Here is a 60,948-nt window from a genome sequence, read left to right on the forward strand (position 1 = left end):
AAAAGTGTATTCATGTAAACATTTGGTAAAAACTTTAGAATCACAGTTGTCTTCATTTTCAAGAAAAAAAAACTAGGAACATCTTGTTTTCATTTCCTTGAATTAAGTAAATTATTCAACATATTCACTAAAGACTGATGTGAAGATCTCATTATGGCTTCTATTTTGCAACTTTTGAGGTATATATTAAAGTGGCTATAGGTAATGTAAGTCTACTTAGTGAAGTTTATTTTGTGGTCCTTATATTCCTTCTGTGTCTTTTGTTCATGTTCTATTGTGCTCTCACTTAGTGAGAGGAATTTATCTGCTGCAATGTATAGAATAATCTCCATCATCTAAGTGGTCTGTTTGTATTTAAATATCAGGCACTATGTGACCATAATTTTCAAGTAAGGGTGTCTGTAAAAGGGTGGTGGGTTTTTCATATTTTTCATAAATTACCTTAAAATGTTGTTTGTTATCCAGCCTGGCTGGGACATCAGTAATTAGTCAAGGATATGTTTGAACTCATAATCCTCATGTTTTGGTCTGCTAAGTACAATTCTATGTATAGATGATGCACGCCCAACATTTTCAGTTTTGTCAAATCATTTTAACAATGTTAATGTTAACATACTTAATAGAGAATATAAAATAAATTATATACCTCACATGTGTATGCTAAGAAACATTGTATTTCCTTGTTATAAAGGTTTTTTTGCATTTTCTCAGGTATTGATAATTTTTTTCTATTTAGAACACTTTCTTCTTTAGCTCACACTTTCCTCAAACAATGTAATTGAGAATTGCTTTGATCTTTTAATCCTGACTGTGCTGTTGAGGGTTGTGAAGATAGTTCTGCCATTTCTTCTAGTCTGGGTCTTAACTGGTCAGTGAGAAAGAAAAATAGACCAATGAATGAGTGTCTTCCAAACTCTGGCATTTCTGGAAACTTACAATTGAAGAGGGACCTGTGCAAGAGTTGAGTTTGTTGACCAACTTTGAAGCTGGTAGAGTCACAGTGCAAAAAGGGAGAGGAAGGATAGAGGTTGAGAGATTTCCTACTTCAACAACAGTTGAGATTAGCAATGTGGAATTAGGTTATCAATTTTAGATGCTCTGTAAATGTCCTGATTGGCCATTTCTTTCAGTCCACAGACCAGGGCAATCCAGAACCTGAATAAAGGATTGAACTTATCTTGAAATCAAGTTGCTATAGTTACAATAGTTCAACCAAAATAGATCTGTGTAAAATGTTGTGGCTCTCCCTATCAGGACGTTATTTTTCTGGTTTTAGAAGTATACACTGAGATGAAAGTTTTGAGAAATATTTGATGTGCTGTAATATCAATCCCTAGTGTCTGAAGCACATGGACATAAAGCCTGTTTCAACTTTTCAAAATAATTTTTGAAGTTATAACTATGTCATATTCACATTCTCTTTCCTGTCTCCAAGCCCTTCCATGACCCCTCATTGTTTTCTAATTCATGGCCTTTTTTTTTAAGAATAGTTACACAGTAACTTATACAAGAGTTACTATGTGTTTGTGAACTGTGTTTGGCTGTAGAACTCCCAGATACAAGGCAATGTGTTGGCTACAATGTGTAAAAAGTGTGTAATACAATGTGCACACAAAGAACCCTGTGCTTTGGATGAAGAACAGGATGTGCTATAGGAGAGGGGAAGAATGTCTACTAAAGTACAAACTTTCTTGACTAGAGCCTTGTCTACTGGGCTGGGCAGGCAGAGCTGGAAGGTCTGTGCTTTCTGAATCATTTTATCTCTGCTCTTTCACAAATGTAGCTGTTGATATTCTGACATCAACCTGGGTGTCCCTTAGCCAATGAAGGTCTCTGGGAAGGGTTAGCAATCAGGAGTAGTGGCAGGTAACTTGCAGGTTCTTTCCAGGATTCTCCTCTTCTTCTATTGTAGTGAGTTGTAAGGAAGACCACAGACTATACTATGGGGAGTATAGGGTGCTCAGAACAGGTCTGTTGAGCTGTCATTTCTGCTGGTATTTGAATGTATTTCAAAATAGATTACAATATATATATTACTCAGTGGTAAAAATCAGTTACATCATGAAATTTTAGGCACATCGATGGAACTAGAAAAAAGTCATCCTGAGTGAGGTAACCCAGATCAAAAAAGACAAACAGTGTGTCCTCACTCATAAGTGGATATTAGAGTTAAAGTGAAGGATAAGCAATTCACAATCCCAGAGAAGCTAGGTAAGAAGAACAACCCTAATGGGACATGCATTGCCCCCTAAAATGTCCCTATTCTACTCAGCTTTCCCTATATTCTCTCCCATTGTTCTTCTCTTCCTCACCTGATCATTCCTGGTCCTGTTCCCATTGACCCACAAAATCAATTCTACTTCCCCATTCTAGGGAAATCTGTGCATCCCTCCCTTCAGCTGTAATTATTACTTAGCCTGTCTGGGTTTGTGGATTGTACTGTGATTAGTCTTTACTTAAAAGGTAATATCCACTTATAAGTGAGTACATAATCATGTGTGTCTCTGTGGTTCTCAGTTGCCACACTCAGGATAATAACAAACTCAGGAAACTAGACCTGAAGAAACCAAATAATCCAAACCTGTGGTGTAAACCTAAACACAGAATTTTCAACAGAGAAATCTAAAATGGCTGAGGAATACTTAAATGGTCAACATCCTTAGCCATCAAGGATGTGCAAGTAAAAACTATTTTGATATTTATGTTATAGTTGTCATAATGGCTAAGATAAATAACATAAGAAACATATCATGCTGGCATGGATGTGGAGTAAGTAAAACACTCCTCCATTGCTTGTGGGAGTACAACCTTATATAGCTTTGAAATAAATATGGTGCTTCCTCAGAAAATTGGGAAATGATGTATCTCAAAACCAAGCTATATTCCCAAAAGATGTTCCTCCATCCTGCCACAAGAACACTTGGTCAACTATGTTCATAGCATATTTATTCATAATAGCCAAAAACTGCTATATCTGTGAAAGATTGTTCCTGGTTTGTGTTTTCATAATTTCACAAATTCCCTGAGATGTTTGTTATTTAGCCTGGTTTGGATATCAAAATTAGTCAGGGATATATTTGAACTCATGATCCTTATGTGTCAGTCTCATAAGTACAATTCCTAGGGTATATGGTATACCTCTAATGTGTGCTGTTTTGTCAACATGTTTCAATAATGTTTGTATTAAAAAGCCTAATAAAAGATGTGTAAAAAACATTAAATACCACATGTTTGTATCCAAAGCATAATTTTCATCTGTTTTGTAGAGATGTAATATTGTAGGATAACCAGCAATGAACTGTCTATTTTGCTGGAGACCTGCTTGGGGAGGGGGTTCAGGTATCAAAGATGATATGTGGAATTAGCAGGGTTCAGAGAGAAGGAGGGGACTGACACGATGTGAGTGTGAAAGGGATGGCTATGAGCAGTGTTTAATTAATAAAAAGACACATTTTATATGCTATAGTTGCATATAGGATTCAACAGGTGAGAAAAGGGCTTGTGAGGTTGTGTGTGGCTTGAAATCATGGGTTGTGGAAACTAGCCTGACCTTGACAATAGGCATCAGCCATATGTTAATGAAAGGACCACAAGTTCCTCCTGCCAAAGATTAGGAGAATGAGTGCTTTAGCAACTGGGAACTTTCGTCAAGCCTGTGAGGGAGTGGACATCCTTATCCAAATACCTGACCTTGGTAAAAGGACTTCTGGGAAGTAGACACTATACCACAAATTTTAATGTTGCTGAATGGACCTGTTCCCCTGATAATGCTCCCCAAATGGAAGGTCCAGATATCTTACTCTTTTTTCCCATTATACCATACCATTCTAACTTCTCTCTATCTATATTAACTGAACTCTTGACCTTAATTGCCTCAGACACTGGATCTGAACAGTAGTCATTTCACCCTTGGCATCAGGTGTGTCTAGTAAATCTTTAATGTTCTGTTCTTGGTGTAATTAAAAGGACACAATGGAATTCCTGGTTCTACAGTGGCAGAGATTTTTGTCCAAAGCATTCTTTTGTTAAGGAAGTCTACCTGTACATACATTTTTATCTTTTACCAAAACTTGTCCAACATTTCCCAAAGGGAAAGACATTAATAGTGAGAATCATTAAAAATAAAAGTAAAAAGGTAGCTGGGCAGTGGTGGCACACGCCTTTAATCCCAGCACTTGGGAGGCAGAGCCAGGTGGATCTCTGTGAGTTCGAGGCCAGCCTGGACTACCAAGTGAGTTCCAGAAAAGGTGCAAAGCTACACAGAGAAACCCTGTCTCAAAAAACCAAAAAACAAACAAACAAAAATGTAAAAAGGTGCTGGAAAATTGTGATTAGTCTGTATTATTGAAATGCTGGAAATTTGTAACACATCAATGGCACCATGTGTTCCACTCCAATATTTCACAACATAGCTTAATGTGCTATGTATATGTACATATTATTTGAAATTCCCATGCTTCTTCACATCCGCATTAATTTCCCATTTGGCACTTCATCTTGAAATCCTGCTTTCCAGTGAATTATCCAGAGATGCCAAATAATATAATGGCAATGGGATTTATTAAAATATACAAAACAAAATATACACTAACAAAAGACATTTCTGTGTGTGTGTGTGTGTGTGTGTGTGTGTGTGTGTGTGTGTGTGTGTATGTGTGTGTGTGTGTAATGTGATTATGGGTTTTTAGGCTATGACAGATATGAGGAGACCAGAAGGCAACTTTGTGGGACCTACTTTTGTTCTTCTTCATATGGTAATCAAGGTCAAGTCTCAGCCTTGCACAGACTTTTCTCACTTAGTTGTCTCACTGGCCCTCAAATAAAACTAGTTGAAATATTACATCAGTAAAATATTGTCTTCTTTTCAGATTGTAAACATATTGTCATCTAATGATAGAGGAAAACAGGACGATTTGAATAATAGATCCTATTTGCAAATGCAAATAATATACTGCTATCTCTTTTTCTTCATTTTCCTTTTCTTTGAATTTTGTTAGTTTATTTTGAGGATTAAAGTTTTGTCATAACATTTTCTAAAAACCACAATCTAATGTCATAGAATTGTTTAGGTGGGTAAAGTTGGTTGCTACTAAGCCTAAAGACCTCAGTTCAATCTCTGGAAGACTCAAATTATGCCCATAAAATTTTCAGTTATTTCTACACTCTGGCTGAGGCATGTGTACACTCTCAGACTGAAACATACATAAATAATTTTTAAACCCCATATGTGTCATTGAGGTCACTTGCAACTAAATGACTCCCTGGGTTTCATCTTTAGAACTCACCTAGGAAAAATAGATAATAGACACCTGTAAGTTGTCCTCTCACTGCCTCTCACTCTCACTATATACTTGATTGTACAGTTATATCCACACAAACATAGTTCAAATGTTTTAAATGGATGAAATTAACATAATAAATAACCTAGATATTGAGAATATATGAAGTGATTTGTCAGTTTACATTATTATTACAGAATTTCAGAGGGTATTAGTGTTCATGAGAACATTGATGGTTTCTTTTAAAAACTTTGAGATTTGAAGTAAGCTTGTTTCAAGTAGTGAGTTCCAGGACAGCCAAGTCTATGTGGAGGATTCCTGTCTCAAAATTTCCAAAAAGAAAAAGACATATCTCAAATTATAGAACTTTTTCTATATAATATGACTGGGCACTGATGGGTTTCAACAAATCAAGTTTGTTATCTTTTGTTTTCTGTACTCACACCCAGAGAACTATGTTAATAATAAAATAAGAACCAAAGTAGAGAGTCCATTCACAGAGGGTTAGAAAGCCATTGAATCCTTTGACAAGGACTTTTATCACCTCCAAGTGATAGGAGACAGAGACAGAAGGAGTAATCTGGCAGCTTCACCTACATTTTAATGTTGTATTTAGAAGCTGGAGAGTTTACTGAATAGTCCTACTCCTCTTGGTTGCCCAAGTTTGGTTCCTTGCACCCACATCAGATGGATCAGAACTACCTGTATTTCTAGGTCCAGGAGATCTGCTGCATTCTTTGGGCTCGCTAGGTTACTAGATATACATATAGTGAAAAGACATATATATATATATGTGATTTAATATTTAAAAATTTTTTCTTCATATATATGTTATTTTCAAAAAGAATGAAGTTTAATTTAGATGTATATGTTTTGCCAGTGTGTATATCAAGAAGTTGCCAGGTACCAGTGGGATTCATAAGAGAGGGTCTGATCCCCAATGCCTGTAGTTAGAGATTGTTGTGAACTGTTTTCTGGATTCTGGGAATCAAAGTCAGGCCCTGTGAATGAGCAGCCAGTGCTCTCAAGTGTTGAACCATCTATTCAGCCCCATGAACATGTCATTATAACAGTGAGGTGTGATGGATGATCCTGATGTCATCTTTACCTCAGCTCTGATGACCCAAAAGAAATACAAGATTGATGGCTTCTAAAGCTCACTTAGACATGATTCTTAAAGAAGTTTTCAAGCCCAAATCTCCAAAAAATGAGGGAAGAATACAAAAAATAGCCAGGAGTATAATTGATAATACAAATATTTTTGTGTGTTTTTGTTTTTGTTTTGGTTTTTTTTTTTTTTTTTTTGGTTTTGTTGAGACAGTGTTTCTCTGTGTAGCTTTTGGAGCCTGTCCTGGAACTCACTTTGTAGACCAAGCTGGCCTTAAAATCACAACGTTCCACCTGCTTCTGCCTCCCGACTGCTAGGATTAAAGGCATGTGCCACCACCGCCTGTCTGACATTACAAGTTTTAAAAAGTATCTGACTGCTGGAAGAAAACCACAAGACTTGAGTTTATCTCCAATTTCAAAAAATGAGCAGCAATGTGAGCCCAAAAGGACAATTGTCAGATGTCCCCATGCTGGAGTTTATACCTCCTGTAAGGAGAGGAGAGGAAATAGCAGACACGAAGACTGACTTGTCTGAATGGGATGATATTCTGCTTTTTTGATGCTTGTAAAACTTTCTGTTAGGAGCCCTGAATGGTAGTGACTCCAGATGACATCTGGCTTGTCAGGAGATCCTGAGACTTAAACAGAAGTCACTAGAAGGTAGGACAATCAGGCATTTTCAAAGAGCTATGGAGTATGGAGGAAGTGTCAGGGAGGGAGCTTCAATCATCAAAGCCCAGGCTCAAATGACAAGAGAGGAATGGTTGGGGTGTACCTGAGGACAAGCTGGCTTCTGTTGTGCTCTTTGTATCCACAGAGTTGTGGTCAATCGGTGCACTCCAGGTCTTCTACTCTTTCCTGTTTTTGACAAGTACATGCAGCTGTCAGTGACAATGTCCTGCAGCCCCAACTTTGTGATTCAAGTTGGGCCTTGAAGCTCCTCAGTCGCCACCCTGTCAATCCCTGTAACCAACATTCCTGATAGAAATAAGGATATCATAAAGAGACATTTATATATCTACCATTGGCTAACAACTAATGAAATAGTGGACCACATGAAATTCTAATTTCACTGGGGTTCTCATTGTGGGATAACACTTGAATCCTCCAGAAGACAATGTGGAAGGGTTTTAATGATGGGAAAAATTAGTTACATGACTTTATTAGATTACCAAGTTTTATATATCTTTTGACTTTTGTCTAAACATCTTAGGACCCCAAGGATGGATTAGTTATCTTATATTTTTTATTGTCCCAAATTAGTCAATTTGAATAAATATTATGTTTTAAATTTTCATTAATAATTTGCTTTATTTCCTTTGCTGTATTTGTTTGTTTGTTTGTTTTGATTTTTGAGACAGGATTTCTTTATGTAGCTTTGCACATTTCCTGGATCTCGCTCTGTAGACCAGGCTGGCCTCAAACTCACAAAGATATGACTGCCTCTGACTCCTGAGTGCTGGGATTAAAGGTGTGTGCTACCACCGCCTGGCCCCTTTGCTGTTTTGTTTTTTCTTTTTTGTAAAGAGTAGTATTACGTTGATTCCCTGGCTGTCCTGAAACTCACACTATAGATTAGGCTGTTCTAGGACATCAGACAGATCTGTCCACCTTAGCTGCAGAGTGCCTGCATTATAGGTGGGCATGTCACTTACTGGATAACTTTGATCATTAAATTGGCTTACTGAGGATGAATGGCTGATCCTGCCTAGTTAACATAGCCAAGGCACAGGTTCTGGTCCTATCTCCAGTAACAGAAGAAATTTCCCATGAAATATAGTCTTCCTGCCTTAAAGTCAACTGTCTTCCACTATGAGAAATTTTATTTTTCTTTATTATTGAGTGTGTTATAACTCATCAATGACCTGGGAAGAGTTCTGTTCTTATTCTGGAGATGGAGAAACCTAGGCTCACAGGGATAGTTTTGAATATAATTAAGTGTAAAACTGTTCTTATTATTCATCCATGATTCCAATTCCTGACTAAATGAAATTGAAGCCACCTAACCAAGCATGCTGGCACAGGCCTGAAATCAAGGTACTTAAATTTGGAGGTAGGAATTTATGGATTTCAAAGTCATGCAAAATAAGAATGGTTATTATGGTAAGGGAGGAGGGCCACAGAACCAAGGGATACTGATTGGCTCAGGACAATGCCCATAGTCTTCCCTGCAACTCCAGAAATTAAGGGCCATTGAACCAGCAATTGTTAGTTGAGGTATTTACCACCTCAAGTTTACTATTCTTGAAAATATTTTCTATTCTTTATAATGTTTCCTGTCCAAAGCACCTAGATTACTTGGGGATTAGACTCTTGGTACTCATTAAATAGTGGAATTCTCCTGCAGGTGGGAGAATTAGCCTAAGGCAGGGATGAGCTCACCAACTGCATGCTCAATACAATGCGTTCATCCTTGAATCCCTATAAACAAAACCAACAGAAAGGGACTGAGCAGGTTTTATTCATATATTTGTGCATACATATTCTCACATGCTTAACAAGGAAGAAATTGGAAGGGAAGAATTTGGGAAGGGGAGAGAACAAAAAGGGAAAATTGATTTAATACATATTAATTAAAATGTATAAAAATAAATTTTAAATAAAGAAGTGGCCTAGGGAGATAGCTTAAAATTTCAAAGCAGAACCGGGCAGTGGTGGCACATGCCTTTAATTCCAGCACTCAGGAGGCAGAGCCAGGAGGATCTCTGTGAGTTCAAGGCCAGCCTGGACTACCAAGTGAGTCCCAGGAAAGGTGCAAAGCTACACAGAGAAACCCTGTCTTGAAAAAAAACCAAAAAAAAAAATTCAAAGCAGAACCAGGTGTTGTTACATAGGACACAGGCTCTCTTATACCTAAACATCTCCTGTAACTCTCTTCTAGCCTCTGCAAGAACTCTTCACAGACTCCTGGAGTCAAACACTCACATACATTTTAAAAAAATAAAGCTTAAAAATGGAATTCTCTGCAATGGTGTCCCAGCCCTGAGACAGACAGCAGGCAGGACTGGTTAAAATGATCTCCTTCCCATCCTGAATGCTTTGCAGACATTCTATAAAATCAACTTTCTACATACACTGAGAGATTCATTCTACCAGTCCTGATCATGGTGAGAAAGTTGAATAATACAGCTTTTTTTTTTTCACCTGCCCATGGATGAAGATGTGCTGGCTAACAATGGTGCTTATAAATGCATTCTTCTTGGCTCCATTATTCTCTAAGTATTCAACTTTCCATGAAGACTACTCTTTATTTTATTTAATTTGCCAACATTTTGCTCTGAATTTCAGGAATAAAACTCCATAAGCAATGGAACCATCATCCAGCTTTCTGATGGGAGAAAGGCCTAATATCTTGTTTCTGATCTAGGGATCTTGTCAAGCCATCCAACACAGTAGAGCCTGGAGGAGGTACCCACCCCTCTGCAAGCTCAGGTTTAAAGGCAAATGCCATAAGATTATATCATTTATGGGCGCTAGTATGGGTAAAATTTCGATTGGCTCAAGTTTGAGGGGCTTTTCAGAATTTCTGTGTTATCTTACTTTGTAGTTTTAAGCAGTTGTTTTTCAAACTTTATAGACTACCTCTGGCATTGGGGCATTCTGTGGTTAATCAGTTGCTACCAGATAGTCCTTCAAACATCCTGACTTAGAACTTTTGACCATCTCTGGCATTGGGGCATTCTATGGTTAATCAGTTGTTACCAGATGGCTCTTCAAAGGTCCTGACTTTGTCCTGGGACCTATGTTAGCAGCTCTGAGAACTTTGAAACTCAGGCCTGTTCAAAGATGGGGTGAGGAGCTTGCTTGAAATGGTTTTGGTTTGGTTTTTTAGTATGTACAAGCTAGCTAGCCAATTTGTGTCCAGGAGGAAGAAGGGGAAGTGCCTAAGGAGAGCAGGAAGAGAGCAGGGTTTACTTTTGCAGCCAGGGGCAAGTGCTATTGATATACATATCTCTGCTGATCTAGAAATGTCTTTGTCTGGGGTGGAAGGGAGGGACAGGAACTATTGTGCTGTGATTTTAAGCACATTGTAACCCTATGAGATGTGCTCTTGTCACTCAGGTCTCATTAGCTAATCACATTCTCCAGGTGGCCTGCCAGTCAAGTTGTGCAGGGTGCTTCCTGCCACCCCAGGCTTCAGACTTTTCTTTGAAGAAGAGCTGGCACCAGCAGTTTTGTGTGGTGTGGTGTGCTGTGAGTGCTCCTGCAGGGAGCTGAGCAGACAGCTTGGCTGAGCTGGGAAACCATGACATGGTGAGTGAGGGGCTGATGTCTCTAGATGGGGTGGAGCACATGGTGAGGTGGAGGATCCAGTATGGTGGGTCCTCCTCAGGTCTGGGTGGGAACCTGTCTGCAGAATCCCTGTCCTCTTAGGTCCCATGTGGTACTTGACACTCCCTGGATCAAGGGGCAGGCTTCAGAATACCTGTTCTGTTGGCTGAATCTGCTCACAGAATTGAAAGTATGAAGCTGTGCTTAAAGCCATCTTTGAACTTAAACATGCTTTGGTGCACCCATGGAAACCATGATGCCAAACTTGGAGAGTACCTTCTAGTACCTTGTTGAGTGAGGATGAGTATTTTGCATTTTATTTTTATGTGTAAGATCCATTTACAGTTAATTTTGTGGGTGGTTGTAAAAGGCATCTCATGAATTGGGAAGCACGCCACTACTAACGTGTGATGCAGATGAGTAGAATTGGTGATTTAAAGGATTTACTAATGCTTAGATGATAGTAAGTCTCACAAAATAGAATTTATTGTAGAGAGGACTGTTTCAAAAAAAACAAACCAAACAGAGATAAGTATATTCTAGCCAGGCTTGTTAGAGATTGGAACAGTAGTATACACTATTGTTCGCCAGGATTGTCCAGACACTTTTTTCCAAACAATTACTACGGAGCCACTGCTGATTTACAACCAAAAACTAGGCCCAACACTATATAAAATAATGAGATTCTAACAAGCATCTTATTGAGACAAAATAGTGTCAAAACCAACTTTAAGGCTTGGTGTGCCATAAAGTTTCAGTTTTCTTCTTGAGAAAAGCTTATTTTTCTGCCAGAAGGTCAATATGACACCAGGTGACAAGTATTTGAAGAGTAAAACAATGTTGTATTAAGGACTGGATTGATCAAGCAAGGCTTTCATTTAGGCCCTCATACAAGGAAAAGGATCATTCTTGGAAGAGCTATTAACAGCCTGGGGCCTAGGCCTTGGGAGCTTTCCCTAAGTGCCTGATTGATTGACAATAAAACAGAGCTCCTTCCATAGAATCAGGAATATGTTTGGGTGAACTGGTAATGGTCTAGAACCAGGACTTTTATTGTGGAGTTGCTTCAGATCCCACATAGAGCTATGGTTATCAGTCCCAAGAACACTGATGGGCTTACTCTGTAATGATCTTGAAATATCCTGTGTTTTTTTTTCAGCATTGTTTGATTAGCCTCCTCTTGAGTCTGTCCCATTGTATAATAGTTTCTGCTTACTTCCCAGAACTTTTCCATTTCACCACTGGAAGTAGTATCCAAGGTACTATTCTTTTTAAGAAGCTTACATGTCTTGCAATGTAGCTTGTACAAGGCTATCTCATGCCAGCTTTTTTTTCTACCTTCCACTTTTCCCATGATTCTCACCCATAGTCAGCTTCAACCTAGCACATTATCACTAAAGAATGACCTACTGTCTCAGGTGTCTGTAATATTTAAGAAAAAAATCCTGGGAGAAATTTTGGTGTCTAACTCACCCATCTGCCCAAATGGCTAGACCTACAGTTGCCTGTCTGTATTTATATTGTTCAAAGTGAAACCTGGAGCATATAGCTAAAAGACACAAGGATGGCAGCATATGTTGAATGTACAATATGTCTAGGTTGTCTCCTCTTTGAGCATTTGCCAGAGATGGATGCATACTATAATTAAAGGTATTTTTCTTTATTAATAGCCTATGTGTGATTTCTCCCTGGGAAGTCATATTAATTCCAGGACAGCTGCATTTTCATCCTGTTTGAAAAATCTAACAAATAATGCTGCTATGAACATAGTTGAGCATGTGTCCTTGTGGTATAAATGAGCACTCCTTGGGAATATGCCCAAGAGTGGTTTAGCTAGGTCTTTAGGGAGATTGATTTCCAGTTTTCTGAGAAAGCACCATACTGGTTTCCAGAGTGTCCGTACAAGTCTGCACTCCCACCAACAGTGTAGGAGTGTTCCCCATGCTCCACATACTCTCCAACATAAGCTGTCTTCAGTGTTTTTGATCTGAGCCACATTTAGTTTTGAAAATGATTCTATGGGCACCAGTGACAGACACTTGAAATGACTTTAAGTGGTATTGTATTGTTCTAATGCTCCCTTTCTTGTATGTAATTCAGTTTTCTTATTTTCGTGTGTGTGTGTGTGTGTGTGTGTGTGTGTGTGTGTGTTTGTATGTGTGTGTATGTGTGTGTTTGTGTGTGTATGGGCATGTGTTTGTGTAGACTGTGGCATAGGCTTTAAAACTCTCAATGATCTTCCTTTCTCTGTGTCCAGTTTGCTGGCAATATAAGAATGGACTGCCACTTCCAGCTTGAAAAATAATTTTTATGATCTAAGTTTCCTTTTCTTATGGTGGACAGGGAGGCAAGGAGATGGTGTCAGGACCCCTGGTACTGGAGTTACAGGTATTAGTGACCCTTTAAATGTATTGGGAATGAAAGCTGGATGTTCCAAAAGCATCTTCAGTGCTCTTAACCGGTGATGAATTTTCCTACCTATGTTTTCTATTCTTGATTATGTTTCCCATCCAAGGTAACCCAGTCATGGTTAGACACCAGATGCTGATTAAAATGTGGAATTCTCCAGAGAGAATTAACCTCAGGCAAAGATGAGATCCCTAATTATTTATCTAATACAACATGGTCAACCCATTCTCTCTCTCTCTCTCTCTCTCTCTCTCTCTCTCTCTCTCTCTATATATATATATATATATATATATATATATATATATATATATAGATATAAATATAGATATAGATTTAGATATAGATATCCAACAAAAGTAGATGCAGCAGTTTGTATTAATGTATATCATCATTCTTATTCACCAACATCTAATAAGTAATAAGTTGGAAAGTATGTGGGAAGGGGTAGAATGAAAAGATAAAAGGGGAAAGTAATGTAATATCTCTTGCTTATCAATTTATGGAAAGAAATTTTAAATGAAAAGGGGGCTAGATTGACAGCTCAGCAATTAAAAGAACTGGGTGTTTTCATAGAGGACCCATGTTCCATTCCCAAGACCCACCAGGAGCTAACCATTTGTTCTAACTTTAGTTTCAGGCATCTTCTGCCTTCTTCTTGCCTTGTTAGGCACTACACAGAGACACATACAGGCAAAACATTGTATACATAATTTTTTAAAAAGTTAGAAAAAGGAAACAATAAGAGTTTTTACTATGATGTCATAGCCCTTAGCCATGAAACAAGCCAGGGCTTGTTCAAATGAACTCCTGCTGGTGTTGCATGGAAGCAGCTGTGCCCCCATGCTAGGCTAGCCTCCTCAGAGGGAAAAGCAGTTTTGTTCTGAGATTGATATAAATCATTATAACCATCTGTCTAGGAGCAAAGTAAACAGTGCTGTTAGGTGACTTTTCCTTGAAGGTTTCTGTATTTGTGTTCTCTATCTTTTGTATCTGTGAGAATTGTGGCAATGGTACAGATATATTTTAGATCAAACATCAAGATTGACAGGTCACTTGGGCCCCAAAACAATCTACATTTTACAAGGTTATTTCCTTGATTTTCAGCTAAGATCTTGTGGTACAAGATGAACATGTCAAAGACATTTCTTTCCATCATTTTTATAATTAATATATGTTTCTGCATAACTTTGAGGTAAGAATATCCATAAATGTCTCTGCTTTTACATTGTGATCCTGATCAGAAGTTGATTTGTTAACTGAGCATGCTTAAGAATATGAAAAGTGTTACAGGAACGTGTCCAGGCTTCCTACTCAAAAACCACATGCTTCCTTTGTTTAGGAAAAGCATTGTTTTGAAAATGACTCCCATGTTCTCCTTGCATTCTGCAGTTAGGAAATCTTTCTCATTTTATCTGTCTTGTCTGTGGTAATGGCTAATCTTTTTTTTTGTTTTTTGTTTTGTTGTTGTTTTTTTTATTTTTTGAGACAGAGTTTCTCTGTGTAGCTTTGTGACTTTCCTGGAACTCACTTTGGAGACCAGGATGGCCTTGAACTCGGAAGAGATCTGCCTGCCTCTGCCTCCTGAGTACTGGGATTAAAGTCCTGTGCCAACATCACCTGGCTGTGATGGCTATTCTTAATAGTCAAGCTGACTACCTATTTTTTTTTTTTTTGGTTTTTCGAAACAGGGTTTCTCTGTGTAGGTTTATGCCTTTCCTGGAAGACGCTTTGGAGACCAGGCTGGCCGCGAACTCACAGAGATCCTCGTCACTCTGCCTCCCATGTGATGGGATTAAAGGCATGCGCCACCACCAGCTGGCTTGCTGACTACCTTTTTAATTAATTAAAACCCAAAAGATTTGTGTACACCTGTGAGGGATTTTTCTTAAAGGTTTTGAAGTTAAAGACACATCTTTAATCTGGATCATTTTAGGTGATAAGATCCACTTTTAGCTGCTTGGTGGCAGTGCATACCTTTAACCCCAGGAAGCAGAAGCATTTGGATTTTCTGAGTTTGAGGGCAGCTTGCTCAACAGAATGAGTTTCAGGGCAACAACAATAAAACCTTTCTTGAAATCACCAAAAAACCCAATCAACAAAGAATTAGATCCAACTTTAATCTGAGTAGCAACTCTTGGTGTCAGCCTACATATATAAAGGATATTGAAAAAGGAAGTTCTCTTTTTACCTGCTTGCCCTAGCTCTGATTATCAAGTTTTTTAGTTCACTAGCATTAGAGCCTACTTCCTTAAAATTGTGGTGTATACTGAAGCCCAGCTGAGATGTCCAGCCTCATGTAATGAATAACAACTGGACTTTTCAAATTTCCATTGGTGGACAGCCATTGTTAGACTAGCTCTACCACAGCTTGTGAGACATTCTAATAAATCCACTTTGTACACACATGGAGAGATTCATTCTATTAGTCCTGTTTATTAATATTCTGATCCTGGCCCTTGGTAGCACTCAATGTCCTGACATAAAAGCTTGTTCTTAAGGGAAATTTACACCCACTACCCTCTCTCTCTGTCCTGTTTTTCTCCCAGGAAGTGTGAGCACATTTGGATTCCTCACTCTCCCCCACCCACTTTTTCCTTCTTTCTCTTCCCCTTCTCTCTTCCTCCACTAAATAGACCTCTTCACTGAGTGCTGTCTGAATGTCATTTTTGTCTGTAACCAGCAGCAGGGAACCTTGGCTCTCTACCTGCCAGAGACTTCTTTACAAAATTCATAACACGGTTCATGTACAGAAGCTTGAATAATGCAGTGGTTTTGTTGTTTTGTTTTTTCACCTGCCCTAGGAGTATGATATGCTGACTATTAACAGTGCTTGCAAGTATATTCTTCCTAGCTTCATTATACTTTAAATATTCAACTTTCCTTGAAGCCTACCCTTCATTATTATTCATTTGCCAACAGTGTGCTCTGATTTTCAGGAATAAAAATCCTAAAGCAATGAAGCCATTTCTGATGGGAGAAAGACCTATTATCTTGTTTGTGATCCACTTCCTCCATTTCTTTCCTGGTTGTATGAAGTCCCTGTAACAACTAGGTAAAAAGTGGGTTCAGTTCATCTGACCTCAACTTGAAGTCACAAAACAAACATCTCCTTTTTTGTCTTTTAATTTCTCTTTAGTTGTTAATATTCTGGTCACCCTTCCACCTGTGGGACGTGGAATCACTCCACCCCACCTAGTATAGTGGGCTGTACATGCTAGCCACACTGTGTCCAGGATGAAGAAGGAGAAGTGCCTACCAAGAGCAGAAAGACAGCAGGGTCTGCTATTGGATCCAGGGACAAGTGCTATTGAAATGAAAATATTTAGAAAAGGTCTGGGTCTGTGGTGGAAGGCAGGATCAGGAACCATTGTGCTGTGACTTTAAGCACAGTGTAACCCTATGGGAGGTGTTCTTGTCACTCAGGCCTCACTAGCCAATTAGGCCCTCCAGGTGATCTGTCAGTCAGAGTGGTACAGGGTTCTTCCAGCTGCTAGCTTCAAGCTTGACTTTGAAGAGAAACTGGAAGCAGCAGTTTTGTGTTGTGTGCTGTGCTGTGTGTGCTGGTGCAGAGAGCTGAACAGACAACCTAGGTGAGCGTGAAAACCACAGCATTGTGAGTAAGGTTCAGGAGCCAGAGTGGTGGGTCCTTCTCAGATCTGGGTGGGAAACTTCAGCCAGAATCCCTGTCCTGTGAGGTCCCATATGGTCCTTGAAACTTCCTATTCCCAGGGCAGGCCTCTGGATAACTTTTCTCTGTGGGCTGAATCTGTTCACATAATTGGGAGTAGGGAGGTGTGTACAGAAACATCTTTGTAGTGAACTTTAACATGCTTTTGGTGCACTCATTGAAAGCAGACCTACTTTGTCCAGTACCTTCTAGAGGTTCAGCACTTTGTACTTAACTTTCATGTGTAAGATCCATTTATAGTTAATTTTGTGGAGGTTGTAAAAGGCATCTCATGTGTTGCGTTGCACTCTACAACTAAGGTGAGAGAGAAGAGTTGAAATGGTGATATAAAGGATTTATTAATTCTTAGGAGATAGTAAGTCTCACAAAATAGAATTTAACTGAGGGAGTACTGCCTGGAAAAAAAAAACCCTGCCAGGCAGTGGTTACGCACACCTTAAATGCCAGGACTCCGAAGGCAGAGCCAGACAGATCTATGTGAGTTTTAGACCAGCCTGGTCTGCATAACAAGATCCAGGATAGGCACCAAAACTACACGGAGAAACCCTGTGTTAAAGAAAAGAAGGAAAATAAAACCACTCAAAGTTAAGAGTATTGTAGCCAGGCCTATTAGTGATTAGGACAATAGGATACACATTTGTTTACCAAGATTGTCCAGAATTTTGGCTGCAACCAAACAATTACAAAGGAGCCACTCCTGATTTACAACAAGCCACCAGGCCTAACACTGTATCAAAGAATGGGACTCTAACAAACTGCTCATTGAGGAATTACAGGGTCATAACCAACCTTAAATCCTCGTATGCCAAAAAATTCTACTTTTCTTCTTAAGAAAAAACAAGGTCTGACATATGGACAATATGACACCAGGTGACAACTATTTGAAAAGTAAAACACTAGCAGTTCAGTGGTGGTGCATGACTTTGCCCAGCACTCACTCAAGAGACAGAGTCAGGTTCATCTCTGTGAGTTTGGGGCCAGCCTGGTCTGAAGAGTTATGTCCAGGACAGGCTCCAAAGCTACACAGTGAAAACCTGTCTCAATGAAAGAAAGAAAGAAAGAAAGAAAGAAAGAAAGAAAGAAAGAAAGAAAGAAAGAAAGAAAAGTAGAACACTCTTATGTTTTTTAGGCCTTCAGGCAGGGATTAGGAAAATTCTTGGGAGAGCTAGTAACAGCCTGGGGCCTAGGCCTTGGGAGCTTTCCCTAAAGGCATAACATATTGACAATAAAACAGAGCTCCTTCCCTAAAACCAGGAATATGCTTTGAAGAGCAGGCAATGGTCTTGAATCAGGGCCTTTGTGGTGGGGTTGCTTCAGATCCCATTAATCCAACTCTTTCACCAAATATGGCTATGGTTATCCATGCACAGATCACTGTGGGCTTAGTCAGTAATATGCTTGAGATACCCTTTTTCCCCTTGTGCAGCATGGTTTGATTAGCCTCCTCTCTGAGTCTGTCCTATTGTATCATACTTTCTGTTGACTTCCTAGAAGTTCCCCATTTCCTTCCATGTTGCCCCTAGAAGTATTATAAAGCTGCTATTCTTCTTAAGATGCATAGTTGACATGAGACATACCTTGTGCAAGAACACCCCACCCCAGCTTTTATCTTTTCTACCTTATATTTGCTTTCTTTCTCATCCCTTGTGATCTTCACCTCAGGACCCTATCACTAAAGAAGGTCCTGATGTTTCACATCACTGGGTACTTAAGTAATAAATTTGGAAATGTCTTTACTGTGTAAGTTTCCCATGTGTACAAGGGGGTAGACTTGCAGTCTTCTGTCCCTATTTAAGTTGTTCAATGTGCAACCTGGAGCCTGAACCTCTATGTCACAAGGTTGATAGAATATGTGGAATGCAAAATTTAATCACAGCAGGATAAGAGCAAGTTAAAACAAAAAATGGAACACCAAAGGTGATTTTGTTGGTACGTAGAACCTGAGAATGTTGTCTTTTGAAAGAATGTGGAGATATCAGGACTTTAGGTGGCAAAAATCATAGAAAGTTTCAAAGAAAACATTACTGGCCTGTCTGGATGACCAGGAAGATACAAATGTTAAGAATAATAGCAGAAAGTGGAGATTGAGAGTATAGAATTTCAGTAGGAAATAGACTCAATAAAAATTAAGCAGCCAGGCAGTGAGGGCCCATGCCTTTAATCACAATGCTTGGGAGGCAGAGGCAGGTGTATCTGTGTGAAACTGAGGCCAGCCTGGGCTCCAGAGTGAGTTCCAGGATAGGCTCAGAAGCTACACAGAGAAACCCTGTCTAAAAAAAACAAAAAAAAAACCTTAAATTATTAAGCCTGGCTGTGGTTTTGCACACCTTTAATCCCAGCACTTATGAGGCAGAACCAGGTGGATCTCTGTGAGTTTGAGGTCATCCTGGGCTATCTGGTGAGCTCCAAAAAAACAAAAAAGAGGGATGAATGAATGAATGAATGAATGAATAAATAAATAAATAAATAAATAAATAAAGTAAGTAAGTAAGTAAGTAAGCTAGAGGCCATTTGTATGATATTTTGACTACAAAATTTTATTTGGCTTTAATTCATGGAAGGATTAAACAAGGTAATTCCTACTCCTAGAAAGCAACTTCATACAAATCCTGCTGCACCTGTGGTCCAAGCATGTCAGTGTCCACTGAATTAAGAAGTCAAGCTTTGCAGGATTACCCATTATCTACTGGTCCTGGAAACAAGAAAGAATCAATATTTAACATCATGGATTCTTAGTCTGGGGTTCAGTTCAGCATTGTTGCAGAATTCTATGTTTAAGAGTCAGAAACCCAGTGAGGAGACTGTGAGAGTCCATTGCATGGAGTTGTGAGGATGAAGCCTGGTGTTGCTGGTTTTTGTTATTTAACTCTTTACTCTTTTGGGGGACTGCCACTGAGCTCTCAAATAAATCATACACAGGGAGGCTTATTCTTTTTTATAAGTGCCTGGCCTTAGTATGGGTTATATCTAGGCAGCTTTTCCTAACTTAAGTTCTCTCATGTACCTTACACGTCTGTGTTTTTGTCTTTCTCTATTCTGTATATCTTTGTTTACTTTTTACTCAATGGTTTGTTGTGTAGCAGGGTGGCTACCCCCTGGTGTCCTCTCTTTTTCTTGCTCCTTCCTTTTTTCTTTTCAGTTTTCTTTTCCAATTTGTTCTCTCTGCCAGACAGCCCTGCCTAACTTTTTCTGCCAAGCTACTGGCTGTTAGGTCAGTTGGTATTTTAGACAGACAAAGTATCACAGCCTCACAGAGTTAAACATATGCAACATACAAGGATACAAGTTACTTTTGTATCTTAAAATAATTGTTCCACAGCATAAACAAATATAACACATCTTAAAATAATATTTTGCAACAGCCTGGATTACATTTTGTGACCACATGATGTTGAGATACCTAAGGTATGGGACATCACCCATGGAGCACTAGCTGCATATATGGAGATGATGTAAAGAGAGAATTATATGAGAAGTTGCATGAATAGGGCCATCTGAGCCTGTTGATAATGAATCCTCATGCATCTGAAATGGAGATAGAGAATTTGATGTCTGTCCTGCTCTATTTCAGTATTGTCTTTGCCTAATCTTCCCTTGATATGTCTCCATTTCTCTATGTTATATTTTAAATGGTTTTCTGTGCCATTGTATTTTGGAAAGCTATAATCTATTTTCTGATTTCACAAATGTCACCATGAAGAGAGCATCTTGTATGTCAGAAGAGGCTTTGAACATTTGAAATAGTGTAGGGGATGTTGCAAACTATGAGGATCATTGAAGTGACTAAATGCATTTTCTTCCTAGATGATCATGAGCCTATAGGTACCTGGTTTAGAACATCTTTGATTGAATGGAAAACCTCTCAGACACAAGGATATATGTGAACATGTGTCTGTCCTTGGTGACTTTCTTTTGATTGCATCTTTAGGGGGAAGAGCCTTTTGGAAGAAAATTCCTCACTAGTTGTGTGATATGCATCTCTATAGCCTCAACTGATTTCCTGTTCTTCGTGTGTACTGAGTTGTGGTTGAAACTAATCAGCCAGCTTCCTTTTATTGTCATGCCTTCACCACCATTACAGATTCTATCTCTGTATCACATAAAGTTAAGTAGAAGCAGTTGCTATTCAGTGCTAAGGCAGTTTGTTAACCTGGTCTTTTAATTATGTTGGTTATTTTGAATACAAGGTTTGTCTGTGTAGCCCTGAGTGTCCTGAAAGGATTTCTGTAAACCATGCTGGCCTGGAACTCACAAATAACCCTGATTCTGGCTCCCAACTCCACAGACTAATGTGGGTAATTAACATTCCTGGCTGTTTTGTTTTTATATTATTGGACGATGGGCCTGGGATGTAGTCTTTGCAAATGTCAAGCATATGCTGTTGTACTGAGCTCCACACATATTATAACATTATACATAGTGAAGAAGTGATAATTATATTTTTAAAGCTTTTTAATAAGCAAATAGTGAATAGTAATGGTAATCTAGTTTGTATACTTGTTGTGATTGTGCTGCTATGAGAGGGGGCAGTTAGAGTCAAGAGTCTACTGTCAGTTATTGTGAAGAAACCTTAATGCCTATACCACAGTATAGGAAAATTTATTAATGCAATGCAGATGTTGAAGCTCTGTCACTTTCCAGTTTTCTTCAAATATATGAATAACCTCATATATCAAAATATTCTGTATATGTGAATCATGTAATAAAGGATCTACCAACACAAGTGTCTTCACAGATGCAAACCAACTCTTAATAAAGTGGAATAAGATGAGTGTGAACAATGATAAAACTTAATATCTCGTTCTTCTTTACAACTGATCCAAATTGTAAAATTAATTCATACAGATGTAAAGATTAAACAGTGTATTAGATGTGATAATATTTTTACATGTCCCATAATTTTTGCAGTCATGAACAAAATCAAACTGGAAAGAAACATACTATATACACTCAATGTGTTAAAGATCTTTCACATCCCAGTACTCTTCAAATGTATGAAAAAGAACATACTGGAGAGAAACCCTATGAATACAATCAATGTGGTAAAGCTTTTGAATTTCATAGCCACCTTCAAGAACATAAAAGAAAGGATACTGGAGAAAAACCCTATAAAGGAAATCATGGTGATAAAGCCTTTTCATGTCAAAGTAGTCTTCAAATGCATAAAAAAACTCATATTGGAGAGAAACCCTGTGAATGTAATCCGTGTAGTAAAGCCTATACACAATTCAGTAGTCTTCAAAAGCATACAAGAACCCATTCTGGAGAGAAACCCTATGAATGAAATTTGTGTGGTAAAGCCTTCACACAATTCAGTTATCTTCAAAGGCATACAAGAACCCATTCTGGAGAGAAACCCTGTCAATGCAATTTATGTGGTAAAGCCTTTGCACAATACAGTTATCTTCAAAGGCATACAAGAACACATACTGGAGAGAAACCCTATGAATGCAATCAGTGTGGTAAAGCCTTTACAAGTCATAACCATCTTAATAGTCATAAAAGAACACATACTGGAGAGGAACCATATGTTTGCAATCAGTGTGGTAAGGCCTTTGCCCTTCACAGTCATCTTCAAAGGTATAAAAGGCCACCTCCTGGAGATAAACCATATGAGTGTAATCAATGTGGTAAAACCTTTGCATGTACAAAGTTTTTCAAACACATAAAAGAAAACATACTGGAGAGAACCACTATGAATGTGATCAGTGTGGTAAAGCCTTTGTACAGCAAAGTCATCTTAAAGAACATAAAAGAAAGCATACTGGAGAGAAACCCTATGAATGTAATCAATGTGGTAAAGTCTTTTCATGGCACAGTACTTTTCAAATGCATAAAAGAACACATACTGGAGAGAAACCCTGTGAATGTAATCAGTGTGGTAAAACCTTTGCACATCACAGATATCTTCAAAGGTATAAAAGAACACACACTAGAGGCAAGCCAGAGAGAAGTCCAGGCAGCCAGAGAGGAGAGGGGATGGCAGGAGGAGATAAATGGATGACAGACATTTGGCCAAGGTGGCTAGCAACCAGGCCTGAGACCCTGAGCACCTCCCAGAGATGCAGGGCAGAGTTTGTGTGGTCTCCGGAAGTGAGCTGTGGATACTGCTAGGGAGGCTCAGACAAAAGCTAGGGGGTCCCGGGGTGGCCTTGTGCACCACCGTAAGGGCAGGCGGGCTGGCATGGAGGCAGGAAAAGTTCCACACAACCAACCCCATGCAGCCCAGGCTGTACAATGCCCTGCGGAGAGGTCCTCTCCTGCTCCCAGACATGGCGGCCACAGGACCCGGGAGGCTGTGCTTCCGTGAACCCCAAGCCAGCCAGGTGTCGCCTGCCCGGAGATGGTCACCTGGACCCTGATTCCTCCTCCAGCTCTCCTAGGTCATGGAGCGGGCCAGAAAACCGCTTTGGTCCTGGGGAACCCAGACGGGAGCCCTTCCCTAGGCAGCACGCCTCCACTTCCAGGGTAGCAAAGGGACCTGCTGGCAGAATTGGCAAACTGAATCCACGGGATGGCAGCAGGGCACCGAGAATGCCAAGGGCCAAGGGCGAAGGTTGCTCTCTCTCCGCCCTTCACAAAGCAAAAAAAAAAAAAAAAAAAAAAAAAAAAAATAAGCCAAAGCTCCAAGATGGAGGACAACCATCTAGGCTAGGACTGGACAGACATGCCACTCTAGGGCTGCTGCTAGGGATTCAGTGGTGTGCAGAAGGTGAGGGTGTGGTGTGTAGATGGGGGTAACAGACTTTAACTGGTTCCTCCATTGTAACCTCCATGCACTGCACTTCCCTGACACACTCGGCTTTCTGCCAGCCGCTGAAGGCCCTGCCTGAGGGTATGGTGGGGTGCAAGGAGAGAGGGCAGGTGGTGGAGCGTGTCATGGAGGGGGCCAAGTGGGGAGTGTGTGGATGTGGGGGCAGGCTCACTTGAGAGTCTGAGCCACACCCTAAGGAAGTCCTCCACAAACCACATCTGGACTATAGGGGAGGAGCCAAAGAAACATAATAATGGGGTTGGGGTTCAGGGGCAGAGCATCGCCCCCTAGCTGCCAAACCAGGGTATTCTAACAGCTGCATCCCTGCCCTAGCCCAGGCTTCACCCAGACACACAGACACACACAGACACACACACAGACACAGACACACACACACACACACACACACAGCAGCTTTCAGAGATCCAGTGGCTGTCTACATGACTCCACCCACCAGGGTGACCAGTAGAGCTTCCAGCATGGCCTTGGGTCTGCTGACCCAAGCTTCCAGGTCAAGGTGGCCCGGCAAGAGTGGCCTCCAAGGCTGTACCCGGTTCTTCTAAGGCAGTGGGATGGAAGGTGTTACACCAAGGGAGACGACCACACAACTCAATGGGACCCTAGGCCCAGCTCGGGCTTCCCACCTTGCAGAAGGCCGCTCCAGGATGGACACAAGGCAAAAGGGCAGGCAGCTGTGTATGCTTGTAAGGGATGCAGAGTCAGCGGCCTTAGTCCCGTGTCCCAAATCCGATGGTCTAATACTAAGATGGGAGAAGAAGGACTTCCTTCCAAAACCTTGGCCTTGGTAGTGATGAGCATTCAGATGGATGCTGCCCCACATCATGCGAAGAAGGGACCATAAGGCACGGGACATCCACAACCTTGCCTCAACAGGCAGGGCGTCCAGGTCCCTGAGGTGAAGACAAGAACACATCAAAAGAAGAAACATTGCACCCACCTGCCCTCTTGCCCTACCAAACCCTGGGCCCAGGCCCCCACCTTAACCGTCTCCTAGGCAGCACCAGGCAACCATTCTGACCTATGTCCACCTCTGTCACAATCTCTCTCCTCTGCACAGCCCTCCACCTCCCACCCCTAACCTCCCACCTCCCGACCCTACCCTACACCAAATACCAGGCACCACTCAGGAAACTTCTCTTTCCGTTCTCTAACTTCCCCAAGACCCTGTCAGGCATGGAACTCTCTGTATCCTCTGTGGACACCCACCTACCTGTGGCAGGGCCTAGGAACACACAGGACTCGGCTCTCTCAAGAGATTCCAAGTGGACCGAGGACAGGTAACATAGAATCTGAGGGACAAGAAGCAATTCTCACTCTTAACACCAGGATGCCTACAGCACACACCCACCCTGTGTGTCCTTATGGATTTCCCTAAACATTCCAGGTGTCCTCACACAAATTTCTCTCCACGGGCCCAGACCCATGGAACAGAAAAAAGTGTCCACAGACAGAGTGGGTCTGCCCACCAGCCTGCATGAAAAAAAAAAAAACACCAACAAACTAGAGAACACCCAACACCCCACATGCAGATTCTCATTTGCTCTCGCCATACTTTCTCTCTCTCTCATTTATCTATCCTCCTCTACCTCCACCTCCACCTCTATCTCTGTCTTTCTGTGTCCCTCACTCCTATGTACTGTCGCATCCCTGGTATCCAGGTTAGCTAGGCCATGTTCAGTAGGGAAATGCTCTTCACTCCTCAACAGGAAGCCTTCCTTCAATGAGCGCTGAAAGTCTCCAGAGGCTCTCCTCCACACTGCTGACATCTTCCATGATGAAGCCTAGAAGAAAATCACTCTCCCTGCCACCTGGAGACAAGCCTGTCTATGCTCTTCCAAATCTCCCTCTCTACAAAGCTTCCTGGAGACTTTTGCTGTGGCTAAAAAAGGAGCTTCCTGGTGATGGGGGTGGGTGTGGAGGACCTGACTTCATGGACCTGCCTGTCAGGCCACTTTAAAGGACAGTACTGCCACCTTCCCAATGGTTCCTACACAATGCTCTTACCAACCACGCTCTGGCATGCCCCTGAGCCCTAATCCACACACACGAAGCACCACTCCAAACCTTGTATTCACCTGAGCTGGATCTGAAGGATGGAGCCCTAAAAGGCTTCCCTACATGCAAACCTGTCCTTCCTCTACATCCCAGAGCTGACGACCACAACTCGTACATACTGTGCCTCTCAGGCACTGCTATGACTTCTCACAGTACCGGGCCACAATAATCCCAGGTATACACACACACACACACACACACACACACACACACACACACACACAGACATACACAAAAGCGCTCCTGCATGCTTAGCAGTATAGGACTCCAGATAGTGCCCTCTGTTAATTTCAGAGCCTTCTCTAAGTATTCTTCCTGCTGAGATGATCTCTGGACATGAGAATGCAGGACAAGGGGCTTTTGGACCTTTGATGGTGGGAGTTCTTCCTGGGTTTAATGCAAATGAAGCTAGGCAGGAGAAGACAGGACTATGTGTGTCCTGAATGACACAGAGGAGGCTTGTCAGGGGAAGCACGGGCTGTGAAACCTGGCCACTATGGTACCTAAGTCCTGCCTGGCCTCTTTGTGAGCACCCCTGAGTCCAAACACTATTCTGGATGCTTCTACTGGAATTCACCTTGAGCCACCACACTGCCATACTGGGTACGAACAATTAGGTTGGATAGGATGATGATTGGGGCGTTGAGGGTTCCAGATCCCTTACAGGGATCTGGGAATGTGGCTCTGGAGCTGGAACCTTTTCTAACAGGTCCCAGTGCCTAAATTCAACCTGTAGCACAACTCAAGAGAAAATCCAGTTGTAAAAGAAACAAAAGGCAAGCCAGAGAGAAGTCCAGGCAGCCAGAGAGGAGAGGGGATGGCAGGAAGAGATAAATGGATGACAGACATTTGGCCAAGGTGGCTAGCAACCAGGCCTGAGACCCTGAGCACCTCCCAGAGATGCAGAGCAGAGTTTGTGTGGTCTCCAGAAGTGAGCTGTGGATACTGCTAGGGAGGCTCAGACAAAATCTAGGGAGTCCCGGGGTGGCCTTGTGCACCACCATAAGGGCAGGCGGGCTGGCACGGAGGCAGGAAAAGTTCCACACAACCACCCCCATGCAGCCCAGGCTGCACAATCCCCTGCGGAGAGGTCCTCTCCTGCTCCCAGACATGGCGGCCACAGGACCCGGGAGGCTGTGCTTCCGTGAACCCCAAGCCAGCCACGTGTCGCCCGCCCGGAGCCTGTCATCTGGATTCTGCTTCCTCCTCCAGCTCTCCTGGGTCATGGAGCGGGCCAGAGAACCGCCTTGGTCCTGGGGGACCCAGGCGGGAGCCCTTCCCTAGGCGGCACGCCTCCATTTCCAGGGTAGCACAGGGACCTACTGGCGGAATTGGCAAACTGAATCCGCGGGATGGCAGCAGGGCACCGAGAATGCCAAGGGCCAAGGGCGAAGGGTGCTCTCTCTCCGCATTTCACAAAGAAAAAAAACAAAAAAAGCCAAAGCTCCAAGATGGAAGATAACCATCTAGGCTAGGACTGGACAGACATGCCACTCTAGGGCTGCTGCTAGGGATTCAGTGGTGTGCAGAAGGTGAGGGTGTGGTGTGTAGATGGGGGTAACAGACTTTAACTGGTTCCTCCATTGTAACCTCCATGCACTGCACTTCCCTGACACACTCGGCTTTGTGCCAGCCCCTGAAGGCCCTGCCTGAGGGTATGGTGGGGTGCAGGGTGAGAGGGCAGGTCGTGGAGGGTGTCATGGAGGGGGCCAAGTGGGGAGTGTGTGGATGTGGGGGCAGGCTCACTTGAGAGTCTGAGCCACACCCTAAGCCACACACATCCTCCACAAACCACATCTGGACTGTAGGGGAGGAGCCAAAGAAACATAATAATGGGGTTGGGGTTCAGGGGCAGAGCATCGCCCCCTAGCTGCCAAACCAGGGTATTCTAACAGCTGCATCCCTGCCCTAGCCCAGCCTTCACACCAGACACACAGACACACACAGACACACACACTCACACACACACACACACACACACACACACACACACACACACACACACAAGGCAGCTTTCAGAGATCCAGTGGCTGTCTACATGACTCCACCCACCAGGGTGACCAGTACAGCTTCCAGCATGGCCTTGGGTCTGCTGACCCAAGCTTCCAGGTCAAGGTGGCCCGGCAAGAGGGGCCTCCAAGGCTGTACCCGGTTCTTCTAAGGCAGTGGGATGGAAGGTGTTACACCAAGGGAGACGACCACCCAACTCAATGGGACCCTAGACCCAGCTCGGGCTTCCCACCTTGCAGAAGGCCGCTCCAGGATGGACACAAGGCAAAAGGGCAGGCAGCTGTGTATGCTTGTAAGGGATGCAGAGTCAGCGGCCTTAGTCCCGTGTCCCAAATCCGATGGTCTAATACTAAGATGGGAGAAGAAGGACTTCCTTCCAAAACCTTGGCCTTGGTAGTGATGAGCGTTCAGATGGATGCTGCCCCACATCATGCGAAGCAGGGACCATAAGGCCCGGGACAACCACAACCTTGCCTCAACAGGCAGGGCGTCCAGGTCCCTGAGGTGAAGACAAGAACACATCAAAAGAAGAAACATTGCACCCACCTGCCCTCTTGCCCTACCAAACCCTGGGCCCAGGCCCCCACCTTAACCGTCTCCTAGGCAGCACCAGGCAACCATTCTGACCTGTGTCCACCTCTGTCACAATCTCTCTCCTCTGCACAGCCCTCCACCTCCCACCCCTAACCTCCCACCTCCCGACCCTACCCTACACCAAATACCAGGCACCACTCAGGAAACTTCTCTTTCCGTTCTCTAATTTCCCCCAAGACCCTGTCAGGCATGGAACTCTCTGTATCCTCTGTGGACACCCACCTACCTGTGGCAGGGCCTAGGAACACACAGGACTCGGCTCTCTCAAGAGATTCCAAGTGGACCGAGGACAGGTAACATAGAATCTGAGGGACAAGAAGCAATTCTCACTCTTAACACCAGGATGCCTACAGCACACACCCACCCTGTGTGTCCTTATGGATTTCCCTAAACATTCCAGGTGTCCTCACACAAATTTCTCTCCACGGGCCCAGACCCATGGAACAGAAAAAAGTGTCCACAGACAGAGTGGGTCTGATCACCAGCCTGCATGAAAAAAAAAAAAACACCAACAAACTAGAGAACACCCAACACCCCACATGCAGATTCTCATTTGCTCTTGCCTTACTTTCTCTCTCTCTCATTTATCTATCCTCCTCTACCTCCACCTCCACCTCTATCTCTGTCTTTCTGTGTCCCTCGCTCCTATGTACTGTCGCATCCCTCGTATCCAGGTTAGCTAGGCCATGTTCAGTAGGGAAATGCTCTTCACTCCTCAACAGGAAGCCTTCCTTCAATGAGCACTGAAAGTCTCCAGAGGCTCTCCTCCACACTGCTGACATCTTCCATGATGAAGCCTAGAAGAAAATCACTCTCCCTGCCACCTGGAGACAAGCCTGTCTATGCTCTTCCAAATCTCCCTCTCTACAAAGCTTCCTGGAGACTTTTGCTGTGGCTAAAATGGGAGCTTCCTGGTGATGGGGGTGGGTGTGGAGGACCTGACTTCATGGACCTGCCTGTCAGGCCACTTTAAAGGACAGTACTGCCACCTTCCCAATGGTTCCTACACAATGCTCTTACCAACCACGCTCTGGCATGCCCCTGAGCCCTAATCCACACACACGAAGCACCACTCCAAACCTTGTACTCACCTGAGCTGGATCTGAAGGATGGAGCCCTAAAAGGCTTCCCTACATGCAAACCTGTCCTTCCTCTACATCCCAGAGCTGACGACCATAACTCGTACATACTGTGCCTCTCAGGCACTGCTATGACTTCTCACAGTACCGGGCCACAATAATCCCAGGTATACACACACACACACACACACACACACACACACACACACACACACACACACATACACAAAAGCGCTCCTCCATGCTTAGCAGTTTAGGACTCCAGATAGTGCCCTCTGTTAATTTCAGAGCCTTCTCTAAGTATTCTTCCTGTTGAGATGATGTCTGGACATGAGAATGCAGGACAAGGGGCTTTTGGACCTTTGATGGTGGGAGTTCTTCCTGGGTTTAATGCAAATGAAGCTAGGCAGGAGAAGACAGGACTATGTGTGTCCTGAATGACACAGAGGAGGCTTGTCAGGGGAAGCACGGGCTGTGAAACCTGGCCACTATGGTACCTAAGTCCTGCCTGGCCTCTTTGTGAGCACCCCTGAGTCCAAACACTGTTCTGGATGCTTCTACTGGAATTCACCTTGAGCCACCACACTGCCATACTGGGTACGAACAATCAGGTTGGATAGGATGATGATTGGGGCGTTGAGGGTTCCAGATCCCTTACAGGGATCTGGGGATGTGGCTCTGGAGCTGGAACCTTTTCTAACAGGTCCCAGTGCCTAAATTCAACCTGTAGCACAACTCAAGAGAAAATCCAGTTGTAAAAGAAACAAAAGGCAAGCCAGAGAGAAGTCCAGGCAGCCAGAGAGGAGAGGGGATGGCAGGAGGAGAAAAATGGATGACAGACATTTGGCCAAGGTGGCTAGCAACCAGGCCTGAGACCCTGAGCACCTCCCAGAGATGCAGGGCAGAGTTTGTGTGGTCTCCAGAAGTGAGCTGTGGATACTGCTAGGGAGGCTCTGACAAAAGCTAGGGGGTCCCGGGGTGGCCTTGTGCACCACCATAAGGGCAGGCGGGCTGGCACGGAGGCAGGAAAAGTTCCACACAACCACCCCCATGCAGCCCAGGCTGCACAATCCTCTGCGGAGAGGTCCTCTCCTGTTCCCAGACATGGCGGCCACAGGACCCGGGAGGCTGTGCTTCCCTGAACCCCAAGCCAGCCACGTGTCGCCCGCCCGGAGCCGGTCATCTGGATTCTGCTTCCTCCTCCAGCTCTCCTGGGTCATGGAGCGGGCCAGAGAAGTGCTTTGGTCCTGGGGGACCCAGGCAGGAGCCCTTCCCTAGGCGGCACGCCTCCATTTCCAGGGTAGCACATGGACCTACTGGCGGAATTGGCAAACTGAATCCGCGGGATGGCAGCAGGGCACCGAGAATGCCAAGGGCCAAGGGCGAAGGGTGCTCTCTCTCCGCCCTTCACAACGAAAAAAAAAAAAAAAGCCAAAGCTCCAAGATGGAGGACAACCATCTAGGCTAGGACTGGACAGACATGCCACTCTAGGGCTGCTGCTAGGGATTCAGTGGTGTGCAGAAGGTGAGGGTGTGGTGTGTAGATGGGGGTAACAGACTTTAACTGGTTCCTCCATTGTAACCTCCATGCACTGCACTTCCCTGACACACTCGGCTTTGTGCCAGCCCCTGAAGGCCCTGCCTGAGGGTATGGTGGGGTGCAGGGTGAGAGGGCAGGTGGTGGAGGGTGTCATGGAGGGGGCCAAGTGGGGAGTGTGTGGATGTGGGGGCAGGCTCACTTGAGAGTCTGAGCCACACCCTAAGCCACACACATCCTCCACAAACCACATCTGGACTGTAGGGGAGGAGCCAAAGAAACATAATAATGGGGTTGTGGTTCAGGGGCAGAGCATCGCCCCCTAGCTGCCAAACCAGGGTATTCTAACAGCTGCATCCCTGCCCTAGCCCAGCCTTCACACCAGACACACAGACACACAGACACAGACACAGACACACACACACAGACACACACACACACACACAAGGCAGCTTTCAGAGATCCAGTGGCTGTCTACATGACTCCACCCACCAGGGTGACCAGTACAGCTTCCAGCATGGCCTTGGGTCTGCTGACCCAAGCTTCCAGGTCAAGGTGGCCCGGCAAGAGGGGCCTCCAAGGCTGTACCCAGTTCTTCTAAGGCAGTGGGATGGAAGGTGTTACACCAAGGGAGACGACCACCCAACTCAATGGGACCCTAGACCCAGCTCGGGCTTCCCACCTTGCAGAAGGCCGCTCCAGGATGGACACAAGGCAAAAGGGCAGGCAGCTGTGTATGCTTGTAAGGGATGCAGAGTCAGCGGCCTTAGTCCCGTGTCCCAAATCCGATGGTCTAATACTAAGATGGGAGAAGAAGGACTTCCTTCCAAAACCTTGGCCTTGGTAGTGATGAGCGTTCAGATGGATGCTGCCCCACATCATGCGAAGCAGGGACCATAAGGCACGGGACATCCACAACCTTGCCTCAACAGGCAGGGCGTCCAGGTCCCTGAGGTGAAGACAAGAACACATCAAAAGAAGAAACATTGCACCCACCTGCCCTCTTGCCCTACCAAACCCTGGGCCCAGGCCCCCACCTTAACCGTCTCCTAGGCAGCACCAGGCAACCATTCTGACCTATGTCCACCTCTGTCACAATCTCTCTCCTCTGCACAGCCCTCCACCTCCCACCCCTAACCTCCCACCTCCCGACCCTACCCTACACCAAATACCAGGCACCACTCAGGAAACTTCTCTTTCCATTCTCTAACTTCCCCCAAGACCCTGTCAGGCATGGAACTCTCTGTATCCTCTGTGGACACCCACCTACCTGTGGCAGGGCCTAGGAACACACAGGACTCGGCTCTCTCAAGAGATTCCAAGTGGACCGAGGACAGGTAACATAGAATCTGAGGGACAAGAAGCAATTCTCACTCTTAACACCAGGATGCCTACAGCACACACCCACCCTGTGTGTCCTTATGGATTTCCCTAAACATTCCAGGTGTCCTCACACAAATTTCTCTCCACGGGCCCAGACCCATGGAACAGAAAAAAGTGTCCACAGACAGAGTGGGTCTGATCACCAGCCTGCATGAAAAAAAAAAAAAAAAAACACCAACAAACTAGAGAACACCCAACACCCCACATGCAGATTCTCATTTGCTCTCGCCTTACTTTCTCTCTCTCTCTCATTTATCTATCCTCCTCTACCTCCACCTCCACCTCTATCTCTGTCTTTCTGTGTCCCTCGCTCCTATGTACTGTCGCATCCCTGGTATCCAGGTTAGCTAGGCCATGTTCAGTAGGGAAATGCTCTTCACTCCTCAACAGGAAGCCTTCCTTCAATGAGCACTGAAAGTCTCCAGAGGCTCTCCTCCACACTGCTGACATCTTCCATGATGAAGCCTAGAAGAAAATCACTCTCCTTGCCACCTGGAGACAAGCCTGTCTATGCTCTTCCAAATCTCCCTCTCTACAAAGCTTCCTGGAGACTTTTGCTGTGGCTAAAATGGGAGCTTCCTGGTGATGGGGGTGGGTGTGGAGGACCTGACTTCATGGACCTGCCTGTCAGGCCACTTTAAAGGACGGTACTGCCACCTTCCCAATGGTTCCTACACAATGCTCTTACCAACCACGCTCTGGCATGCCCCTGAGCCCTAATCCACACACACGAAGCACCACTCCAAACCTTGTATTCACCTGAGCTGGATCTGAAGGATGGAGCCCTAAAAGGCTTCCCTACATGCAAACCTGTCCTTCCTCTACATCCCAGAGCTGACGACCATAACTCGTACATACTGTGCCTCTCAGGCACTGCTATGACTTCTCACAGTACCGGGCCACAATAATCCCAGGTATACACACACACACACACACACACACACACACACACACACACACACACACACATACACAAAAGCGCTCCTCCATGCTTAGCAGTTTAGGACTCCAGATAGTGCCCTCTGTTAATTTCAGAGCCTTCTCTAAGTATTCTTCCTGCTGAGATGATGTCTGGACATGAGAATGCAGGACAAGGGGCTTTTGGACCTTTGATGGTGGGAGTTCTTCCTGGGTTTAATGCAAATGAAGCTAGGCAGGAGAAGACAGGACTATGTGTGTCCTGAATGACACAGAGGAGGCTTGTCAGGGGAAGCACGGGCTGTGAAACCTGGCCACTATGGTACCTAAGTCCTGCCTGGCCTCTTTGTGAGCACCCCTGAGTCCAAACACTGTTCTGGATGCTTCTACTGGAATTCACCTTGAGCCACCACACTGCCATACTGGGTACGAACAATCAGGTTGGATAGGATGATGATTGGGGCGTTGAGGGTTCCAGATCCCTTACAGGGATCTGGGGATGTGGCTCTGGAGCTGGAACCTTTTCTAACAGGTCCCAGTGCCTAAATTCAACCTGTAGCACAACTCAAGAGAAAATCCAGTTGTAAAAGAAACAAAAGGCAAGCCAGAGAGAAGTCCAGGCAGCCAGAGAGGAGAGGGGATGGCAGGAGGAGATAAATGGATGACAGACATTTGGCCAAGGTGGCTAGCAACCAGGCCTGAGACCCTGAGCACCTCCCAGAGATGCAGGGCAGAGTTTGTGTGGTCTCCAGAAGTGAGCTGTGGATACTGCTAGGGAGGCTCAGACAAAATCTAGGGAGTCCCGGGGTGGCCTTGTGCACCACCATAAGGGCAGGCGGGCTGGCACGGAGGCAGGAAAAGTTCCACACAACCACCCCCATGCGGCCCAGGCTGCACAATCCCCTGCGGAGAGGTCCTCTCCTGCTCCCAGACATGGCGGCCACAGGACCCGGGAGGCTGTGCTTCCCTGAACCCCAAGCCAGCCACGTGTCGCCCGCCCGGAGCCGGTCATCTGGACCCTGCTTCCTCCTCCAGCTCTCCTGGGTCATGGAGCGGGCCAGAGAACCGCCTTGGTCCTGGGGGACCCAGGCGGGAGCCCTTCCCTAGGCGGCACGCCTCCATTTCCAGGGTAGCACAGGGACCTACTGGCGGAATTGGCAAACTGAATCCGCGGGATGGCAGCAGGGCACCGAGAATGCCAAGGGCCAAGGGCGAAGGGTGCTCTCTCTCCGCCCTTCACAAAGAAAAAAAACAAAAAAAGCCAAAGCTCCAAGATGGAAGATAACCATCTAGGCTAGGACTGGACAGACAGCCACTCTAGGGCTGCTGCTAGGGATTCAGTGGTGTGCAGAAGGTGAGGGTGTGGTGTGTAGATGGGGGTAACAGACTTTAACTGGTTCCTCCATTGTAACCTCCATGCACTGCACTTCCCTGACACACTCGGCTTTGTGCCAGCCCCTGAAGGCCCTGCCTGAGGGTATGGTGGGGTGCAGGGTGAGAGGGCAGGTGGTGGAGGGTGTCATGGAGGGGGCCAAGTGGGGAGTGTGTGGATGTGGGGGCAGGCTCACTTGAGAGTCTGAGCCACACCCTAAGCCACACACATCCTCCACAAACCACATCTGGACTGTAGGGGAGGAGCCAAAGAAACATAATAATGGGGTTGTGGTTCAGGGGCAGAGCATCGCCCCCTAGCTGCCAAACCAGGGTATTCTAACAGCTGCATCCCTGCCCTAGCCCAGCCTTCACACCAGACACACAGACACACAGACACAGACACAGACACACACACACAGACACACACACACACACACAAGGCAGCTTTCAGAGATCCAGTGGCTGTCTACATGACTCCACCCACCAGGGTGACCAGTACAGCTTCCAGCATGGCCTTGGGTCTGCTGACCCAAGCTTCCAGGTCAAGGTGGCCCGGCAAGAGGGGCCTCCAAGGCTGTACCCAGTTCTTCTAAGGCAGTGGGATGGAAGGTGTTACACCAAGGGAGACGACCACCCAACTCAATGGGACCCTAGACCCAGCTCGGGCTTCCCACCTTGCAGAAGGCCGCTCCAGGATGGACACAAGGCAAAAGGGCAGGCAGCTGTGTATGCTTGTAAGGGATGCAGAGTCAGCGGCCTTAGTCCCGTGTCCCAAATCCGATGGTCTAATACTAAGATGGGAGAAGAAGGACTTCCTTCCAAAACCTTGGCCTTGGTAGTGATGAGCGTTCAGATGGATGCTGCCCCACATCATGCGAAGCAGGGACCATAAGGCACGGGACATCCACAACCTTGCCTCAACAGGCAGGGCGTCCAGGTCCCTGAGGTGAAGACAAGAACACATCAAAAGAAGAAACATTGCACCCACCTGCCCTCTTGCCCTACCAAACCCTGGGCCCAGGCCCCCACCTTAACCGTCTCCTAGGCAGCACCAGGCAACCATTCTGACCTATGTCCACCTCTGTCACAATCTCTCTCCTCTGCACAGCCCTCCACCTCCCACCCCTAACCTCCCACCTCCCGACCCTACCCTACACCAAATACCAGGCACCACTCAGGAAACTTCTCTTTCCATTCTCTAACTTCCCCCAAGACCCTGTCAGGCATGGAACTCTCTGTATCCTCTGTGGACACCCACCTACCTGTGGCAGGGCCTAGGAACACACAGGACTCGGCTCTCTCAAGAGATTCCAAGTGGACCGAGGACAGGTAACATAGAATCTGAGGGACAAGAAGCAATTCTCACTCTTAACACCAGGATGCCTACAGCACACACCCACCCTGTGTGTCCTTATGGATTTCCCTAAACATTCCAGGTGTCCTCACACAAATTTCTCTCCACGGGCCCAGACCCATGGAACAGAAAAAAGTGTCCACAGACAGAGTGGGTCTGATCACCAGCCTGCATGAAAAAAAAAAAAAAAAAACACCAACAAACTAGAGAACACCCAACACCCCACATGCAGATTCTCATTTGCTCTCGCCTTACTTTCTCTCTCTCTCTCATTTATCTATCCTCCTCTACCTCCACCTCCACCTCTATCTCTGTCTTTCTGTGTCCCTCGCTCCTATGTACTGTCGCATCCCTGGTATCCAGGTTAGCTAGGCCATGTTCAGTAGGGAAATGCTCTTCACTCCTCAACAGGAAGCCTTCCTTCAATGAGCACTGAAAGTCTCCAGAGGCTCTCCTCCACACTGCTGACATCTTCCATGATGAAGCCTAGAAGAAAATCACTCTCCTTGCCACCTGGAGACAAGCCTGTCTATGCTCTTCCAAATCTCCCTCTCTACAAAGCTTCCTGGAGACTTTTGCTGTGGCTAAAATGGGAGCTTCCTGGTGATGGGGGTGGGTGTGGAGGACCTGACTTCATGGACCTGCCTGTCAGGCCACTTTAAAGGACGGTACTGCCACCTTCCCAATGGTTCCTACACAATGCTCTTACCAACCACGCTCTGGCATGCCCCTGAGCCCTAATCCACACACACGAAGCACCACTCCAAACCTTGTATTCACCTGAGCTGGATCTGAAGGATGGAGCCCTAAAAGGCTTCCCTACATGCAAACCTGTCCTTCCTCTACATCCCAGAGCTGACGACCATAACTCGTACATACTGTGCCTCTCAGGCACTGCTATGACTTCTCACAGTACCGGGCCACAATAATCCCAGGTATACACACACACACACACACACACACACACACACACACACACACACACACACATACACAAAAGCGCTCCTCCATGCTTAGCAGTTTAGGACTCCAGATAGTGCCCTCTGTTAATTTCAGAGCCTTCTCTAAGTATTCTTCCTGCTGAGATGATGTCTGGACATGAGAATGCAGGACAAGGGGCTTTTGGACCTTTGATGGTGGGAGTTCTTCCTGGGTTTAATGCAAATGAAGCTAGGCAGGAGAAGACAGGACTATGTGTGTCCTGAATGACACAGAGGAGGCTTGTCAGGGGAAGCACGGGCTGTGAAACCTGGCCACTATGGTACCTAAGTCCTGCCTGGCCTCTTTGTGAGCACCCCTGAGTCCAAACACTGTTCTGGATGCTTCTACTGGAATTCACCTTGAGCCACCACACTGCCATACTGGGTACGAACAATTAGGTTGGATAGGATGATGATTGGGGCGTTGAGGGTTCCAGATCCCTTACAGGGATCTGGGGATGTGGCTCTGGAGCTGGAACCTTTTCTAACAGGTCCCAGTGCCTAAATTCAACCTGTAGCACAACTCAAGAGAAAATCCAGTTGTAAAAGAAACAAAAGGCAAGCCAGAGAGAAGTCCAGGCAGCCAGAGAGGAGAGGGGATGGCAGGAGGAGATAAATGGATGACAGACATTTGGCCAAGGTGGCTAGCAACCAGGCCTGAGACCCTGAGCACCTCCCAGAGATGCAGGGCAGAGTTTGTGTGGTCTCCAGAAGTGAGCTGTGGATACTGCTAGGGAGGCTCAGACAAAATCTAGGGAGTCCCGGGGTGGCCTTGTGCACCACCATAAGGGCAGGCGGGCTGGCACGGAGGCAGGAAAAGTTCCACACAACCACCCCCATGCGGCCCAGGCTGCACAATCCCCTGCGGAGAGGTCCTCTCCTGCTCCCAGACATGGCGGCCACAGGACCCGGGAGGCTGTGCTTCCCTGAACCCCAAGCCAGCCACGTGTCGCCCGCCCGGAGCCGGTCATCTGGACCCTGCTTCCTCCTCCAGCTCTCCTGGGTCATGGAGCGGGCCAGAGAACCGCCTTGGTCCTGGGGGACCCAGGCGGGAGCCCTTCCCTAGGCGGCACGCCTCCATTTCCAGGGTAGCACAGGGACCTACTGGCGGAATTGGCAAACTGAATCCGCGGGATGGCAGCAGGGCACCGAGAATGCCAAGGGCCAAGGGCGAAGGGTGCTCTCTCTCCGCCCTTCACAAAGAAAAAAAACAAAAAAAGCCAAAGCTCCAAGATGGAAGATAACCATCTAGGCTAGGACTGGACAGACAGCCACTCTAGGGCTGCTGCTAGGGATTCAGTGGTGTGCAGAAGGTGAGGGTGTGGTGTGTAGATGGGGGTAACAGACTTTAACTGGTTCCTCCATTGTAACCTCCATGCACTGCACTTCCCTGACACACTCGGCTTTGTGCCAGCCCCTGAAGGCCCTGCCTGAGGGTATGGTGGGGTGCAGGGTGAGAGGGCAGGTCGTGGAGGGTGTCATGGAGGGGGCCAAGTGGGGAGTGTGTGGATGTGGGGGCAGGCTCACTTGAGAGTCTGAGCCACACCCTAAGCCACACACATCCTCCACAAACCACATCTGGACTGTAGGGGAGGAGCCAAAGAAACATAATAATGGGGTTGGGGTTCAGGGGCAGAGCATCGCCCCCTAGCTGCCAAACCAGGGTATTCTAACAGCTGCATCCCTGCCCTAGCCCAGCCTTCACACCAGACACACAGACACACACAGACACACACACTCACACACACACACACACACACACACACACACACACACACACACACAAGGCAGCTTTCAGAGATCCAGTGGCTGTCTACATGACTCCACCCACCAGGGTGACCAGTACAGCTTCCAGCATGGCCTTGGGTCTGCTGACCCAAGCTTCCAGGTCAAGGTGGCCCGGCAAGAGGGGCCTCCAAGGCTGTACCCGGTTCTTCTAAGGCAGTGGGATGGAAGGTGTTACACCAAGGGAGACGACCACCCAACTCAATGGGACCCTAGACCCAGCTCGGGCTTCCCACCTTGCAGAAGGCCGCTCCAGGATGGACACAAGGCAAAAGGGCAGGCAGCTGTGTATGCTTGTAAGGGATGCAGAGTCAGCGGCCTTAGTCCCGTGTCCCAAATCCGATGGTCTAATACTAAGATGGGAGAAGAAGGACTTCCTTCCAAAACCTTGGCCTTGGTAGTGATGAGCGTTCAGATGGATGCTGCCCCACATCATGCGAAGCAGGGACCATAAGGCCCGGGACATCCACAACCTTGCCTCAACAGGCAGGGCGTCCAGGTCCCTGAGGTGAAGACAAGAACACATCAAAAGAAGAAACATTGCACCCACCTGCCCTCTTGCCCTACCAAACCCTGGGCCCAGGCCCCCACCTTAACCGTCTCCTAGGCAGCACCAGGCAACCATTCTGACCTGTGTCCACCTCTGTCACAATCTCTCTCCTCTGCACAGCCCTCCACCTCCCACCCCTAACCTCCCACCTCCCGACCCTACCCTACACCAAATACCAGGCACCACTCAGGAAACTTCTCTTTCCGTTCTCTAACTTCCCCAAGACCCTGTCAGGCATGGAACTCTCTGTATCCTCTGTGGACACCCACCTACCTGTGGCAGGGCCTAGGAACACACCGGACTCGGCTCTCTCAATAGATTCCAAGTGGACCGAGGACAGGTAACATAGAATCTGAGGGACAAGAAGCAATTCTCACTCTTTACACCAGGATGCCTACAGCACACACCCACCCTGTGTGTCCTTATGGATTTCCCTAAACATTCCAGGTGTCCTCACACAAATTTCTCTCCACGGGCCCAGACCCATGGAACAGAAAAAAGTGTCCACAGACAGAGTGGGTCTGATCACCAGCCTGCATGAAAAAAAAAAAAAAAACACCAACAAACTAGAGAACACCCAACACCCCACATGCAGATTCTCATTTGCTCTCGCCTTACTTTCTCTCTCTCTCATTTATCTATCCTCCTCTACCTCCACCTCCACCTCTATCTCTGTCTTTCTGTGTCCCTCGCTCCTATGTACTGTCGCATCCCTCGTATCCAGGTTAGCTAGGCCATGTTCAGTAGGGAAATGCTCTTCACTCCTCAATAGGAAGCCTTCCTTCAATGAGCACTGAAAGTCTCCAGAGGCTCTCCTCCACACTGCTGACATCTTCCATGATGAAGCCTAGAAGAAAATCACTCTCCCTGCCACCTGGAGACAAGCCTGTCTATGCTCTTCCAAATCTCCCTCTCTACAAAGCTTCCTGGAGACTTTTGCTGTGGCTAAAATGGGAGCTTCCTGGTGATGGGGGTGGGTGTGGAGGACCTGACTTCATGGACCTGCCTGTCAGGCCACTTTAAAGGACGGTACTGCCACCTTCCCAATGGTTCCTACACAATGCTCTTACCAACCACGCTCTGGCATGCCCCTGAGCCCTAATCCACACACACGAAGCACCACTCCAAACCTTGTACTCACCTGAGCTGGATCTGAAGGATGGAGCCCTAAAAGGCTTCCCTACATGCAAACCTGTCCTTCCTCTACATCCCAGAGCTGACGACCATAACTCGTACATACTGTGCCTCTCAGGCACTGCTATGACTTCTCACAGTACCGGGCCACAATAATCCCAGGTATACACACACACACACACACACACACACACACACACACACACACACATACACAAAAGCGCTCCTCCATGCTTAGCAGTTTAGGACTCCAGATAGTGCCCTCTGTTAATTTCAGAGCCTTCTCTAAGTATTCTTCCTGCTGAGATGATGTCTGGACATGTGAATGCAGGACAAGGGGCTTTTGGACCTTTGATGGTGGGAGTTCTTCCTGGGATTAATGCAAATGAAGCTAGGCAGGAGAAGACAGGACTATGTGTGTCCTGAATGACACAGAGGAGGCTTGTCAGGGGAAGCACGGGCTGTGAAACCTGGCCACTATGGTACCTAAGTCCTGCCTGGCCTCTTTGTGAGCACCCCTGAGTCCAAACACTGTTCTGGATGCTTCTACTGGAATTCACCTTGAGCCACCACACTGCCATACTGGGTACGAACAATTAGGTTGGATAGGATGATGATTGGGGCGTTGAGGGTTCCAGATCCCTTACAGGGATCTGGGGATGTGGCTCTGGAGCTGGAACCTTTTCTAACAGGTCCCAGTGCCTAAATTCAACCTGTAGCACAACTCAAGAGAAAATCCAGTTGTAAAAGAAACAAAAGGCAAGCCAGAGAGAAGTCCAGGCAGCCAGAGAGGAGAGGGGATGGCAGGAGGAGATAAATGGATGACAGACATTTGGCCAAGGTGGCTAGCAACCAGGCCTGAGACCCTGAGCACCTCCCAGAGATGCAGGGCAGAGTTTGTGTGGTCTCCAGAAGTGAGCTGTGGATACTGCTAGGGAGGCTCAGACAAAAGCTAGGGGGTCCCGGGGTGGCCTTGTGCACCACCGTAAGGGCAGGCGGGCTGGCACGGAGGCAGGAAAAGTTCCACACAACCACCCCCATGCAGCCCAGTCTGCACAATCCTCTGCGGAGAGGTCCTCTCCTGTTCCCAGACATGGCGGCCACAGGACCCGGGAGGCTATGCTTCCGTGAACCCCAAGCTTTCTCAAAGCAAAACCAACACTGACATTTAGTAGCCATATAAAAATATCTCAGCCAGGTATGGCAACATATATTTGAATTCCAGGGCTCTGGATTCAGAAGCAAACAAATCTCTGTGCTTGAAGTCAGCCTGCTCTACTCAGTAATGCAGGCCCAACAAGGATACATATTGAGACTGTTTCATAGAACCTAAATAAAGACCAGACATGTTGGCGTAAGCTTTCCTTCCCAGCACTTGAGAATCAGAGACAGGAGGATCTGTCTGAGTTTAAGGTCAGCCTGATCTACATGTAAGTTCCAGGACAGCCAGGCCTACATAGAAAGAATGTGTCAAAAAAATCAAAACAAGGACTGTTTTTATTACAGAAAAACATTAAAGTTGCTTATTATAAGCCTACAAAGTCTTTAAAATTTCAGTATCTTCAATAGTTGTAGCCTTATACGATACTGTAAAAGATTTAAAATTTTTCTGAAACACAAATATTAAATGCAAAAATGTTTTATGCATCTTCTCCTCATAGAATCCAAATTATCCCATGTATCTTACTTTCCAAATATTTATTTTATGCCTACCAAAAAAGACTAGTTCTATGAGGTCAGAATTTTCAGAACATAGTGTCATGTTATACAAAATTGGTGAAGGTCAAACACTTTCCAGAGAAACAGCAATATAGTTAGATGATAATAAAACTAAAATCATAGATGGGACCACTGAAAAAGAAATGAGACATAAAGACATACCAACAAATATATATCATGATACATTAAACAAGAATGACTAGGTTCTAATCAAAATCAACCACAAGAAATCACTGGCCATCACTCATCCTGTATACTCATTCTCTCCTTTGCCAATAATAGAAAATGTGTTATGTGAGGAGCATCTTTTACTGAAATTGGAGAGATTCACTTGAAGCCCTCTGATATTTTAACTTTGTAGAAAACACTTTTGACTACTAAAAGGATCTCATTCTCTTATGATCAAGAAAAGGATATCTGTTAGGATCACTAACAGACAATATCTTCTTTCCTATGACTGATAATTCCCTGTAAGTCTGCACCAGAGTGAGGAAATGAAAACTTTTAAAAACAAAATTCAAGGTAAGAGATTTTTAAAGAATGAGTGTACACTTAAAGCACATTGGTATGCTGTAATTACATTATAAGTCACAAACAATTTTCAAAACAAGTTTATTGCTATTTTAGCATGATTTTGCTTGAGAGAGTATGTTTTCCTTCTGTATACAGTATCTGCAAGAGTGGATAGTATGAGTCTCTTAATTGAATGTTGATATCTGAACTCAGGCCATCTCCAAAATGAATACGTGCTGAGCCACCTTCTAAAACCCATAATATGCGTTATCCAATAAACTAAAAGGCTTATACAGATTAACAGCAAGAACAACAAAACCTAAATAATTAAAAAAGAAAATATTTTTTAGAACACGATGCACCAAAACTAAGATGTTGTTTATGGTAAATCTAGAGCATAAAATGAATACAATCCATCAACAATGCCCAACAATTTATAACAGGAAAGCTAATTACATTGCTACTTTAACTGTGAAAACACTCAGGATGATCAACGGTAGTATGAAAAAATAGTACACAGATTGACTTAATATGACTTCTATACTTAGTACAAAGCTATAACAATCAAGAATGTGTACAATATTTATGAAAGAATAAAGGAGATAGAGACAAAAACCAAGAATAAAGGCAGGAAAGTGCAGTCAACTATTAATCAGAGAGCAAAGGAAACTTAACCAGAAAAGTGTGACCTTGATCACTGTTATCCAGACAACTATAATTCTATGTGTATAGAAACTAAACAAGTACAGACTTCACAACTATCACAAACAATTAAATAACAGTTCCATTAGGCATGGCCACAACATTTTAACCAATTCTATTATGAGTGAAGTACTATAACTATAGCAATTTGGTTCCATGATAAGATCAGTCTTTTATCCAGATTCTTGACTGCCCTTGTCTGTGGACTCCAAGAAAGGGACAATCAGGATATTTATAGAACATCTAAATTGATTACCTAATTCCTCATTGCTAATCTAAGGTACTGTTGAAGTAGGAAATCTCTCAACACCCACCCTACCTCTCCCTTCTTGTGCTGTGACTCCACTAGCTTCAAAGTTGGTCAGTGAACTCAATTCTTTCAGAGGTTCCTCTTCATTTAAAAGTCTCCCATAAAAGACAGAGAGGTTGGGGGTCACTCACTTACTGGTTTACTTTTTCTTCTGACTGACCAGTCAAGGCCCAGAATGGAAGGAGTTGCAGGACTATTTTCCCAGCACTGGACAGCAGAGGAAGGATTAGGTGTTCAATGCAATTCTCAATTACATAGAATGAGGCAAGTCTCAACTAAAGGAGACATTGCTCTACACAGAAATCAATAATCAACATTACTTGAGAGAAAAGAAATAAAGCTCTTGATTACCTAGAGACATTAGAGAACAGAAACAGAGATAAGAGCAGAAATGCACTAAAAGAAAGTATTAAAAATGATACCAATAAGTCGTCTTTAAATGTTATAAATAATGTATTTTTAAGATAAAAAAATTGGCAATATTGATTTTGAAAAAGAGTAGGTCCTTCCCTAGTAGAGGGAATGTTATTAATATGAGATAGATTGATCTTGCTCATATGCATGTGTTGGCTGCTGAGATGTATAATTTGACACAACCAGTTACTGTTAATGGTCTATTTCTCAAACCATAAGCTGACATAACTATGTCAAGCAGGACTGGACATATCTGCATAGGAGAGTTTCCTAATACCAAATTCAATATTTATTGGCTCAAGATAACCTTCCCAAACTCCACACTCACACGATCTGGTCTGTGATCATTCATGTAACATAAATTAAATCATGATGGGAAATTATAAAATAACTCCTGCTACCATAATCAAGTCCTTTTCTATAACAGAGACTCCAGCTGCTAATTACCTATCCTGCTTCCCCCTGCAGTGTGCACAATAAACTATTTCTGCTATTTGGTTTGAAGTCAGAAGCAATGTTTCACATTCAAAACCTTTTCCTGGTGACAACCATGGATTGTCAACTACATGACTCAAATGGATAATTTTAAAACTCATTTAATTTAAGAATTTTGAAGGTATAGTAGAGAGAACAGTGAGATCATTGGCCTGGAGAGCAACAGAATGGAATCCTTTTGTTTTTTAGCTTCATGCTCCAGGTTGCACTTTGAACAATTTAAACAAAGATAGACAACTTGTAGGTCTAGCCATTTGGGCCGATGGGTGAATTAGACAGAAAAAATATTCCCAGAATTGTTTCTTAAATAGACCAGACACCTGAAACAGTAGGTCATTCTTTAGTGACATTGTGCTGGGGTGAAGCTGACAGTGGGTAAGAATGGTGAGAAAAGTGGAAGGTAGAAAAAATAAAAGGTGGTAGGAGGAGACATTGCACAATCTGTATTGCATGCCATGTAAGCTTCTTAAAAAGAATAGCACCTACTTCCAGGGAGGAAATGGAAGGAAATGAGGAACTTCCAGGAAGTCTGCAGAAACTACAGTACAGTGGGACAGAATCAGGAGGAGGCTTATCAAACAATGCTGCAAAAGGGAGCACAGGATATCTCAAGATCATTATTGAGTAAACCCATCAGTGGTCTTGGGACTGATATCCATAGCTCCATGTGGGATCTGAAGCAACCCCACCATAAAAGCCCTGGTTCCACACCATTACCAGTTCCCCCAAACATGTTCCTGATTTTATGGAAGTAGCTCTGTTTTATTGTCAATAAATCAGGCCCTTAGGGAAAGCTCCCAAGGCCTAGGCCCCAGGCTGTTAATTGCTCTCCCAAGAATGATACTTTTCCTTGTCTGAGTGCCAAAATGAAAGCCTTGCTTGATCAGTCTAGTCCTTAATACAACATTGTTTAACTTTTCAAATACTTGTCACCTGGTGTCATATTGACCTTCTGGCTGAACCATGCTTTTCTCAAAAGAAAACTGGGCCTGGGCACTGGTGGTTCACACCTGTAATACCAGCACTCAGGAGGCAGAGGCTGGTGGATCTCTGTGAGTTTGAGGCCAGCCGGGTCTACAGAGCTGGTCCAGGACAGGCTCCAAAGCTACAGAGAAACCCTGTCTTGAAAAACTAAAAAAAACAACCAAAAAAAATGGAACTTTATGGCACAACAAGCCTTAGGGTTGGCTGTGACATATAATGTCTCAATAAGCAGCTTGTTAGAATCTCATTCTTTGATATAAGTTTGGGCCTAGTTGCTTTTTGTAAATCAGCAGTTATTCCTTTGTAATGGTTTGGAAACAAATGTCTGGACAATCCTGGTGAAAAAATTTGTATCCTACTGTCCTAATCTCTAAAAAGCCTGGCTAGAATACATTTATCTTTGGGGAATATTTTTTTGAGACAGACCTCCCTCCTCTAAATTCTGTTTTGTGAGAGTTACTATCTCCTAAGCATTAGTAAATCCTTTAAATCAACCATTATACTCATCTACATCATATGCTAGTAGTGGAGTGCTACCCAATGCATGAGATGCCTTTTTCACCCACCCACAAAATTAATTATAAATGGATCTTATACATAAAAATTAAATGCAAAATACTGATTCTCACTCAACAAGGTACTAGAAGGTACTCTCCAAGTTAGGCAACCTGCGTTCTATGGGTGCAAAAAAAAATGTTTAAGTTCAAAGATATTTTTAAGCACAGCTTTGTACTTTCAATTCTGTGAGCAGATTCAGCCCATAGAATAGGTATTCAGAGGCCTGCCTCTGGATCCAGGGAGTTTCTGTTATGCCCAGATTGGGACCCCAAAGACTTTACCACAGACCTTAGGTTCAGAATGCAACAGCATGGTTTATTTCTGTTTGTTTACAAGCCGTGGGCAGGGAAGCTCAATCCAAAGCACTCACTCGTAGTCGTGAGGCCAAGAGGAACTTGCTTTTTCTTTGTGTGGCTAGCTTTTTAAAGGCAAAATCCACAAGCCCTTCAAGGGGGTTGGGGGAGTTTTGCACGGGTGCAACTCGGATTGGTTTATTTCTATTTCTGTTCTCTTTTAATTGGGTGAGGGTATGTAACCTTTGAATTTACTGGTTGGTGGTTACAATTTATTACTTTGGGGGCAGGCCAGCACAAGTCCCAGGCTTTGTCCTTGAGCCACCATGGGGGCTGGCTGGCCAAGCACGTACTGCACATAACTCTAAGTTGGTGAGGGGCCCCAGAAAGTAAACATCTGGCTGAACTTTGAGCAGTCAGAGTACATGCAGAAAGGGAGCTACTGCATGGACTATGTCTTTTGTTCATGGCCCTCCCAGGAACTGCTTGCTCAAGTCTCAGGAAACTGAAATTGAGGCCTGATCTCTGAGAGAAGACTGAGCAGCCAGTTATGGCATATGCTTGGTCCTTTCATTTCAAGTACCACATGGGACATCAGAGGACAGGGATATTGCAGGCAGGTTCCCACTCAGACCCGAGGAGGACCCACCACACTGGATCCTCCACCTCACCATCTGCTCCACCCCATCTGAAGACAGCAGCCTCTCACTCACCATGTCATGGTTTCCCAGCTCAGCCATGCTGTCTGCTCAGCTCCCTGCAGCAGCACTCACAGCACACCACACCACACAAAACTGCTGGTGCCAGCTTCTCTTCAAAGAAAAGTCTGAAGCCTGGGGTGGCAGGAAGCACCCTGCACAACTTCTGACAGGCAGCCCACCTGGAGGACCTGATTGGCTAATGAGACCTGAGTGACAATACCACATCTCATAGGGTTAAAATGTGTTCAAAAACCCAGCACAATGGCTCCTGTCCCTCCCTTCCACCCAGACAAAGACTTTTTCTAGATCAGCAGAGATATGCACATCAATAGCACTTGCCCTTGGCTGCAAAAGTAAACCTGCTCTCTTCCTGCTCTCCTTAGGCACTTCCCCTTCTTCCTCCTGGACACAATGTAACTAGCTAGCTTGTACAGACCACTATACTATGTGGGGTGGAGATTCCCTGTCACACAGGTAGAAGGGTGCCCAGAATATTAACAACAACAAAAGATACGTAAAGACAAACAAGGAGTGTTTGTTGTGTCACTTAACACTGACATCAGGTGAACTGAAGGTATTTTTTCCCTGTTTGTCACTGGGACTTCAGACAAGCAGCAAAGAAAAGCAGGAATTAGATCATACTCAAGATAATAAGTCTTTCTCCCATCAGAAAGCTGGATGATGGCTCCGTTGCTTAAGGAGTTTTTATTCCTGAAACTTGGAGTAAACAGTTGGAAAACTAAATAATAATGAAGAGTACTCTTCATGGAAAGTTGAATACTTAGAGAATAATGGAGCTAGGAAGAAAGCATTTATGAGTATCATTGTTAGTCAGCACATGTTCCTTCCTGGGTAGGTGAAGAAAAATGACAACTGTAATATTCAAACTTTTCTACATAATCAGGACTGGTAGAATGAATCTCTCCATGAATGCAGAAAATTGATTTTATAGAATGTCTTACAAGCATGCAGGATGGGAAGGAGATCATTTTAACTAGCCCTGCCTGCTGTCTGTCTCAGGGCTGGGACATCATTGCAGAGAATTCCATTTTTAAGCTTTATTTTATTTTATGTATGAGGTTGTTTGCCTCCAGGAGTCTGTGCAGAGTTCTTGCAGAGGCCAGAAGAGAGTTACAGGAGATGGTTAGGTATAATGGAACCTCTGTCCTATGTAACAATACCTTGTGCTGCTTTTAACTGTTAAACTATCTCCCTAAGACACTTCTTTAATTAAAATTTATTTTTATACATTTTAATTAATATGTATTAAATCAATTTCCCCATTCCTTCTCCTCTTGCCATCCCTTCCCAAATTCTTCCCTTCCAGTTTCTTCCTTGTTATGCCTGTGAGAATATGTATGCACAAATATATGAATAAACACTGCTAAGTCCATTTCTGTTGGTTGTGTTTATAGGGATCCTAGGATGAACACTTTTTATTGGACATGCACTTGGGGAGCTCGTCCCTGCCTGAAGCTAATTCTCCCATGTGCAGAAGAATTCCACTATTTAATGAGCAACAAGAGTCTTATCATTTAGGTGCCTTGGACTGGAAACATTATAAAGAATAGAAAATATTATCCAGAATAGTAAGGTTGAGGTGGTAAATACCTCAGCTAACAATTGCTGATGCCATGACCCTGAAGTTTGGAGCTGAAGGGAAGACTATGGACACCCTCCTAAGCCAATTACAGTCTTCTTTAGTTCTATGGTCCTCCCACCAGACCCCATTGACCATTCTCATTTTGTATAACTTTGAAAACTTAAAATTCCTACCTCCACATTCTAAGTAATATGATTACAGGGCTGAACCACCATGTCAGGCTTAGGTTCCTTCAAATGCATTTAGTGAGGTATTAGAATAATAGGATGAGTTACATGAACATTTATAATTAACTATATTCAAAAAATATTCATCTCTCTGAGCCTGGGTTTCACCATCTGCAGAATAAGGACAGAACTCTTCCCTGGTCATTGATCAGAAACAACAGACTCAATACTAAAGAAAAATAAAATTTCTCATAGTTGTAAGACAGTGGACATTAAGGTAGGAAGGCTACATTTGATGGGAATCTTCTTCTGTTACTGGAGATAGCACCAGAACCTGTGTCCTGGCTACTCTACCTAGGCAGGCTCAGCCATTCATCCTCACTAAGCCAATTAAATTGCTCAAGTTATCCAGTGAGTGGCATGCCCATCTATAATGCAGGAAATCTGGTGGCAAGGTGAACAGATCTCTCTGATGTCCAAGGACAGCCTAGTCTATAATGTGAGTTCCAGGCCAGCCGAAGAGTCATATTAATATTATTCTCTACAAAAAAAACAGAAATAGAAAAGGGAATAAAGCAAATTATTAATGAAAATTTAAAACATGATATTTATTCAAATTGACTAATTTGGAACAATAAAGAAAATATTAGATAACTAACCTATTTGTGGGGTCTTAAGAGGTTTCGATAGATGGTAAAATTTAAGCAAAACTGAGCAATATAAAAGACATATAATGAATTTTTCCCATCTATAAAACCCTCCCATATTCTCATCTGGAGGATTCAAGTCTTTTCGCACAATGACATGCTCAGTGAAATTAAAATTACATGTGGTTCACTGTTTCACTAGTTGTTAGACAAAGGGAGAGATATAAGTGTCTCTTTAGAACATCCTTATTCCATCCAGGAATGTAGGTTACAGGGATTGAGAGGGTAGGGATTGAGAAGCTTTAAGGCCCAAATGTAAATCACAGAGTGTGGGCATGCAGGAACTTGTCACTGACAGCTACATGTAGTTGTCAAAAAGAGGAAAGAGTGGAAGAACTGGAATGCACTGATTCACTGAAAACTTAGGGTAGAAAATGCCTTATCTGTTAAGAAAACTGAAGATTCTTTCAGAGCATACATCCACCTTCCATTCCTAGTACATACAGAAGCTCAGTACTATCTGTAACTCCAGGATCAAGAGTCTGTAGCTCCAGATCTAGGGGATCTGACACCTTCACACAGACATCTGTCAATCTTGATCTTTTCTATTCATATGTAATAGTTGCAATGTTTGGAATGTCAGACACTTTCCCTTAGATGCTGGCCCATCCTTGGGTAAATCCCTGAGTGCTGTCAGCATAAGGATCCAGATATTGCCTACCAGTAAGCCTATTATGACAGATGTACCTGGGTCCCTAAGCCTGTCACGGCAGCTGTGTGGTCAAGCTTTTTTGGGCTCTTACACATTTCACCAATATATTTCAGGGTTATCCCCAAATGATATTGAAATGCTGCAGCTGTCTACTTCTGGGTGGTGCCTGCATGATGTACAGGACAATCAACTGACCCTAGTCTTCTCTTACTTCAGCCAGTCATAGGGAATACCCCATGAGACTGTAGAGGTGTGTGCTTGGCAGCAGAAGGCATGGGAACAGGAGTAGAAACCTGTAACTGGTATCACAGCTGCTCAGAACCAAATAAACACACAGAGGCTTATATTAATTAGAACTGTATGGCCTAATGGCTCAGGCTTCTTGCTACCTAGATCTTACATCTTAAATTAACCCATTTCTTTAAATATATACCTTGCCACACAGCTCATAGCTTATCGGTATTTTTACATCTTGCTTTTCAGAAATCTTTTTTTTTTTTTTTTTTTTTTTTGGTTTTTCGAGACAGGGTTTCTCTGTGTAGCTTTGTGCCTTTCCTGCTCACTTGGTAGTCCAGGCTGGCCTCGAACTCACAGAGATCCGCCTGGCTCTGCCTCCCGAGTGCTGGGATTAAAGGCGTGCGCCACCACCGCCCGGCCTGTTCCCAGAAATCTTATCTCTTTTTGTCCTGTGTATACTTCCTGCCTGGCTACTAGACAATCATCACTTTATTTATTAACCAATCAGAGCAACATAGTCACAACATACAGAGCAATATCCACAAAAGAAACCATAGGCATTTTGGCAATTTCTTCATGGAGCTTGCTTGTTCCTTCAGGATCTGCTTGGGCCCAACCACTCATATACAACTTTCATTTGATAAGAGATTGCTGCAGTGTGTCTTACTTCATGACTTGTTTGGTCAAATAACACCCAGCTCATCATGGGCAGTTCAGGTAACATGGTATGGTGGTGGCCTACCCACAAGTATTCAGTTTCTCTCAGTGGCTGGGATTGATGGCCTGTGATTGTATGCATGGTCATAATTATTTTTGAAAATGGTTCTATGGATACCAGTGGCAGACACTTGAATTGATTTTAATAGGTATTGTATTGTTCCAATTTTCCAATTCTCCTGTTCTTGGTTTTTTTTTTAAGTTTTGTTCTTTTACTGTGTATATGTGTGTGAGTGTGTGTGTGCCATGTGTGCATTTGTAGACTATGTAGCACAGGCTGTGAATCTCAGAGTCATCTTCCTGCCTCTGTGTGCAGATGGCTGGTACTAAAAAAATGCACTATCACACACGGCTTGAAAAATGGTTTTAATGGTCTAAGTCTCCTCTTCTTATGGTGGCCAGCAAGACCATGAGATGGTGTGGGAGCCTCTGATGCTGGAGTTACAGATAGTAGTAAGCTTCTATATGTACTGGGAATGGAAGCTGAGTGCTATGAAGGAAACTTTGGTGCTCTTAAATTATAAGGCATTTTCTACCATAAGTTTTATATTCTTCTTTATATTTCTGGTACAAGGCAGCCTAGTCAGGGTTAAATACCTGATGTGGATTAAAACATAGAATTATCCTATATTTGTGAGAATAGAGCAGGGATGAGATGTCTAATTATTTGGCCAATACAACATGGTCAGCCAAACATCCATATATGTACAACTGACAAAAATGGATGCAGCAGATTGTATTCATGTATTTCATCATACTTGTTCACTCACACTTAAAAAGGAAGAATTTAGAAGGGATTTTGGAAGGGAGTGAATGAAAAGATAAAAGGGAAAAGGAATGTTGTAGCATGAATCTTAACAGTTCTTATTAATAAGATCAAACCTGAGTCCAGTTATTGGGGTAATTGCAGGAAGGTCAGAGTATCAGAACAAGCCACATCTAACCTCACCTGGCCAACTTCTCAGCTGGTCCTTTTTCCTCAGACTGGAAGCTTTTGTGTTCACATCCCAATGGCTCTCAGCTAAACTGCTGCTAGAAGCCTGAATGCTTAACCAGCCAAATGCTTAACCAGGCAAATGCCTCTAGTTTCTGGTCCTCACGCCTTATAAACTTTTCTGCTTTCTACCACCACTCCCTGGGATTAAAGACTGCTTTCTGGAATTAAAGGCTTGAGTCACCATGCCTGACTGTTTCCAATGTGGCCTTAAACTCACAGAGATCCAGAGAGATTTCTGTCTCTGGAATGCTGATTAAAGGCATGAGTGCCACCATTTTCTAGCCTCTGTATCTAGTGGCTATCTGTTCTCTGACCCCAGATAAGTTTATTAAGGTACACAATATTTTGGGGAACACAATACTACTACAGAATGTAATGTCACTTAATTAACAATTTTCTTCTTTTTTTATTACTAAGAAAATTTCTTTTCATTTCACATACCAGCTACAGACCCTCCCTATTCCTGCTCCCTAGCATTCCTCCCCATCGTACCCTGCATTCCCACCACCTCCAAGTGAACATCTCCCATGGGGAGTCAGTAGATCCTGGCCCACTCAGCTGAGGCAGGTCCAAGGCCCTCCCCACTGCACCAAGACTGCAAAGGTGTCACACCCTAGCCACTGGGCTCCAAAAAGCCCACCCATGTACCAGGGATGGATTGCAATCCCCCTGCCTGTGGGCCCCACAAATGGTTTAAGCTAAACAATTGTCTCACATATCCAGAGGGTCTAGTCCAGTCCTATGGGGGCTCCACAGTTATTGGTACTAAGTTTGTGGGTTTCCAATAGCGTCGTTGGTCATCTCTATGTGTTTTCTCATCATAATCTTAATGTCCCCTGCCCAAAAATCCTTCCTCTCTCTCATCGATTGGATTCCCAGTGATCATCCTGGCACTTTGCCATGGATCTCTGTATCTGCTTCCATCAGTCACTTCATGAGGGCTCTATGATTACAGTTTGGGTACTGAGTCATCTGATCACTGGAATAGGACAGTTCAGGCACCCACTTCATTATTGCTAGTAGTCTAAGGTGGGATCATCCTTGTGGGTACCTGAGAACTTGCCTAGCACCCTGTTTTTTCCTATTCCCATGATGTCTTTATTTATCATGGTATCTCTTTCCCTGCTCTCCCACTCTGTCCCTTTCCAGCTCAAGCCTCCTCTTCCCCTACATGCTCATCTACCATTCTTTGCCCTCCACCCACGCCCCTTACTCCCAGTTTGCTCATGTAGAGCTCATCTATTTCTCCTTTGTTGGGCTATCTATGTGTCCCTCTTATGGTCGTCCTTGTTAGCTAGCCTCCCTGGAACTGTGGGTTGCACTCTGGTTATCATTTTCTTTACATCTAGTATCCACTTATGAGTAAGTACATACCATGTTTGTCCTTCTGAGTCTGGGTTACCTCACTCTTGGATGGTAGTGGCTAGTTCCATCCATTGGCCTGCTAATTTCATGATATCCTTGTTTTTCACTACTGAGTAGTACTCCATTGTGTATATGTGCCATATTTTCTACAGTTGAGGGTCATCTAGGTTATTTCTAGGTTCTGGCTATTATAAATAATACTGTTATGAGCATAGTTGATCATTTGTCCTTGTGGCAAGATTGAGCATTCCTTGGGTAAATTCCCAAGAGTTGTATAGCTGGGTCCTGAGGTTTACGACTGCCAATTTTGTGAGAAACAATTTATAGAAATAAATTCTAAATAAATAAAAAAGAGGGGCTAGAAACATGGTTCAGTAATTAAGAGCACTAGCTGTGATTAAAGAGGACTCAAGTTTCATTTCAAGAACCCATGTGGTAGCTAACAACTTGCTGTAACTCCATTCCCATGCATCTCCTGCCTTCTTCTGACCTCTCTAAGTAGTGTGCACTGACACATGCATGGACAACACTCATAAAATTTCATTTTGTTAAAAGTTACAAAAAGTGAACAATGGAATTTTCTACAGGGATGTCACAGTCCTGAGACAGGCAGCAGCCAGGGCTAGTTAAATGAATTTCCTAAGGTCAGGCATGGAAGGAGCTGGGGCCTTCCATTGATCCAGCCTGCTGAGAGGCAAAAGCAGCTTCATTCTGAGGTTAATATAGTTCATCATAACCATTCATCTAAGAGCAGACTATACAGTGCTTTTAAGTGTCTTTTTTTGAACTTTCCTTTATTTGTGTTCTCTACCTTTTCTATTGGTGAGAATAGCATTGGTACAGTTATATTCTAGATTGAACATCAAGATTGACAGGTTGCATAAGCTTCAAAGCAATATTTATTTTACTGTGTGATTTATTGATTTTCAGCATGCCAGAGACAATTTTTTCCAATCATTTTTATAATTTACATACATTTCTGCAGGACATTGGATTAAGAATACCCCTAAATGTCTCTGCTTTTACATTATTATCATGTTCAGAAGTGGATTTGTTTACTTGCCTGCTTAGAAATAGGGAGAATTCTACGTGAATATGTCCAGCCTTCCTAAGTAAAATCCACATACTTCCTTTGTTTAGGAAAAAAATGCTTTCCCTGCCTCCTGCAGGTAAGAACTTTTCTCATTTCTTCTTTCTTTGCTGTTGTGAGGGCTATTCTTGGTAGTCACACCTACTCCTTGTGGAATTAACTAAAACCCTAAGAGTTGGGTATACCTGTGATGGATTTTTTTGAATGTTTTAAAAAAGGTCCATTTTTTCATCTGGATCATTTGAGGTGAAATCCACCTTCAGCTGATTGGTGTCTATGTATACTTTAACCAAAGCACTCAGGAGGTAGAAACAGTTGGATTTACACAAGTTTGAGGCTGGCCTGGCCTACAGAAGGAGTTCCCAGGCTACACAGATAAACCCTGTCTCAAAAACACCAAAAAAGTAAAAATCAAATGAAGTTTAAGATCCACCTTTAATCTGGATTGCATCTCTGGTGGCAGCCTGCACATATGAAGCATGTTGAAGGAGGAAGCTCTCTCTCTTTGCTTCTTTGCCCTAGCACTGGCTACCAAGTAAATTACTTTCCCAGCATTAGATCCTTCATCCTTGGTATTTTGGTGTATACTGAAGACCAGCTGAGACATGCAGCCTCATGGAATGAACAACTGCTGGCTTCCTCAAATTTCCATTGGTAGGCAGCCATTGTTGGACTACCTGGACCACAGCTTGTAAGACATTCTAAGAAATCAACTTTCTACATATGTGGAGAGATCCAATAATACAGTTTTTTTTTTCATCTGCCCACTGAGGAAGATGTGCTGGCTAACAATGGTGGACATAAAGGCATTCTTCTTAGCTCCATTATTCTCTATGTATTCAACTTTGCATGAAGACTACTCTTTAATATTATATAATTTGCAAACACTTTGCCCTGAATTTCAGGAATAAAACTCCCTAAGCAATAAAGCCATGATCCACCTTTCTGATGGTGAAAGACCTATTTATTCTGTTAGTGATCTAGTCCCTGTTTTTTTTTCCTGGTTGTCTGAAGTCCCTGTGACAAGTAGGTAAAAAGTACATTGAATTCACCTAGCCTCCCTGTGAAGCCACGTAAAAAACATTTCCTTTGTCTCTTAAATCTCTTTTAGTTATTAATATTCTGGGTATTCTTTCACCTGTGTGACAGGGAATCCCCACCCCACATAGTATACTGTGTTGTACAAGCTAGTTAGCCACATTGTGTCCAGGAGGAAGAAGGGGAGTGCCTATGGAGAGCAGGAAGATCACATTGTCTGCTACTAGAGCCAGGGGCAAGTGCTATTGAATTGTGAATCTTTGCTGGTTCAGACAAGTTCTGGGTCTAGGGTGGAAGGCAGGATCAGGAATCATTGTGCTGTGTCTTTAAGCCCACTGTAACCCTATGGGAGCTTCTCCTGTCACTCAGGCCTTACTAGCCAATCAGGCCCTCTAGGTGACCTGCCAGTCAAAAGTTCTACAGGGTCTTTCTGACCTCCTGCTTCAGAATTGGCTAAGACAAAAATCTGTCCCTGTCGTTTTGTGCACTATGCTGTGAGTATTGCTGCTGTTGTTGCTGCGAGCTGAGCAAAGATCATGGCGGAGCTGGAAAACTACAATATGGTGAGTGAGGGGCTGCTGTCCCCAGACTGGAAGGAGTGCTCAGTTGAGTCATGGGAGTCAGTGTGTCCGGTTCTCCCCTTGCTGGGTGGGAGGAAGTGGTCAGATGCAGAGTTCTGCTTGTTCTTTCCTTGTCCTGCATTGTCCAGCATGGTCCTGCTCATCCTGCATGCTCCAGTATGTGGTCCCTCATAATCTCTGCAATTTTTGGGGCCAGATGGCAGCCTCCGAATAACTTCACTTTGTTAGCTGCACCTGTGCAGACATTTGGAGCATGACTGTGCTTTGAAATGTCCTTGTTGACATCACTGTGAAATGCCAGCACCATGTGTGTGTTGTTTCTATGGAACACAGATTTCCAAACTTAAAGAGGCCTGGTCTCTCCCTTATCTTCCAGATGTTCTACACTTTCAAAATTTAACATTAAGATTTAAAATCTAACTGGAATTAATTTTAGGAGCTTGTAAACAGTGTTTCCTCTGTAAAGTTGCACTGCAATGCTAAACTGTGATAAAGAAGAGTAGAATTGATGGTAGCAGAATTAATGGCACATGGTCTTTACAGTTCTGGGAGACATTAGTTCACAAAGTAGATTTTAGGTAAGAGAGGGCTGCATCCCAAATACCCCAAAGATAAGTAGTAGGCTAACCATTCTGGTTGGAAATTACTATGATATAATGTAAAAGTTTGTTCCCCAGGATTAACCAGCTACATTCCATAACAATTGAGACAACCTTGATTTACAACCAGTAGAAAGGCCGATCCTTCCACTAAAATCCTGGCCTCTAACATGCTGCTGAAGAGACCATTACAGAGTAACAACTAACATTAAGTCCTGGTATGCCATGGAGGTTTATTAATTCTTGAACAGGGAGTCTCCAGTCTTTTTGAAAAACAGTTTTAAGTCAAGATCTCCTACATTGGTTGAGGTGGACTTGAACCCTGTCTGTATCCCCACAAAGCATTGCCTTTATTGTCCCCAACTAATCACCTGTAGAGAGCTGCTTGAAGCTGCACTCTAAAGATGGAGCTGGCTCCCGCCACCCCCCCTCTCCCGGTGGCGAGCGCTCTTTGTTTCAAGAAGTTCCTTATTTGGCTTGGTTTCAAATTTTGGCTTGCTAAGGCATACGTGTACCTATCCAGGAATTCCATGTGGCGCATGGGGGCTGGTGGACTGAGACCTATATAAGGCTGGGGCGGGCTCCCCCCAAGGGAAGAAGAACAAAGAAATAGATTAAGGGTCCTGAATAAACAGCTTGAAGAAGAGCTCTGGGTCGTGTTTTTCTTGCTGGTCAAGTTAGACGCGTCAATTGGTGGCCCCCTACGGGGAAAACTCTTTGAAAAGAGGGAGCTCAGAACTTCTCCCTGTCAGGGTAGGTATACCTGGTAAGTCCCCCGGTTAATTGGGGAACTGCGACAAGAGCGGGTATTAGCAGAGCTGCCGACAAGAGGCAGAAGGGAAAGAAAATTAGTCTGACTAGTTTGACTGGATATTAGCAGAGCTGCCAACAAGAGGCAGATGGGAAAGGAAACTAGTTTAACTAGTTTTGACTGTTACTTCCCCGCGGACACGTGGAGCAAAAGTTTTTTTTTTTTTTAAAAAAAAAAAAAGGTGATAAAACTGGGGCTGTTTGGCAAAGGCTCCAAGAAACCTCTTAGGTTAAAGAGAAAGGGTTGTACAAGGATGGGCACTTCCTCCTCGCACCCAATTTTTTAGGCTCTCAACGAGCTGCTTCTAACAAAAGACTTAAAGATAAAGAAAGGAACTCTACAAAGATTCTTAGGGGAATGTGATGTCGTGGCCCCATGGTTCGCTGTTTCTGGGAGTCTCACAGTGTCCTCCTGGGAAAAATTGGGACGGGATTTGGACTTTGCAGCAGAACAGGGGACCCTGAAACCGGGGGTGAGACCAGTTTGGAAATTAGTACGTAGCTGTTTAGAAAATGAGCGATGCAGCAATGCCTTGGAAAACGGGCAAGCAGCTTTAGAGCAATTGCAAGAGGAGAGATCTGAGAAGGCGGAGTCTGTAAAATGCAAGGGCAGTAAAAAGACAATAGGAAAGGAGACAGGACTCTATCCCTCCCTATCGGACCTTGAAGACCCTGAGTCTACTGACTCTTCTCTCAGTTCGGAGGAGATAGAGTCTCTAGTTAGATCATTACAAAAGGTAAGAATTAAAAACAAGGTGAGAAAGAAAAACAAAAGAAAACAGGATTGTGGGCCCATAATCCCCCCTGCTCCTCCCCCTTACCCTGAGGCTGCAGCAACTCCCGGAGCATTGCCGGTCAGCAGCAGCCTTCACCCACAACTGTGGAGGGAAGTTAGGAGAGAAATGCAGGTAGCTTGTCCTGTTTTTGTAGATAATCAGAATCAAAGATATCATGAACCTTTGGATTTTAAACTTGTCAAGTCTATAGCGGAGTCTGTAAAAAGTTATGGGGTCACAGCTGCATTTACACTTACTCAAATTGAGACTCTGCAAAGACAATGCATGACTGCCTCAGATTGGATGAATCTTGCCCGTGCCTGCCTCAGTCCAGGTCAGTATTTGGACTGGAAAGCTTTCTTTATTGAATTTGCTAATGAGCAGGCGGCAGCCAACCACAACACAGGCCTGCAATGGGATGCTGATATGTTGCTTGGTCTGGGTAGATATGCCAATCAACAGACTACCTACCCTACTAATGTATATACTCAAATTAATCAAATAGCCATCAGAGCCTGGAAATCTTTGCCTAACAAAGGTGAAGTGAGTGGCAATTTGACCAAGATACTCCAAGGTCCCATGGAGCCCTTTTCAGATTTTGTGGCTCGCTTGATAGAGGCTTCTGGTAGAATTTTTGGGGACACAGATGCTGCAATGCCCCTAATAAAGCAGCTAATATATGAGCAGTGTACAAAGGAGTGCAGGGCCGCCATCACCCCGTATAAGACCAGGGGGTTGGAAGCCTGGATGAAGGCTTGCAGGGAATTAGGAGGACCTCTGACCAATGCAGGTCTGGCAGCTGCAGTCCTTCAGCTTACCCAAAGAAAAAGATGTTTTACAAGCTGCATATCACTTTTTAGGGACAGTGTTAAGAACTAAAGGGTTGTACATTGCTTCTGAGAAGGTACAACAGGATCAGGTGGTTACTTATTTAGGCTCTAAGATTACCAGTCAACAGATTAGGCCTCAAAAGGTAGAATTGAGAAAAGATCATTTATGTACATTAAATGATTTTCAAAAATTATTAGGGGACATAAATTGGATAAGAGGCAGTTTAAAAATGGCAAATTATGAGCTAAAGCCGCTTTATGATACATTAGCAGGTGACACAGCTTTGGATTCCCCTAGACAGTTAACCACGGAAGCACGTGAAGCACTATGCAAAGTTGAGGATAGATTACAGGAAGCCTTTCTTCAGAGAGTTCGAGATCCCAACACAATTGTATTATGCATCCTGCCCACCTTTTTGCAGCCCACCAGTATTTTATGGCAGGATGGACCTTTATTGTGGGTTTACACTAGAATTTCCCCTGCAAAATCCATTGAGTATTATCCCACAACTGTGGCACTACTTGCCCAGCAAGGTATTCAGCAGTGCTTGCAATATTTTGGAACTTCCCCGCAAATGCTGATTGTACCTTATGATGTCAATCAGGTGAAAGTTTTATGTGCTACTGTTGATGATTGGGCCATATTGTGCTGTAGCTATGCGGGGCATATAGATTGCCATTATCCGAAACATCCATTATTGAATTTTTTTAAAGAACATCCTGTAGTCTTTCCTAAAATAACTGCTTCCCGGCCAATTCCCGGAGCCACCGTTGTTTTTACTGATGGGTCTAAAACAGGTTGCGGGGCCTATATGGTGGGCTCAGGGGAGCCTGTGAAGCACCAATATTTACCAGGTGCACCTCAGCAGGTGGAACTTTTAATTGCTCTAGAAGTTTTTAAGGTTTGTCCATTTCCATTTAATTTGGTATCAGATTCCTGCTATGTTGTTAATGCCTTAAAAATTCTTGAATGTGCAGGGACTCTTAAATCCTCTAGTCCCGTGCAGTCGGTGTTTTGCCAATTGCAACAACTGATTTGGCAGCGGAAAAATCCATTCTTTGCACAACATATTCGTGCTCATACTGGCCTACCAGGCCCATTAGCTGAGGGCAACAATGTTGTAGACCTCTGTACCAGGCAAGAGTGGATGTTTGTGGCCTCAGCAGTGCAACGAGCACAAGAATTCCACAAGGAATATCATGTTAATGCTAAAACATTACAACAAAGGTTTTCTCTCTCACGTGCTGATGCACGTAAGGTAGTTCTAGATTGTCCTCAATGTGTCGTTTTTCAGCACCCTCCTGCATTAGGAGTCAACCCTCGTGGTTTGCTCCCTCTGAAAATATGGCAAATGGATGTTACACATATCTCTGAATTTGGACGGGTCAAATATGTCAATGTTTCTGTTGACACTTGTTCTGGAGTCATCCACGCCACCCCAATGGCAGGTGAGAAGGCATTTCACATGATCACCCATTGCCTAGAAGCATGGGCAGCATGGGGCAAACCACAACAAATAAAAACAGACAACGGTCCTGCTTCCACGGGCCACAAGTTTGCCTCCTTCTGCCGTCAAATGGATGTTCAACTTGTACATGGCCTGCCCTATAATCCCCAGGGTCAAGGCATTGTGGAGCGCGCACATTGCTCCTTGAAGGAACTGCTTCAAAAACAAAAAGGGGGAATAGGCCATAGCCGTACCCCTAAGGATAGACTCTCTCTTGCATTATTTACCTTGAATTTTTTAAGTTTGGATGGATCAAACTGTTCAGCTGCAGATAGACATCAATGTCAGCACAGTCC

At 44.2% G+C, this 60,948-nt stretch overlaps 3 long non-coding RNA genes across 3 annotated transcripts; 2 read left to right on the top strand and 1 right to left on the bottom strand.

The window, feature by feature from the left end:
* Positions 1-24,637: 24,637 nt before the first annotated feature.
* LOC131901514 (uncharacterized) lies at positions 24,638-39,178 on the bottom strand. The gene is made up of 8 exons (XR_009376761.1): positions 38,839-39,178; positions 35,746-35,824; positions 35,158-35,424; positions 32,079-32,157; positions 31,491-31,757; positions 28,419-28,497; positions 27,831-28,097; positions 24,638-24,822 (listed from the first exon to the last, which is right to left on the bottom strand). It is a non-coding gene; the product is annotated as an uncharacterized LOC131901514 (long non-coding RNA).
* LOC131901516 (uncharacterized) lies at positions 28,325-29,079 on the top strand. The gene is made up of 2 exons (XR_009376763.1): positions 28,325-28,485; positions 28,915-29,079. It is a non-coding gene; the product is annotated as an uncharacterized LOC131901516 (long non-coding RNA).
* Positions 39,179-39,293: 115 nt separating the features above from the next.
* LOC131901518 (uncharacterized) lies at positions 39,294-40,190 on the top strand. The gene is made up of 2 exons (XR_009376765.1): positions 39,294-39,492; positions 39,925-40,190. It is a non-coding gene; the product is annotated as an uncharacterized LOC131901518 (long non-coding RNA).
* Positions 40,191-60,948: the final 20,758 nt, after the last annotated feature.

Source organism: Peromyscus eremicus, unplaced genomic scaffold (assembly GCF_949786415.1).
Source record: "Peromyscus eremicus unplaced genomic scaffold, PerEre_H2_v1 PerEre#2#unplaced_104, whole genome shotgun sequence".
Lineage (NCBI taxonomy): Eukaryota > Metazoa > Chordata > Mammalia > Rodentia > Cricetidae > Peromyscus > Peromyscus eremicus.